At 39.9% G+C, this 72,089-nt stretch overlaps 2 protein-coding genes and 1 long non-coding RNA gene across 3 annotated transcripts in view; 1 reads left to right on the top strand and 2 right to left on the bottom strand.

Moving 5' to 3' along the window:
• LOC118494317 overlaps positions 1-834 on the bottom strand; it is a 15,494-nt gene extending 14,660 nt beyond the window's left edge. The window contains exon 1 of the long non-coding RNA XR_004896433.1: positions 712-834. This is a non-coding gene — a long non-coding RNA (uncharacterized LOC118494317). The remainder of the gene's footprint in view (positions 1-711) is intronic.
• Positions 835-18,970: 18,136 nt separating this feature from the next.
• On the top strand, positions 18,971-48,455 carry cpxm2 (carboxypeptidase X (M14 family), member 2). Its single transcript, XM_035997921.1, has 14 exons — positions 18,971-19,788; positions 24,706-24,807; positions 29,414-29,523; positions 32,034-32,173; positions 36,389-36,473; positions 37,577-37,727; positions 38,245-38,333; positions 41,088-41,211; positions 41,382-41,578; positions 42,398-42,577; positions 43,506-43,803; positions 44,145-44,284; positions 44,878-44,977; positions 47,596-48,455. Exons 1-14 carry the CDS (start codon positions 19,506-19,508, stop codon positions 47,850-47,852), a joined length of 2,256 nt encoding a protein of 751 aa, XP_035853814.1. The 5' UTR covers positions 18,971-19,505; the 3' UTR covers positions 47,853-48,455.
• Positions 48,456-57,137: 8,682 nt separating this feature from the next.
• LOC116061446 (G-protein coupled receptor 26) lies at positions 57,138-61,992 on the bottom strand. Its single transcript, XM_031315660.2, has 3 exons — positions 60,976-61,992; positions 60,071-60,184; positions 57,138-57,920 (listed from the first exon to the last, which is right to left on the bottom strand). The coding sequence occupies exons 1-3, from the start codon at positions 61,641-61,643 to the stop codon at positions 57,692-57,694; spliced, it is 1,011 nt and encodes a 336-aa protein (XP_031171520.1). The 5' UTR covers positions 61,644-61,992; the 3' UTR covers positions 57,138-57,691.
• Positions 61,993-72,089: the final 10,097 nt, after the last annotated feature.

The raw sequence follows: 72,089 nt of genomic DNA, 5'->3' as shown, positions 1-72,089 counted from the left end.
ACGGTATCACCCTGAGGTGAAAAGAGTCTGACTTAATTGGACAAACCTCGCAGATTGATTAAGCTGCCGACACGGCGGCTGTCGCTTCAGTTCTGTGGCAGCCATCTTGAATGTTGGTAGTTTGTGTAATATCACATCAGATATTATTGATGTTTTATTCCAGAACTCATGCACCTGTTCACACATGTGCAGGAAAGTTCCAGTTTGTTCAGGTTGACAGAATGTGCAATAGGGAGTAGGAATGGCTTTAGAGACGTATCTCTTCTGAGGAGTCCAATATGTCCTATGACATATGTTGAAATGGATCTGCTGGTGATTTGGGTTCTTGGAACAGTGGGAAATATTGTCCCAAACTGTATCCAAATTAATTGCGTTCCCTCAGTGCTCAGCTCTCGCTCCCATTTCCTTGCTATTGGGAGTTCTCCTATGGATACTTGCATCAGTTTAGCATAGATCTTGGACGCTAATCCTCTCACAGGAAAATCATCAAACCATTTAATAACTGGGTGTGGCTCAAGACTGTTTCCCCATGGCACTCCGTAACATTTTAGGGCTGTTCTTAAGCGCAGATACAAGAAGGATGTCCTGGGGACCTCAAAACTAGCTCTGAGGTCTGCAAAACTCAACATACCTTTCTCATTGAATAGCTGGTTTACAGTATAAATGCCTCTGTCACTCCACTGCTTACAAGCAAAGGGTTCGTTACCAGACATTAACTGTGTATTATGCCAAATTGGGGTGTCCAGATGCCACTTGTTGGTGTAGCATAGTTGCTCCTCCACCTGTTTAAAGTTAGTCAATTTGTTGGTGATAATAGGGCCATAGGCTAGCATACACTTTTTTGGACACACACCTGCAAAGGCCTGGGGTCTCATTTATAAAACTGTGCGTAGGATCTATTTCTCTCCATAGAACTGTAGATGAGGGGTCTATCCACACTCTGAGGGCCCGTAGCTGAAAGGCTCTGTGATACACTTTAAGGTTGGGGAGGGCCAAGCCTCCCGTGTTTGAGGTACGTTGCAAGGTTGAGTATTTTAGCCTAGGTTGTTTATTATTCCAAATATATTAAGGTAATTAAATAAATAATTAAAAGGTATCAAGTTTCTTCCAGAAATCTATCGGTGGGGGTAAGGGGATCATTGTACTTAAGAAATTCACACAAGGAACTATGTTCATTTTAACAACAGCAATCTTGGACCGTACTGATGCCGGCAATGCAGACCAATTGGCCAGATCCCTTTGAACACTACTTAATATAGTTTCATAGTTGTCCTGGACAACTCGCTGTAGGGATGCGTGTATGGTGATGCCCAAATATGTAATTTTGCTTTGGGTTGGTATTGTAACACTAATGGTTGATGCCACATGCCTGTTGTTCAATAAAAGGTTAGATTTATTCCAGTTCATTTTATAGCCTGAGATTGAGCCAAATTCGTTGAAAATCTTAAGAATTTTTGGGATAGAGTCCTCAAGATCAGCAAAATACAAACAAAATAGCGTCTGCAAATAATGATATTGAACTGCTACTGGATTTAGTCTGGATAGTACAGATTTTATTTTGCCTTATGGCTTGGGCTAACTGTTCAAGAGAGATTGCAAATAGTATGAGGGAAAGCGGGCATCCCTGTCGCAAGCCCCGCTTAATGGGAAACGGCTGAGAGTGCAATCCATTGGTTGAGACTATGGCCATGGGATTCGCATATAAAGTACGCACCATGTCAATGAATTTGGCCCCCAAACCAAGCCTCTCCATTACTTGCCACAAGTAGTTCCACTCTAGGCGGCCGAAAGCCTTTTCCACGTCCACTGATAAAACTGCTGCCGTTGTTGGAAGGTTTTGGGCTTCTTCTATTACATGAAATAGTCTGCGTATATTGTCTGCAGCATGACGCTTGGGTATAAAACCTGATTGGTCGGGGTGGACTAGCTTTTCGATAAAGCGCTCTAAGCGGAGAGCCAGAACTTTGGAATAAAGCTTAATATCAGCCCCGATAAGGCTGATGGGCCTGTAGTTTGAGCAATTTGTAGGATCTTCACCCTTCTTTGGCATAACGGAAATCAGCGCGGTGTTGGTTTGTTGGAGGAAAGTGCCCTTCTCTATGGCTGAAGTTAAAGCTTGTAAAATGGTAGGTCCTAATGTCAAAATACTGTAGTAGTAGTAGAAATTCTGATGGAATTCCATCCAACCCCGGTGTTTTTAATGCTGATTTAAGTTCCTCTTAGGTTATCGGTTGACCCAGTTCTTCTGCCTCCTCTGGGTCAAGAAGAGGCAGGTTTAGTTCTTTTAGGAACTTCTGGCTGAACTGTGTCTGATCTGGGTTGCAGGAGGACTCATACAACTTTGAGTAAAAGGATTGAAAAGTGGTGCTGATATCCTTAGGATTTGTTGAGATACCTCGGTCTGTGCGGATGATGTTGATAGTAGCTCTGGATTCGCTTTGTTTTATTTTCAGAGCAAGCAATTTGCTTGGTTTACAGCCGTTAAAATAGTAATTTTGCCTCACTCTGTGCATTATGAACTCAGCTCTCCTTCTTAGCAGATCATTCAGCTCTGTTTGACTTGTGACTAGAAGAGGTTGTGTAGATTTAGAAAAACAAGTCTTAAGAGATTGCTCTAACGATTTACAGCATTCTTCCAACTCTGCTATCCGTGCCTCTCTTTTCCTCTTCAAATTGACCGCGAAGGAGGATGTAAAATCTCCAGTAAATCCTTTAGTTGCTTGCCATTACAAGCAGGGTCAGAAACTGAGTCGGTGTTAATTGATATAAATTCAGCCAGTTTGGTTTTAAATTCTGCATCAAAAACTGTGTTCTGGAGAAGGGAATTATTAAATTGTAAGATGAGTTACCACATCAAACGCAGTTTGCACAAAACTCCAGCTCAAAACTGCACCTCCTGTCTTAAGTCACAGGTTAATTTAAACCGGTCTAGTGAATTATTATGTTAAACATGAAAAATATTATAAACACATTAGAACTAGGTCTCAAGCAGCTGTTTTGAAGTAGGCTATGTGAGAAACAATTTCTGGAATAAGCTAAGTGTAAAACAGACTAATCTAGTTGGAGCAATAAGCAGACTATGAGCTGAACAGTCAGCATTCCTCATGTTCTTTCAGTCCACCTACATGTTAACAGACTGTAAACCAACCAGCCAGTATTTATCATGTACTTTCAGTCTGGTTAAGTGTCCCTTTAAAGCTTGGCTCCGAAACTTACATACCGTGTCAGGATTTATCATGTTTTTTCAGCCCGATTAAATGTCCACAAAAGCATAGACTGTAGACTGAGTAGCCAGCATTCATCATTTTTTACAGTCTGGTTAAATGTCCATTCAAAGGTCGGTTCCAAAACTTACACACAGCTTCCTCCAGTCAAATTCGGTACAGTAGCCCAAATACCGTTAGTTCACCGGTGCTGAGTCGTCCAGTCGTAGCACCGAATGCAAAGTTCCACCGCCGCCCTCCGGTTCCTCTGTCGGTAACGGACCGCGGCGCGGGGCGACCCGTGCATATAGCGCGTTTTCCTCCACTTCTAGTTCCAGCCAGCAACCACCTGGCTCCGCGGCTGCAACAAAGGCGAACTCTCTCCCTCCGTGAATCGTTCCCATGGCAGGCAGGCGGCTAAACGAGTCCGAGTTGCGTTCAGCATGTAGTTCGAGTTGAGTCCATTCAGGCACCCGAAGCCGCTGCATCGTGAGTGTGACGCAGTCAGATTGATCCGGGCTCACATACCATAATTTCTTGCATCTCAGGTTCTGCCTTGATGTGATGCATCCAGGCATTCATTTCCGCCAATGCTCCTTTCACTGCGTCGTAGATCACTGATTCAAGCACCCTTAGGTGCCTCTCCAAAACCTGAGCGATTAAGTCATCTATGTTAGAGAACGCGTTCACATCAGTTGTAAAAAAAAAAGTAATAGAGCTGGTTATTTAATGAAATACGGAGGTGAGTGTGGGAGCCTCAGTCTTTTGCAACGGTGGCTTGTCACGTGATCCTCCTGTGTAGTTTTTTTTTAAAGTTTGACTAATTCAAAACAGACCTATTGTAATAGTTTGTCCAACATAGCTGGAATATATCCAAGCAGATAAAAAACTTACAATGCGCCTCGATCACAATTTCAGTCTCCTAAGTGTACTTACATATAGTGAGTGCAAGCTGAATAAGTTCATCTAATGAAAGCAGAAGTTTAGTGGAACAACACCACCCTCTACTGGACACCACATGTAGATGCAATCTTAAAAGCTTCCCTCATTCAACACTACTAGTACAGTGCCCGTTCAAAATGTGCCTGTTTGGAACGGGCCGATTGCTTTGCCTGTGGTATTGCTTCTTGCAGTATTCTCCAGAACCAAATTGCACCCCAAAGTACTTAATATGCAAACAGCCTACTACTGACTTACACTGTACTTCTACATGAGAGGAAGACATTATACTACTACATTTGCCTGACAGAGAACGTTGCAGATACAGAAATCTAAATGACGAATATGATTGAGTGAGTCAGGTAGCTGAGAGGCAGCCAGGTATGTAGTCACTAGGGTTGCAAAGGGGCAAAAATGTTCTGGTAAATTTCCGGAAACTTTCCATGGAAAGTTTAGCTGGGGAATTTTGGAAACATTCCAATTTGGAAACTTTAATGGGAATTAATGGAAATTATGGGAATTTCGATGGGATGTAGTCCTTGGGCTCAAATGCTGTCTTCAATCAGCATCAATCAGCTGTAGAATGTTGGATTCTAGAAATGATCTGTGCAGTGGGTGTGGCCTCAATAGCCCTGCAGTAGGCCAGAGTGATAGAGAAAACATATATTTCATACATACATTTCTATCTCTATGGCTCTGCAGTAGGCTAAGTAGTAGCCCAAACCATTGACCTTTAGCTTAACATATGAAGGTAGCTAGCATGCTGCCTTTGATTTACTATGGTTATATGCATGCTAAGCTAACCATCAGCGCTGTCTATTGTTTCCAGCCTATCAAGAACAAGTGGGCTATACAATTAACACACCTAGGTTAATAGGTTATGTATTACCCCCCCCCAAACTAACTAAATAAAAACTAAAACTAAATGTTGGCAAGTATGTAGTAGCCTATGCTGATTAGCCTACTGCGTGCGTGCATGTCATTGACAAATATGGACCTTTTTCACAGCAGACATTTTGACTTGTCATAGTAGGAAAAGCACAGCTGAGTCAGCATGCACAATACCAGGGCCTCTCCTAAGTGGAAAGCACACCTGTGCTTTTCCTACTATGACACGTCAACATGTCTGCCATGAAAAAGGTCTATAGGGAGGACATTCAACTGAAGTTGCATTAAATCAGGTTGTTTTAACCAAGATTATGCTGCAAGATGGGTTTTTGGGTGGGTCTTCAAGTACATTTAAGTTCCCTATTATAGACTAACAGTATTATAACAAGCAATATTAAAAATATTCAGTTTATTCCCATTAATTCCCATTAATTCCCGTTTATTCCCATGGAAAGTTTCCAACTTTGAAAATTCCCGGAATTTTGTAACCCTAGTAGTCACTCTGATCAAGCCTTGATAATAAAGATTTACTCTCCTTCTGTTGAATGGATGTCACAACCACTGAATAATTACCAATAAGTAACGAGCTGAAGTAACATGTTCGTGATTGGAAGCTATTAAACCTTGCAAATTAATTTGGTAATTGAAACAAAAACTTTTGAACACCTCAGAAAGAAACACGGCTACCCAGGGGTAAAAGATAACTGGGGACAAATCAACAGCAATTTCATGCCTTTGAAAACACTGTCAAGCAATGCTGAACAATTTAAATTAAGGAAATATAATACTTTGACATATTGAAATACTGAAGTTGGAACATACACTTTCTCTACACCAGAGGGCAGACAATGCTTACCAATGGACAGCTGTGACTTAGATTTTGCTAGCAACAACATCTGGATGATTTAGTGTTTTTAAGACAAAGGAAGAGAGGGAAAAAAAATAAAAAAATCACCTGTCAGTAGTCATATCTCATTTTTGGCAGATTTAGCCTTCCTCCCCAACCTTCAATGTGTCTTTTAATCTACTGTGTATGTGCACTGTTTGTTGGAGTATGGAGATTACGATCCATATTTCGTTACATATGCCTGCACATTGTGTCAATGACAATAAAATTTAATTGAATTCACTTCAAGGCAAACTGACCCAAATACCACTGGAAAACCTCTTTTTATAATTAAGAGGAAACCTGCAATCACACAGATTTATTGAACACCACAAGATCCCATTCTTCTTGTTGCCGTTTAAAAAAAAAATTAAGGGAACTCAGCTCCTTCACTGTATATTCTCAAAATGCCAGCAGATTTGACTCCTCACTGAAATCAAGACAATCTGACTCGAAAGAAAAGTGACTGCAAATCATTTGCATATTTTGTTTGGAGTTGGACGGTCCATCTGGCTGGCTGAAGAGGTTCCACTTCAAAGAGAGCCTCCAAACAACTTCAATTTCCTTGGAATTCACAAACATTATCAAAACTTCTTTCATCCTACTCTGTGCTGTATCAGGATACAGTAACTGACAGGCAGTGTTGGGGAGTAACGGAATACATGTTACGTATTCAGAATACAAATTATGACTAACTGTATTCCGTTACAGTTACAATTTAAATAGTTGGTATTTAGAATACAGTTACATTTTTGAAATCAATGGATTACATGACGATACTTCTCTGTTTCACGAGTTTATTCACTCTGAATAAATTAAGGCAACTCCATGCATTTCCCAGAAGCCCCAATATGAAAACGAAAAAATGTGCTATTTGCGTGATCAGTCACAATGGAGTCTGAACCGGCACAACAGAGCCAGGGCAGGAATGCGTTTCTATCTTGTAAATTCAAACAGCATTTCACATTAAAGAAAGAGAAGGGAGAACGAAATATAACTATGCAGTGCAACCTCTGCTTGCCAGCAACCAACCTCCTTTCAGCGTCCAAATTACTCCACCTCCAACCTGAAGAAGCATCTTAAAGTAAGTTATTGTTTTAATTAGCCAAAGGTAGTCGTCTGCTGTAGTTTTAGTGGTCACCTTGCTATTTTATAGTTGACGTGTGACTTTACATTCTCCTATGTACTGATTTACAAGCTCCAGAGCCGTTGAAAGACTGACTAGCCCTGTTTGACATGCTAGCTAACGTTAGCTAAAATTAGCTCGTGGTAGCTTAGACTGCGGTTAGATTTTAGTAGTATGCAGTTCGGGACTACAAATACAACAATCTATCTGCTTGTTTAGGTACACATTCAGCCAGTTGGAATAGAAGAACACACCAGAAGGCCTGTTTAGTAAGCTGTATGTGATGGTTGCATTCCTACACTTATAAAATGCAATTCAATGTGGAAGTAATCCAAGTATTCAGAATACGTTACAAATTACATTTGTGGGCATATATTCTGTATTCTGTAATGGAATACGTTTTGAAAGTATCCTTCCCAACACTGCTGACAGGAAACTGGATAACTACTGCCGCTGAGAAAACTCAAATTTTTTGATACACACATTTAGCCTTAGTTCCCACTATTTCACATTCCTTTGCCTCTGTGCTTAATTTTGTCCTCAGTATCCCAAAAATACAACCTATTGGCATATTAAATGACAAGTGTTATTTCAGGCAGTATTCTAGCTGTCTGTCGGACAAAAGAATGATGAAGTCAACCAACTCACGTGGAACAGATTTACAATGGTAATACAGAGTTGATATTAAGCATCTACTGTAGTCTCCGACCCCATCACATCCCACAAGGATACACCAAGTTCACAACAGCAGAGACTGGGCAGTGATGATAATAAACTTCACTCCAGGGAACTTTAGAGCCTACACATGCATGCTGGGGTGGCAGCAGCAAAGTGTGTGCAGTGGACAGCAGAGTTTGCAAAATGACCAGACAGGAGCAGCATAGAAGAGCAAAGGGCACCTCAGAATATGAGAGAAATATACTACACCTATATACACCTTCAATGTGAAGACCGGGCACCCGCCTTAGTGTCCCTGTTCCCGAACAAAACACCTCCAGCCATTGTATTAGGGCTGCTCGATTATGGAAAGAATCATAATAACGATTATTTTGGTCAATATTGAAATCATGATTATTTTACACGATTACTCATTGAATTTTGGAAAGATGTAATTATTGAAAAAATGAAACCGTTAAACAAATCAACAGTGAAAACACTGAACTGTGAAATTTCCCTCTAATACTTTTCCTTTTTGAGCTTTTTTTTCTCCATTCAGAACACAGGACAAAAATTTGACATGCAAAACGTAATGTGCAAAATAATCGTTTTTCTCAATGACTCTGTTTTTGGGATCGTTAGGAGCAGAAATCATAATCACGATTAAAAATTGATTAATTGCACAGCCCTACATTGTATGTAAACTATCTAGTGAATTAAGATGGACAAATCAAAACCCAGAAATCCATCATGAAGCAACATGCTAAAACACGTGACATCTGCAGCAGATATTACCAACTTATTCTTATCAAAATCAGATGAAGATCAGTAGGCCTAGATGGAAATTATTGGCATTGAGTGTAGCAGCAGCAGTGTCAACCATAAAACAGCAGCTCAGCACATGAGTTTTGAGTTGAAATATTTCTCTAATGCTTAACAGAGTATAAAGGGGGTGGAGAAAATGTGACCCCTGTGTGATAAAAAGCCATGGACTGTGTTTACATCCCTATAGCTAGCTAATATACATCATGACCCTCAATTACAGTAAGCCCTTCCCTCTCCCCAGAAATCGAGGCAACAACCAATCAGCAAAACCAATTCAGCCCACAACAACAATTCACAAACATCGGTATTCATCATTATAAATCAACACGCATGAAAAATTAACAATGCATGTTCCAAAAATCAAGAAAAAAAACAAACAAGTTCAGCCATTAGGCTATTCACCTTACTTGTAGCTTAATTCATAATTAATAGCCCACCATTGAAAATATTTCACATAAATAGGGCAGCATAACAGAAAATATTGTGTTTGGCATCAACATTAAGGACAGAGTGACTTGATAGTGAACAACCCCCACACATCCAAATGGAGGAAATTAAACCACTTTTCTTTCACTGTCTATGGTATTTAGAAGAGACCTTAACGTTAGCAGCCTCGCTTAAAATGGGTAACAAGCTAAAAACACCAACTGAACACAGCCAAGACATCCAGCAACGAATTAACACAAATTAATGTTAGCATTAGCAGCACAAACTTACCCTGCCGAAGTGAAGAAGTGATTCCCGGTTTTGTGTTCTTTGGGGACAGAGTTTGGTTCCAGTATAGAAGAAATGAAGGTTAAAGGACAATTCCAGGGCAAAACGAACCTATTAACAGATGTGTACCCACTCTGTCGCTCTCTGGGACATGTTTTCATGCTAATCGAATGGGTTTGTAGCTTGAAAGAAGCTAGCGCGGACAACGCTAGTATTTGGGGCACAGGGAACGTAAAAACAAATCGCTATTTATACCACTAAAAAGGCTCAAAATATCACCAAACTTCAACGGTAGCATAACGAGGGTCCCTAAATGTTAACCGAAGCATTAAGAACATTGTAAGTGTACAGACAGTTTATTGAACGAAGAGCTGCGGGAGCTCCGTGAAAGGGCGACGAGAGAGAGAGAGAGCTACCGGTAGTCAATGCCGCAACACAGCCTCGTACTTCGGAAAATTGGTGGTGTACCTGCGGACATCGTGAAGCTATGGCCACCGAACAGGAGTGTCTGTGTTGCACGGAGTGGGACCTGTTGAGTAGCGACACCCAAGAGACGCAGTGTTTTGTACAGTCTGAAGATTTCCCCTCTCGAATAAACAGGGCTGTACTTGAAACTTTTTTCCATGTCCCGAAAATAAATTGGAGACGGCGACCCAGACCGGAGGGACCAGATGGACAGTTATCCACTGAGTTAAGTACACTAGACAAGTTATGCAGAGTGCGATTATTTTAGATATATTGAGCAAATTGCTTTTGGTTTTAGTTTGCATCGCCAGCTGTAAGTCATGACTGGTTTATAGACCTCAACCATAATCCCTGTCCCCAAGAAGCCAAGGACCACACTCAGTCTTCACTAAACAGATAGGTCTATGTTTAAAGGAAACCTGGCTATTTTAAACCAACAATTAATTGATACTACTAAGTATTCCCTGTGCAGCCAAAGCTTGATATTACTTATACCTCTGTGCAATGAAAGGTGTTCACTATGGATTATTTAAAATAACCGGGGATATTGTATCTGAAAAGACAAGTATTTGATCAGGATATATATAGATACATGGTGTTGAATGAACCAGCAAACAAACTTATGTTTGAGTAGTAATTACTTAAAATACAGTGTCCATCTGTTTGAGGAAATTAGTTAGCTTTTGTTTTTAAATTAAACTATGTATTTGTGACCTCATGGTATTTGGTATTTGGTATTCTCATAATATGATGACAAAAAGTAGCATATGAAATGACGCCAACCCTATCCTTTAAGAGACGGAAAAGCAGGGTTTGCTTATTTCAAGACCAAAGGGTTCCCAAGTATGATTCAGGCCCCACCATGAGTCCATAAAGAGGCTCCAGGGCTCTCAGAATGTCAGTATAGATCGAGATACAATTTCATTTTCACTTCAACAACAAACAAAAAACATGAGTTGCTGCTGGGTAAAAATCTTATTAAACAGGAGTTATTGATCTAATGGCATCAGTGATATGAACATTAGAAAATGTCCTTGTTGCTTTATGAATCCTCCTTCCTTGAAAAAAGAAGTCTAGATGCAGACAGCAAGGCGATAGAGTCCCTGAACCTGTAAGATGGAGGTGGGGTGTCACATTCAGGTCACATTTATGGGATTCACAACAGGATGTTGGATGTGGCTGGTCGAAACTTTGTCCCCAGGTCCATTTCTCCTCTGTCAGTTTGGATAAGCTTTAAAGCACGGCTTTAGCAGAGAGGCCTCTCTCTCCAACATCTTTCTAACCACTTTTCTTTTCACTCCTCATCAAGTGTCTTTTAGCTTCTCTGCTCTTCCTTCTTGACGTACTTTAGCCCTCTGTCAGATTTGGCTTTAATGAAATTCCATTGTGGTGTGGGAGTGGGACTTCTTAATGTGAGGGATGTTTGTCTCTGGTTTCCAAGTTATGTACCAAGTAGTCTCGCTTTGCCAGACCCTCCTCCAAAGCGTGCTGAAGGAGGGTCTGGCTAATCCACATAGCATTCGGGGATGGGAGGAAAACGTGCTCTGGTTTAATGGCATTTCTTTAAACCAATCAGAATCATCATGGGCGGTGCTAAGCTCCGCACATAGCCGCTGCAAAATATTCGCGCAAGAGAAAACTCAGATTGGACAGATAGTCCAGCTAGCTGTCTCAATTTACCCTGCAGAGATCAGAGGAGCAGTCAACAATAGTCGTCATTAATCCACCGAAAATTAGAATTCCAACACAAAGAAAGTGGAAGGAAACAGAAAACACATGCATCCGGCGGAATTTCCTGCGGCACCAGAGCAATCCCATAAGTGGAACATCAAGGATATAGACTATGTACCAAGTAAGTTTAAGACCTTTGGCCATTACAGTAGAAAATGCTTTCAAAGGCCACCAACAATGTCATGATCACTACATCTCCTGCTGGTAACGCTGCCATGGTCCTTTCAAACAAGCTGAGTGAAAATTAAAAAATCTTTTGAATCACAGCTCTGTGTCTCACTGTTGTCAAGGATCAATGGAGAGTGTCTTGAGATAACAAGAAAGAAAAATTTGGATAAACAAAGTTTATGCAACAAACATTTGCTATCCATCATGCTGATTGAGTGCTCTGATAGCCTGCCAGTTGTATTTGACTATGTGAGGCCCAGTCATGCCCAGTGGTGATGGAGCAAGCTAGGAATGCAGGAATAAATAAAATACAGATCTTTATAAAATTGTGGGTAAGATTTGTTAGGGAAAATGTGTAATATAGCAATGATTATATTATATTACACACAGTAATGCAAAAGTAAGCTGAGGATATTATACTGAAGAGTTCTGCAAGTCCTGTTCACTTCTCTTTCCTAACATTTTTGGGATATTAAGGGTTCAGCCCAAAACATCTGTTTGTGATATACTGTGCTATGCAATTTTATCTCTTTTGGACACATAAATAGAAATGGTCCCTGGCGTGGCTAGTGATCACTGATTGCTCTGCTTCTTTCTTCACACAGTCTACTAAGCTAAGCTAGTGTGATGGCATTGTCAAAATCTAGCAGTCCTTTATATGTTTCGGACATTATACTTGTAAATATTGTTGCAGGCTCTTTTAAAACTCTGAAAGTTATGGGCAGTCAAAAGGACCGTCATCCTTGCGGTGCTCTGTAGCCACCTCACAGTAACCTTTTCTCGGCTAAATTTAACTGTAAAGACCGCTAAACCTAACTGTCATGTGACCGGTCGTCACGTGACCAGCCGGCGGTCGTAATTTCTTGGTATGATACGAAATGTTAACATATAACATACAAACCCATTCATGAGAACACGTTCTGTTCACTCTTGGCAAGTGACGATATGGCTGAATTTATCAATTCAGCTATTTTTATCAGACCAAACCGTTAACAATGAAGGATGTGCTAAACCAGATGTTTCTTCTTTGTTTTTTTCTGTCCTCCCAGGCCCCTTGTGCCCTTGCAGTTTTGTCATTGTTCAAAAAGGTTTAATGGATCCAGGGTTGTTGCTCTGCATTAACTCCCACCTCAGAGTCCAGCCAAGCATTTCACAACAAGGACAGTACAGAATTCTAATGTGGTTACATCTGTGTCTGGGCGGACAGTCCCCTTGCAGCAGCTAAACTACCAGATGTCCTTCAGGGTGCCCAAAGAACGTGCACCACTGCTTCACTGTCAATATGCTGAGCACAGCTGTATTATCAAATCCTTGTTGGCGCATTGAAGAAATCCTTGGCGTTTTAGAGATTGATAACCTTTTAATTTTGTCATCAGTGTGTCAACAAAGTCAAAGTTAATGATTCTATTTCCCTGAGACAATAGGTTTGGACAGCAAAAAACTATCATGGCAGTAAAGAACAAAGAAGAGCTAAATCAACTTTTATAACATGTACATTCAAGCTTCTATCAGGATTCTCTTGCCATTCAAATTAAATACTGTTATTAGATGTGAACATCTGGCCTGTTTCAATCACATTCAGCTGGAACCTGGCCCAGCCAAAGAATTAGAAACACAGGTGTTCAGGAAAGGAGCGTTTTCAAGGAGGAAACTGAGGGCGGCTGTACTGAAACGCATCGGGATCCAGGCCACCAAGAAGTCAATCTGACATATGTTACCAAGGAGCTGGAGGTCTTAATGTGTGATGAATAGATAAAGAGCTTTTTCATAACCTTAAGGTCTCCAAAGGGGAGTCCATCCTACAACCTCCCCGAACTGCAAACAACAATAAATTGTCCCAAATTGTAGGACTATGACAAATGTAATAGTTTCTGCAGGGATCATACAGTATTGCTATAACTGGAGAGAGCCAATACAGAAAGTAGAAAACCATAAAAGTAGGTTGTAGCCAGTGTAAAAGACAGATGTTCAAATAACTTTTTTGTCTCAATTGGCCTGAAAAACAGCTTACTCTGTATGTTGACAAGATATTATTGGCATACCAGAGAAAACATTTGCTTTTGAAATTTGGAGAAACTGTTTTTCATTCTTTATTTACTTATTCTTTGGCCATTATGGTGCAGCCTAAACAAGCTGTAAACACAACACTAACATTGTCTTATTACTTTTTTTAAGTTAACATGGTAAACTGTAGCTTATTTATGCATTAGCATTAATTTGGAGTTGTGTTATGGCCACTTCTGCTTTATTCACTCTGCTTTTTGCTCTGTTTTGCTCTCTACCAACTTGGTTTGCCACTACAAGTGACCCCGTTTTCCATACAAAGAGTAATTTAATCATTTGTTAATGCAAAAATAATGATTAAGGCAGCTTTCAAATATTTGGGAATAAGAGTAAAGTTTCAGTACTGTAAGGGCAACTGGCTTCTATTTTCATCTCTTCTTACGCTATTATGTGTGAAAATAGCTATAGCTACAGGTTGGTTGGCTCTTTAAATATCCATCCATTCGTTCCACTTCATATAACTCAAACATCTTCTCTCTCAATATCATACAGTCATCATGTATCACTGACTGTATTTTAGAGGGTTTTCTTTCTTGAGTAGAAATGGTTCCATAACTGTGATTTCACAAAATATTAGGTTTGACTCTGCTTTGATTTTGTATGTGGCAAAAATGCATCTTACTGTGCTGAACAGAATCAGGAGGTACAAAATGTGGTAACACTTTATTTGTACCCATCACTAATAAATGGTAAATTGATAGTTATTTAAACTTCATTTAATAGTTATTTTACTGTTAACAAACAATAAAATTATGATTTAAATAATGTTTACTTATTATTGGTAATGTTATAGCCGAATTTATGCTATTTTAGCAATAGATTAGTGTAATATAAAATAATAAGTTTATACATTTAGATTGTCAATGGTAAATAATTGTTTTGTAAACCATCTATAAACATGATTTGGATGGCTATTATAAAGTTGCAACTAATGCTTATTCTAATAAGTTAATGATTAATAAATGGTTTATAAAGCATCAAGTAACATTCATTTGGCCCCATTAAATCTTTTTTGGCAATCTATAAAAGAGATGATTATTTGATTATTTGTACACTGATAATAACTATCCTTATGTTTATAGATGCTTTACAAAACATTTTTGACCATTAACAAGGTATTATATTCATCAGATGCAACTTTATAATAGCCATCCAAATAATGTTTATTGACGGCTTATGAACAATTTCTTAATCACTAACAAATACTTAAAAATGTTATGATGTGAGCAAAAACAATCTGCTAATATAACAAATTATAGCATAACTAATAATTAGTAAACATTATTAATTATCATTTAGTTGTTAGTTAACAGTAAAATAACTATTAACTTAAGTTTAATTAACTATTAATTTACCATTTATTAGCAATGGTTATTATAAAGTGTTACCCAAAATGTCTACAAAAAAAACAACAACTAATGAAACTGGATCAACTGAATCTGATTCAGAACATCCGAAATCTGCTTCAGCATAACACACCAAAGCAATATCACCAACTGACTGTTATGTGGTGATATCCTGCTACGTCACAACATTGAATATATTGACTATAATCAAACCAATAAAAATGGCTTATATCTTTGACATGGCTGGTAAAGCAGGTAGGTATTTTCCAAGAAGGATACCAGGAGAACATAAGCTAACACAGATTTCAAGACTCAAAGCATACTGCTCTGTGTGTGTGCCGGTCTAACAAATTGATCATCACCACGTTTCACACAGTTTCCATGGACACAGGAGAAGTATTGCTAAGATCCAAGACCAGCCTTTTACCTTCTTCTGTGATCAGAAATGTTCACAGATACAATTGAGCCAAGTTTCGAAGTGTATACCGGAGCTATGCAGGAATGGATTTATTTTTTAATGACAATTAATCCATGACATTGGAAATAATGTGATGTGCCTTCTAAACCTCCAAATATGAATCTAGGAAGAACAATGCAACGGGCCTGTTTCCTTGTCTATGTCATTAAAATGTACAAAGCATCAATGTGAAATTCAAACATTGATACCACTATTGTCATCCTTGTAGGGAACGTCAGCTTATAGTTTAAGATGAACCAAGATCTAGCTTGCATATTTAGTTTCCCTGCCTGTCCGCATATCAATAATGCCAGGAGTTGAGAGTCATCTATAATGAAATGCACATGATTTAAAGTAGTAAATCCAAGGTTGTAATCTGCCACTTTTTGGATCCATAAATGTGTCGCATTACATTATGCTGGACATGTGAATAATAAACAAGACAAGGCAGGTTTGTCCCTGTCAACCACGGGTGTACCTGTTTGTCCTCATTGAACTCGTAACTTCAGAATTTATTAGAAATATTGGGCACAAGCCAGTTTGACGCACTCAAGGTTGTGTTTGATGGATGATCACAAAATGTGTTTGCATTCATACAGTTTTGTCAGTGCATACAGAATGTGTGAGATTACACACACATTAATCAGAGCCTCCCCTCAAGCGAAAAGGACAAAACTCCACATTTGTAAGCCACTGTGGGTCCATTACTGACTTTAATCTGTTATGTTTAAAAAGTGTCAGTGTGTGAGATTGCATTTGCTTTTTTTATTCCTCACTGTAAGTCCCAATTGTCACTAACTACACGTTGTCTGTCAGGGAACACTTGGCCTTGCCATGTCCTGCTTAACAGTACAATACCATTAGACATTATTTTTTTCCACCCACAGATTCTGTATCTCAAACCAGTCCCCCCATTTTCATCAATTACAAGCTGCCAAATCCGCAGCAGCGAGGTATTTGCCACTGAGCCTCTAACCTGTCACTCTGGGCACTGACGTCCAATTAATGAGAATTCAGCCGGGGATTTTCTCCCTATAAGAGATTATGGAGAAAGGCAGGAGCCATCACTCTCCCACCTTGGGTGTTCTTCACTGAGAAGACAGCTATTGTCACAACATCCCTGCCTCAAGCTGCTCTGCTCCACAGCCTGATAAGCGGCTGTTTGATCTGCTTGCTTCAGACTATAGCAGGTATTTGAATGCAGAAAATTCTGGCTGTTTCAAACAAAAAACATTTCATGCTTTAATGAATGTTGACCGTGTCTAAGTAACTTCTAAACTACAGTATATACATTTAATAAAAGCCATGTGTGTAAAGGCAGAGATAACGCAGCCAGTGGAAGATACATATGGTCCATATCTATGGTTTATCTTAGTTTTGGGGTTTTATTTGATTTTGTAAATTGCACAACATTAGCAAATACAACAATAATGTATTCATATTGTATTCCTGTATTGCCACAGAAAGGAACTTACATACAATGCATAGGCTTGATTAATAGGTTGATTTTCCCCTAGCCTTAACTAAGTTGTTTTAGTTGCCTACACTCAAACAAACCTCAGAAATTACCCATATGAGTTGTGTTTCGAATGATGATATGGGTAATTTTGAAAAACAACCAAAAGGACTGGTTGGAAATGCCAGAAGGGCCCTGCCCAAGGATCTCAATAAAGCTTGGCTTGGGTTCATTTATTTTGCATTATGCACTGGTAACCATTGTAAAGATGCTAACTGGGTTCAGGTTGCTGCAGCATTTTAAACTGAAGGCAGGAAATGTATGGCCGGAATAAACCAAGCTACAGTCATCTGAATAGGATGGAAATAAAGCTAGCATTTAAAAGAAAGTTATGGCTGTATTTTTGTGAATAATGAAAACATAATTCGATAACAGAACTGAAAATGAGAGTTAAGATTTTGATCAAATAGCACCTAAAAATGAAGTGCATCACAGAACCCATTCAGTCCTTGAGCTCGGTGCCCTTAAACCACAACAAACAGCCAAATCTGTCATGTTACAATCTTCACATGGTGGTGATCAGACAGACTGGTTTAGAAATCCTTTACAATGCATAAAGTAATCACTCCTGTAATGTAGACTTGCCTCCAAGCATCACAGCTACAGTGTAGTCATGCATTTGGAGAGACCTGACACTTGAAAGTTGTGGTTGTTTTAAGGTGTACAAAGAGGGAAGGAGGATATTTCTTGTGTCAAAGCCTTTAATGTTAAATGCTCATGCATTGTTCCTCCCTCATTTTTCCACCCAGACAGTTTAGGATGGGTGTAGTCTAGATGAATAGTGGGCGAACAGCGAATGCCTGCTACAAAAGACTGTGCCAGCCGAGCATGGAGTCTTCCCGCCTCGAGCTGTCCACCCACTCCAGAACCTGCTGTTCTGTGATTAGCCTGCAGCCTCAGCCTCCTTTAGCCACCATTCAGAAGCTATAGTCTCAGGTGTAAAGTCTGATTTCCATACAACCTGTTTAGACTTCTCTGTATGCAATGTCTGTCCACATCAGTTATGTGTAATGAACCACTGCATTTAAATTGGGCAGCGTCCAGGCGGGGCACCGGGCTTGTTAAGGGATTATTATCTTTGCCTTAGTTTGTCTTGCCTTAGGTTGATGAAATGTCAAAAACTGTACAAATTAGTTGTGCAAATGTTTAGTGGAATCCCACTTCTCCTCATGACTAAATATTTAAGGCCGAAGGCTAGACATCATAGTCTGCTTAGAAATACCTCCAAACGCTTCTTAAATGCCAGATACAACTCATTGGGACCCTTGTGATGAAACCTTTATCTAACTTAAAGATAAATCTTTTTCGATGGCAAATTATGGTTTTAATCAGGAGTGTGTTGGCTTTGGGCTTTGTCTTCTTGTGAGAGTGAGGCTCCATCAGCTGCTGTATGTGTGTGTGTGTGTGTGTGTGTGTGTGTGTGTGTGTGTGTGAGAGAGAGAGAGAGACAGAGAGAGAGAGAGAGAGAAGAGGAGAGAAAGAGTTTCATGAGGAACAGACGGCGCTGATGTCATGAGGTGTGACACACGGGGCATCGCTTCATCCCTGTGTTAGAACGTGCCCGGACACTCCACAGAGAGTTTGTTCAGTTCAATTTCAGCTGCTTGTTAACGTGTAAATTACTGGTGAGACTAAAATGGTCTTGGCTGAAACACGAGCAGCCTCAGCCAATAAGTCAGCTTGAAGAAGAGCAACAAGTTAATTAGCTTTCCCAGTAAAGGGATATGATGTGGTTTTAGGAGACATTCAATGCAATAAGTGCACTTTTTTACTAAGCTCTGACAGCTGTACACCCAGTGGGATTTACTGTTCAGGGCAGGTGATGATGACTGCTACTGTTTGTTTGGCAATGCATATTTTGTGCAAGTTTGGACTTCAAAAAAACACACCCCTGCGTGGATCAGGAAACTCGCCTCTGCTTCTCCTTTGGATACAGAATTGCAAAGTTAAGAGCAGTCCCTGAGTTGATTCCCCCGCAGGAAAAGAAGAAACTTTCCTCTGGTTAAAGCCTGCCCCAGACAGAGTGGGAGGAGATGGAGATGAAAGCAGATCCTAAATGTGTCAATGTATGTATCCCAGAGAGATTTCTATTCCTATTTCTCTTCTACCCACACAAAGCCAATGTCAATACAGTGACTCTGCAATGTGTCAGCAGCCTGGGCTGGTTTGAATCTATGAGAGAGAAAGAAAAAAAGGTTTCTTTTTGAGTCACCTGCCAGCATCTAAAGGAGAGAACGGTGCTGTCTGTCTCTCTGCCTCTTCCCTCTCCTCTCCCTCATCTCCTGCTCTCTGTCATTCTCCCTCCCTCACTGCATTTTTCCCAGACTAAGGCGTCCATGGACCCTCTGGCTCCGCTGCTTTCGTCAGTGACTTGGAGCGCTCTGAGAACTTTGTGAACTCTCCGCGTTGGAGTGGGAAGGGAGAGGAAGGGGAGCAGTTGATGGGACGCAGCCCGGCAGCAGCAGCAGGCTCCTTTGGAGACGGCATCAGGACTCACAGCTGGAGCTAATCCCCCGGGTCATGACAAGACAGCGCCTATGCCTCCTAACCCCCCTGGCTCTGCTGGGACTCCTCGTGGGGCTTGCAGACCTCAGCCAAGGCTCTGCCGGTGAGGATGAGGATTACTACATGCAGGAGCTGCTGACAAGAGAGCAGTATAACCAGGTCCAAGTGCTAGAGAAGCCGGTGGCCTCGATACCTGACAGGCATGTGCACCCCAGCCAAAAGCCTGCCAAGAAAGTGCCCAAGGGAAAAGCAGACAGCAGCACGCAGACGGAAAAAAACAGAGCTGATGTAAAATCAGGTAAAAGCACTGCCATCTCTTTAGAAGGACAACTTGAGAAAGTGTTGCTTTTCTAAGTAGTAGTAATAGTAGTAAAACGTCATTCTTTCTCTAGAAGTCCTTCACAAACTCATCTTCACAGTGCCATGGGCAACCAATCAGCAATACAGTAGAGTTTAGTAAGAAAACTAAAGTTCTGCTGAAACTTTTAAAGTGACATTATAAGTCAGTGTTGCCACTATAGATGACAGTGTACAGCTAATCATTTAAGCTTTATCCGGTAAATTGTGATTCATATTTTAATAAAATAAAAGTGAAAATAGAATTAGTAAGGATGTGCTTTGGAATTAAATGGTAAAACACAAATTTCATTAAAAAAAAACTGTTTCTGTGGCTTTTTGTATTGGCTGATGCTTTTAAAGTGAACTTTTTAGTAAAGCTGAAAGATCAGAATTTCATAGTTGCAGGTAATATTTAGAAAGTTTTCTCAGAATCAGCTAACGGCCCCCAGACTTCAATTCAATTCACATGGTAATGGATGTGCAGAGAAAAAACAATAACTATGACCTCAGGTAGTCTTCTCCCCCCCTCACGCATAGATCAGAGCCATGTTTCTGTGTGGCTTCAGCAGGATTAACAGCCTCACCCACTGCAGAGGTTGCATTTAGGGGCCAGAACACATGTGAAATCCACGTTTTTCCAACAGCAGCGAGACACAGCAGTGCCGTACATAGAAATGTACAGCTTAAAGCTCTCTGTATAGGACTCTCAGCACATGCAGTAGCAGGTTTGTAGGTATGTTTGAGATCCTGCCAGGTGATTGGAGGACAGTATCAGGCGTGAGGGCTTTCGGTTGGTTGGTGGCAGATAATTTAGAGCAGCTGTATCAACAGTGACCTCATGTTTCAGGCATCTGGCTTCACGTGTCTCAGCAGGAATACCTGCTGCAGGTGGGAATAGAGCAGGATATATAAAGAAGTCACTGCTTACCTTTGATGAGAGTTGTTTGTTTTATCTCCATCACACTGCATCGTATTAACAAGACAAATTGATTTTTAGGAGCCCGTGAATACTTACTGCCAGGACTTAAACATGTCGACAGTGTGCTGATGGTAGAACAAAAACTGGAAACTCACAGGCGGGAAGTAACTAAATAGATTAATTGATGCACTTAACTTGAAGGAACACGCCAACTTATTGGGACTTTAGCTTATTCAACGTATCCCCCAGAGTTAGATAAGTCCATACATACCCTTCTCATCTCCGTGCGTGTCGTAACTCTGTCTGGCGTACCCACCGCTAGCCTAGTTTAGCACAGATCCTGGAGGTAACCGGCTCCATCTAGTCTACTGCTCCCAATAAGTGACAAAATAATACCAACATTTTCCTATTTACATGTTGTGATTTGGATAATAATAATAATAATAATAATAAAGCTTTATTGCAGACACAGGTCCATATAACACATAATACAGTATACATAGTATAAAAAAGAGATACAAAAACACATAAAAAATTGCATATTAACCTATAGGATACACAATAATACATAAAAATTGCATATGAGCCTATAGGATATAAAGGCTGCTGCACCAATGTCGTCTTAACCTGGAAGTGTATCTATAACAACTTTTCAGAGGGCTGACTAGGGCTTCAATAATGTGGTTCTCTGACTTGTCCAATCGACACATAAAACTAAACATCAATTGTCTTAAGAGTGCCTCACACGTTGGCACTCTAGTGGACACAAACAAATGACTGGCACTCTGCCACCTAGGGACACGGAGCATCAGTCTCATTGCATCATTTTATGCTACCTTGAGCCTCTGCATACTCTTTTTCTTATAATTAGACCACAATTGAGCAGTATATAACGGTGTGATGTAGGTTCTAAACAGAGAGCACTTCACAGAGTCAGAGCACATAGAGAACCTCCTTATAAGCATGTTAGCTTGAGAGTAGATTTTACAGCGCTGTCGGTATAGGTCTTTGTCATCCGTCCAGTCATCAGATATGACATGTCCTAAATATTTAATTTCCTCACACACAGCTAGAGGACTATCTGACAAATAAAAAGTCGGAAAAGTTGATTTCCTGTCCTCGTCACTTCTAACTATCATTATGTGACTTTTCATAGCATTATACTTACTTAATTATCATAATCAAGGCCATACTGAGAACACACCTTCAGCATCTGCTGCAGCCCAGCACTATATGGACAGAGCAGGACCAGGTCGTCTGCATACATAAGATGATTAACTGTAGTGTTGCCCACAAGACAGCCAGTTTGTAACCTATTTAACTGATTTGATAATTCATCCATATAAACAGCTAGACAGATAGTCACAGCGTGTACAAATAACAAAGTCCCATGAGACACAGCCATCTTCTAACCGTATACAAACTGGGAACTAAATTCTCAGAAGGCGAAGCACTGCTACTTGGGCGGAGTGATTAGCGCAACACCTGAAAAGCACCGTTGTTACTCTCTGCTCCTCACCACGGGGCTTCTCAGGTGCTGCGAGCAAATCACAACATGTAAATAGGAAAATGTTGGTGTTATTTTGTCACTTATTGGGAGCAGTAGGCTAGATGGAGCCGGTTACCTCCAGGATCTATGCTAAACTAGGCTAGCATTGGGTGCACCAGACGGAGATGAGAAGGGTATGTATGGAGTTATCTAACTCTGGGGGATACGGTGAATAAGCTAAAGTCCCAATAAGTCGGTGTGTTCCTTCAAAGCTGCACTAATCTTTATAATAATTTCCAGATCTTGTATATTTAAAAACTTTGGAAAGACTTTTCCAAGTTATAAACAATGGCCTTCTTGTGTGTATTAATTTATTTATTTTTTATTAAGAGAATGTAATTATAATTTAAAACGGTTCTCTATCTTTGAAATTGGTAAAGTGAGGACTAATGTAAAATATAGATGTGTGTCAGTTTTGGGGTTAAATTATGGAATGAACTTAGTGATGTGTTGGAAATGTGTACGTCTGTTGAGTTTCAAAAAAGCTTTAAAATCTAAAATAATTAAGGGTTATGAAGTAATTTGATAAAAATGTAAAATTACTAGGCCTTGGCTTCAGCCTATTCCTTTTTTGGTTAGATACGCTGGCAAATTGTGGAAAATAATTATTTCTTTCATGTACTGTATGTTAACTGAAATAAAATTATTCATCTTCATCATAATAAATTTGCTTTCTAACATGTTTGCTATAACAACTTTTAAATTGTCAGTACTGTGTGCTGCTGCCCCAAAGTGAATACATAAACAAATATAACTAAAAAAACAAAATTAATTTATTGCAGCTTTAAGTACAGTTTTGGGATGCCGGTTCTTGAATTTTTCCATTTTGGAGATTTTTTTACGCCCATATCAAAAGCCTGTTGTTGGGTAAAACCTAATACATGTTTTAAACAATCTAATAACTTTGGAGTAGCATGGAGACTTTCAACTGATCTGAAAGCATTACATAATGGTTGCACAGGTCCAAAACGTGGAGATACAGGGAACAGATGAAAAACCTTGCAGTGCTGTTTTTGTTGCTTCACTACAAAACCTTAGAACTCTTAAACTTGTGGTTTAACTTAAGCAGAATTTTAAATACAGGACATTTACTTGTTGTGTTTATTGTGTTACTGGCATGAACATTGTCTGTACCTCACCAACGTCTAAATGATCATATGTTAGAGCCTTCTATAGCCGTTACGCTGAACCACATATGCAGCTCGGAGCGTTGTTGAGGATTTACCCTGTCCCCAGAATGAGGATAAAGACTTTCAGATGTGAGAAGGATTGTTGTCACGTGGGGCCTATCCTGACCTGACAGTCTAATAAAAGGCACACGCCTCCCTTCCATGACTCCCTGCCCCTGTGACTGATTTGAACCTTGAGGCAGTGATCTTACACTGTACATTGTATTACTGTATTAAATATATTAAAGCGTAACTCTCGCCAAAATGCAACCTAGGGTCTTTTTGTGAATGTACCCGAGTCAAACTTTAGTTTAAAAGCATATTTAGGACGGAAGCGTGCACTTTTAAGATTTCAAGATTTTCGTTTTTCTGTCAAATGGACTTTTGAATGGGAGTGCTAGGGGCACTTTTATGCTAGCCTCAAAATAGCTATTTTTAAAACACTAAGAAGGCTCGACACAACATGAAACTTTGCTCTAAGTATCACCAGAGGCTCTACACATGAACTCGAGCATTGAGAACATTGTTTGTGTACCCAGAGTTTACTAAAAAGAAAGGTTTTGAACAACTCACCATAGCTCTTGTTGTTTCCGGCTGCTACCACCTCGGCAGTCAAAACGAGTCGATATCAAAACAAGTAGCCACAGATTTAGTATATCCCTTGTGCACTGGTGTAGTTAAGGTGTAGAGCCTCTGGTGATACTTTGAGCAAAGTTTCATGTTGTGTTGAGCCTTCTTAATGTTTTAAAAATAGCTATTTTGAGGCTAGCATAAAAGTGCCCCTATTACTCCCATTCAAAAGGCCATTTGACCGAAAAACAAAAATACGGTACATCTTAAAAGTGGCGCTTCCGTCCTAAATATGCTTTTAAACGAAAGTTTGACTCGGGTACATTCACAAAAAGACCCTAGGTTGCATTTTGGCAAGAGTTACGCTTTAAATGAGCATCTGCTTAGCCCTTGTGAGTGGGAGACATACTGCGATTGAATGTAGGAGCAATAGAGTTTATTTAGATTATGTTTCCTAATTATGTGCCCAAAGAGTGTCTCTTGGTTCAGGACCCAATTCTGAATCTATCCATGTGTGTAAGGCTGAATCCAGCCAAAGTTTTGCCCTGTGCGAACACTCCCTTTAACAACAATGAATCAGCAGTTTTAAATGTAATTGGACCTGTCAAAGCAAATGGAGAAAAAAAAGTTTTATTTCTGTTCCTGCATTAATGTCATTTCCTTCCTTAGTGAAAACAGCCAACAAAAAGGCTGAGAAGAACAAGAAAAGCGCCCTGAAAACCTCAAACAGCATCTCAGAGGGAGAAGGACAATACAACTCGATAAAAGAGGGTGAGTGAACAACTAGTGACACTCTCACTTGTTATGGAAAATTTATGATCTCATGAAAATTCATCTTCCCTCCGATGTGTATGGATCATTTCTCAGCTTTCACGGGAGCAGTTAGGATGGGAAAAGAAAAATAAACTCTCTCAGAGATGACAAATATTTTGGAAAGGGGAAGAGCTTTTCAGAGAACATATTTTCCCTCAGAGGAAAAGTCTGGCAATATAAGATGATGCTCTCAGAAGTGGAGTCAAGCCACAGAGGCACTGATGTCGTCTTTGAATATGAAGCATTGTGTTTGGTTTCCATGGATCATGGTATATTTGCTAAACTGAAGCCAGGATGCCCCAGTAGTGTTCCTGTCATGTCAGATGACAGATTAAACTTGCTCGACTGAGAGCGTGATTTAGGGCAAAGCACATGTGCTTTGACCTCAGACTTTCCACAGCTCTGAACGTGGTGATATTGCTCTGATTAAACTTATTTACACAGTGTCAGACATTTCTAGCATAACGGGAAGCTGTATTTAATAATTCTTGGAGATTAAGAGAGGCTGTGGTGGCCAACTGTGAATTTATGTGTTTATGTTGAAGCTATTGTAAGGAACTTACTGAGACAGACAGAAAGGTTGCCATTTTTAATTTGGCACTCGAGAATGGGAGCAGAAAGTTGGATATTCATGTGTGTTGGAAAATGGTAACTCCATGCCGACACGCCTGGCACCAAGAAGCCCAGGCAGTCAAGATCGTGAAGGCTCAGGTTTCCAAAATCATGTTTCAGTTTTCACGGCTGAAACTGTGACTCAACACCAATCTGTTTTCCAACTTTGTTTCAGCATCTTCTGGTTGCAGCCATAGACTGTATGGTTGCAGCTGATTTATGTAAAATGTAAAAAAACAATTCACTTTCTATATATCAAGAGCTGCATTAACTCAACTTCAGAAATTCTTCAGCCTCAAAACTTTTAATTATCCGGCCACTTTTGGAGGTGTAGCAGAACCTCAGTGCCTGCCACATCCACACATACCAAAACAATAGGGAATTCATTAAACTGCGGTCTGAGACCAGCGAGGTATTTCAAAGTTTGATTCAGCGGATGTCTCAACGGCTCATTCATTATTCCCATTGGACAGAAATGTGTTGAAACAAGATGTTTCTGCTCAGATAACACAGTTTGTCACATCTGCGCGGTCAAGCTGCAGAGGCTGTTGAAAAGTCAAAATTGTATCCTGGGTTGATGTACAATGATGATTTGGGGGTAAAGTACAGTATGTCACAATGTGTCGTTAAAGCGAGACCATGAACTTTTGAAAGAAGAAATAATACAATCTTCTTCTTACAAATGAAAAGCTGAACCCACAATCAATAAAATACACTGTCAGTAAAATACACTGAGGATATTTGGTGTTTTGGTCCGGGATGACCAGTAGCTTATGGTGGCTAATGTTAGCTAATGTTTTTAAACTCTAGATAGATATCAGCATATAACTGACAATGTTAAGTCAGTACTATAAGCTATTTTGCAGAATTTCACGGATAAACATTTCAATGGTTTTATCACAAGTAAGTAAAACCTCACCACAAGACATGTTTGTAATTTCCTACTTGCAGTCCCAATTACACATGTATTATGAATTGAAAAGTGTTCCAAGATGGCAACCGATTCATTCAATTGAAAGTTGTTTGCTGGGCACATAGCCAGAAAAGTTGTTCAGACTTCCATGTTTTTGGGCGACACGGAAATTCAATGTGCTGATATCCTGCAATTACTATTTATGGCGACAGGGGGTCGCTGTTCAGCAAATGTTATCTGGTCGCGCTTTAATTTTTAAGCTTACAGGACACCACTTCTGTTGGTACATTTCCTTGTTTAAAAGCAGTTTAAAACTTACAGTAGATAAACATGATAATGTGAATGAATCATACACATAACGTATTTCAATACTGTACCACCAGATGTTAATATTACGCATTATTGTTAAGGCCAAATGTTGTGTTCCTGTGTGGGTCCTCTTGCAAAGGATTGCATTCAGATGGGGATAATGATTTAGGACTTTGCAACATGGCAGGCACCCTGCTTAGAGGGCTGGGTTGTCCCTAATATGTTCACTCCATTCAGAAAGCCTGTGGCCTTACAGTATGTGTCTGATACCAAGAGTATTTTAAATATAGGAATACAGGGTCACAAGTAGATCAACACGTATGTTTTATTGCTGTATAGAGTTACTGTGAATACTACACTAACTGGTCTTACCAGTGGCTTGTTAATCAACTTTTACACCTCAGTTTTACATCATGCATTAATTTTTTCTCAAGCTATGTTTGCTTGATGCACCAAACATAAATTGCCTCATGCATGTGTGGATTTTGGATGCTGATCATCTTTTTCTCTGGCTTTTTAACAAATCCTGGTTCATGTGATTGACGGTCTCCAGTGGCTAAGACATATGTGGCTGCTGGAACAGTTATACAATGCAAAGGCAGCTTCATTTATGGGTCAAAGACTTTACTGCAGAATATGTCCAAAATCCCATGCATACATGCTGTAAAAGCAAAAGTCCAAGCCACAGTATTTCTTTAAAGAAAATGTCTTTGTCTTCTTTGTGCCTGTTACACTTCTGGTATGACAGCAGCATGTGCAGCATATGCTGTATGTACAAACAGATCAGTGCACAATTCTTGCTCTGAAATTCTATCGCTGTGATCCGGGCAAGTCTGCAAACAGCATGATCTGACCCAAAGAGCCTTTGGGCAGCTGGAATTTCACACATCAACCTTGATTTTCCCATTTGGCACTCACTGGTTGATATCCATTGTAGTGTAAAGGATGAGCCAATCTCACACAAAGAGCTCTATTTAGTGAACACCAACTCAATATCTGCAATCACTTAAAGACAGGCATTTGTTCAAATGAACAGCAAACTCCCTCCAGCAGCAAATGAAAACATTCTTAAGTGATGTGCAGTTTTCTCTTTTTAAGGACTGTGTTTTTCTAAAATAGTGCCTTGAAGACAGCTGCATGCCTGCCAAACCATTGCTGTAGCATCAGTGGGTGTTACTGGATAATTGCCATACTCAAGGAGTTAATTACAAGATGATTTGTCATATCACTGACTGCTTATTGCCATCATCAGCACTGTCGGTAAAGATACATGTAAGAAATATGGGACTCATTGCATTGAAGATCTCTCATGTCCTGTGGTCTGGGCTGGGAGAATGCCTGCACAGTATCAGTAGTATCATCATCTACAGTAGTTAGGTCTGACAGGTCTGAGAAGATAACTCAAATAACCCTGATGAGGTCATAGTGATGTCATCAGGGTTATTTGAGTGTTGGTTTGGAGACTTAAAAAAACAGACATCTGCATTATAAACCGAGGGCACAGAGTTTAAAACACAGTGGAGGTTATTGGGCAGGGAGGGTGAAACAAAAAGGCAGTATCAGGTTGCTTTATGGGAAATTGCGAATTAAAAGTCAGGATAAATCAGCCTCTGCTGCTTTAATTTCTTTTCTTTTTTAACTTTTTTTTTTTAATCTGTCCCACAACTTTTTGGAAGAGCAATTTAAAAGTGCTAGAGTACTCTAAGGGAACTATGTTGCGCAAAAGGTCTTGAAGGATCACAAAACGTTTTTATTATTTTGACCCGTTTGTCAGCTTATCCAATATCTGCTAATAGCACTGGCACCAAAAACCCTCTCAGTCTAGCATGTATACCAGTGTTTCAGCATAGAGTGGGCATGCATTAAGTAAATATAGGTGATCACCAACATGAGAATAGACCACCTTATTTTTTTATTTTTTTTACCAATACTTTTAAACATGCTTGACAGGTTTGTAGCTGCTGCAATTTCCCATTTTTGCCCTTTCATGATATTGCATATCACCAATTTTAATTATGTATTCATTGTGCAGTTAGATGGCTGTGATAGGCGTGCATTGCAAAATTAGAAAAAGAAAGTGTTCATAGTTTACAGTCATTAATCATTCATGAAGAGTGACACATTTTGAAATTCATAGCAGTTTAGATATCAAAGCCTCTGTCACGTTATTAAGCTCCATTTCCTTCACACAGACTCACCTTTTGTAGTTTGATTTTCCAGGTTTGGAGAAAATGAGTTGTTTACAGACAGAAGTGTGAAAATTAACTTTTCCTGATTTGTCTCCTACATGTGATCAAATTAGCTGCAAAGGACACGTGCTTTGACAACAATAACTCAAGATGTAATGAGTTTTGCATCTTGAGTAATTGTTGTGTTTGGTTTGGAGGCAGAATGAAGAAACAGCAACACTGATAATGGTCGCTATCACAATCACATTCTGCTTTAATTTGAACCTTTATTAAACTCTTCCTTGTTCACTATGTGTGTTGTGTCGATTATGTTTGCAGTATAGAGCACCTTATTATCTTCTCAGTAACAAACAGAGAGTGCAGCTGCTGTCTTCGTTTGGTTCACACGTTTGAGTTCACTGTGAAAAGTCTAAATTAGGTCATTACTGTTGAGTCAAGGAGCTATACTGTACTGTGCAGAAAGCAATTATCCTGGAGCAATGCACAACACATGATACATAACATTACCATCACAGCCTAATTTGTTACTCTCGTTACCCAGAATGCCCTCCCATGGGACTGGAGACATTGAAGATTGATGATTTCCAGCTTCATGCTTCAACTACGAAACGCTACGGCCTTGGTGCACACAGAGGTCGACTTAACATTCAGGTGAGACGGGAATGTAAAGTGTTGGAAGTTTGGGTAAGCTTACTAGAAATGTTGGGACTCGCATTATACAATTTCACCTTTCTTTGAATACTTCTGGAAGCCTCATTTCCCCCCACAAATTAGCAATACATAAGAAATATGATCCAGAGATAGCATCTTTTAATTTTAGAATCAGTTTAAGTTCATGTTCAAGCTCTATGGAAAAATGTCGCCTGCGATAACTGGCTTTTGCTCAGTTAAATGTGGATGACATTATCATGAGCTCGCAGCGGCAACTCAATAGAGAAAGTGATAGTGTTGCCATCGAACCAGGGGCACATCCCCAAGACTAACAAAAAAGATTGGTATCTGGGAAAAGAGGAATTTCCTGTTAGTGCAAGCTGTGCTTTGAGGGTATTAGCATGTGTACAGTCTGCAGTGCGCCTCATCTACTGCAGGCTGCACTGCTCTGAATCCACACAATTAATGCAACACGCACACATGCTCTTAATCCGCACAAGACGGCAAGGCATTATGTGTCAGGAAATCAACAAAACAAAGGATGTGTTGTTTGGTGTGTATGTGAGTGCCTCTCAAGAATCATAGAGGGGCAGATACAGTAGTGTCCATTATAGAGAACAATTATCAGTAAATCATGAGAAAAACATAGAAAGCAGATGTTGCCTGTTGAATCGGGCTTGTGGCCATGTAGCTTGGCTTTTTTTCCACTTTTTGTAGCTGCTACAGCATGTTTGATTCCAGACACCAAGAGTTCTGTGATGTGAGGAATTTAACTTTCCTTTTTTATATTTGGAGATGCATACTGGCGGTGAAACATGAACAACTGAAATGCTAGACATCACTTAACACCCTTTACATTTTTAATAACTGTAATAGAAGTGTTTGGAAAGTTAAACTTACTATATCCTTATCCTGCAGCAAAATACATATAGTGACAGACATGGGATACATCATGTGCCAGATTGTTTTCATTCAAGTAATGAAAGGTCCTGGGTCTTCACCTGGATCTGAATTGGTACCAAATGTAATCACCTGTTCCATGACATTCATATTCATTCAAATCTGTTACATTATTTTTTCTTTTTTTTATTAGATATTCTGCTAACTGACAGAGAAATGGTACATAAAACAGACCCTCCTTGGCAGAAGTAGGCCTATTTACTTTCAGAATCATTACAAATCATTCAACAGTAAACTTTTTTTGCTTCAGGAATTTGGTTCAAGGCAGCTGAGCACTTACTGCTTATGGCTGGAACATGCTTCTCCTAGCAGCATGTAAATAAAAGTATGGGTATCGCTTAGTTTTCTTTCTCTCTGAACACATTTTTGTCTTTTCTGTTTAAAACCTGCATCCTGACAGGAAGTTGGATAGACCTCACAGCTTGTTTCAAGCACAGAGCCACGCGACTTTCAGATTTGGGAGATGCATATATGTTTGTTTACAGAGTCAGAATTCTAACTTAGATACATTCTTCCAGAAATCCAGTTTTTCTCTGAGGCAACTTCATATGTACAGGACTAATTCTAAATCCCTAACATTCTTCATGTTTGACTTTGATAAAAGACTTTTAATGTAATGTAAACACTTTATAATGAATTAGACACAACACAGTGATGTTGAGTATTAACCTAATATAATTCACAAATTTGTCAGATCATCACTCTGTTTCACAACCATTCCAATCCTAACTTAATCATCTCAAGTCACATTCTTCTTGACATTATTTGAGTGGTGTACTTCAAAGGGACTTGACAGTCATGATAAAGAGACAGTGATAGCATGCACTCAACTTTTACAGTGCAGTATGTCATCATAATCTTAGCAGTTGGATGAAGATGAAGAAGCACATACACAGAATGTGTGTGACTGTTCACACATCTCGCTCTGAGCCAACAGTGTCGACTGGTAGTACGGCTTCATAGAGGGTGTAGCATTATAATTAGTTTAACATTTTCAGCTGTTGAACTGAGCAAGTGTCCAGAAAATGTGTCCTTGCGATCCATCAGTAGCACGTACACCAAATCTGTTGAATTCTGGGAAACGGAAAATAGCTCAGACAGTTTTTTCAGTGCTCAGCCCTGTATCGCAGATGTGTCCTGCGATCATTCCCGTAACTCAACTTCACTGGCTTTGTTTTTCCCTTGTTCACTCCATTAAGTATGATCCAGTCTGCTTTGAGTGATGTAGCCTGTTTTATAACATTAACAGTGCTGCCTTTATCATGGTAAAAGAAACATTGATCTACTGCAGCTAAGCTGATTCTTATCTTGACAGCATATTTTAGATTCAGAGATTACAATCTAAACATCTCAGCCTTGACTTGTGCATGCTTCAACCCCTCCACTGTCAACACAGTGACCTTTAATAAATATTTGACAAATGCAAACAAAGCAGAGGTGGTCAGCATTACTAGTCAGAGTGTTGCACCAAACATAGACTGCGTGTTTGTGTTACCACATGGACATCTGGGATAAAGTTCTGCGCTACACGGCTGTTTTCCGGACTGCAGGCTGGCCTTTATGAAGATGACCTCTATGACGGGGCCTGGTGCGCTGGCAGAGATGACCCGCTGCAGTGGTTTGAGGTGGACGCCAGGAGGCTGACTAAGTTCACAGGGGTCATCACACAAGGCAGAAGCTCCCTTTGGTCGTGAGTAGGAACCCTACAGACATGCATGGAGAGTTGCACATGGTTGAGAATGAGGATTTTCTTGTCCAAGCTAACGTTAAAGGATAATTCTGGGGGATGGATTTCATGCCAGTTCTCTAAATTGCCTTAAATCAAGTGATATCTAGTGATGTCTGTTTGAAGTTTGTTTTAAACCATTAGAACAGGGATCTTTAACAGGGGGTCTTGGGCCCTTAGGGGGTCCTCAGAGTTCATTTTTTGAAAGTGTTTCATTACAGAAAAATACTTTGCACATCTTTAATGGGAGACAGGTGCGTCGGAGTGGGAAAAGTAAGTCAAAAGTTGCAAAGAAACTCCTGCACACTGTCTAACTTGTTTCTTTGCAACTTTTGAACGTTTTTTCAAAGAGGAAAATGTCTTAACATGAATCCAACAAATTATTAGCCTATTAGTGAAAAAAAAACATTGATTATAAGCTTACTGGCCTATAGGTAGTCACTAAGGTAGCCACCCACAGATACAGTTCATCCTAAGGATTCACTGTGCAACATAAAAACATGATTTATAAAATCATACCAACAATTATTTTAACAGCTTAGTATTCTATGCACTAAAAGGGTATGTATAAAGGCTTTAGGCTGCCCACACGTTATTGTAGGCCCAGTTTAATATGCAGCTTAATTTAATACAATATGTAGTGGGCACTGCTCTGTCTCTCTCACAGTTAAGGGGTCCTTGGCTTCAAAAATGTTGAAGACCCCTGCATTAGAGAACACTCATTTTTGTAGAACAAGAAAGGAAACCTCACATATCTTGATAATCCAGCACATTTAATATGGATACCTATAGTCCATATTAGAAAAGGATAAAAAAAATGAAAAATACAATATGAGGAAAGTAGATATGTCATGCCATCCATGAAACGCTTTTTGCATCAATAACCTGCATTTTGCTACCACTGTTTTTTATTAGTGATATACTTATATCAGAAGTTCATTTCAAGCACAGGTTGGCATCATGAAGTTTATATAAATCAGAGACAGTGTAGAGACTCGTACAGCTGGCTGTACTTACTGTAGGCACAGCAGTGCTTTGAGCTAATGCCAGCGTGCTAAAATGCTCACAAGGATGATGCTAACATGCCAACGTTAAGCAAATATAATGTTTACCATGTTCATCATCTTAGTGTACCATGTCAGCATGCTAACAATTGGCAGTTAGCACCAAAGTACAGTTGAGACTGATAGGATATGAATATGTGGACAAAATCAACATGGCAAGCTATACAATAGTTGTTGAGATAACATGGCTATAAAAATCCAAACACAGTAAGCAGCCAAAAATCTAATTACATATGGCATGAGTTTCAAAATAACTACGGGAAATGAAAACTAGAAGCAGACAGACAGCAATAATTGTTCCAGAACTCTAAATGAGTCTTGGATTTTCCTGTAAACCCAACTGGAAAATTTTACTTCACAAATATAAACAAAACAAGCTTTTCAATCTCGTCCACATGGCGTAGAACCTTCACTGGCGTTTGCCCTTTTCACAAGTCTTTTCTGATCCCATCACTGTGGGATTAAGGATTTATGAGTTTGATTGATTGGAGTACAGCCTCATTCTTTCATCTCTCTTAAAAGGCATTTGCATTTTAAAAATAACACAGGAGAAGTGTTTTTTACTGCACTGTAAGCTTGTTCAATCCACTCAGATGAGGGACAAAATAATGTTATTACAAGTAGGGATTTGAACTGTACACATTTTAACACTTTAATTATATTTACTGTAAGTGTATACTGACTACAGCATGGGATGAGTCTGCTGTGTGCTGTGAACGGTGTCTGTGAAGCTCGTTAATATATGAATTATAGTACCATCAAGTCTCCATGGCAATTTCTGTAATATAACTTATAAATAAAAAGGGATGTGTATAATCTCACCATCCACTGCCTCAGCTCAATCAGTACATAAGCCTGTCGCATCTTTTTTGAGTATGAAGACATTTACTCGAAATTTAGAACCCAGATATGCATCTCATCGCTTCAATTACTGTGCCAGTGTGTTGGTTCTGTTTTTTTAAGATTAAGTTAAAATATGTACAATCATGTATAATTGTAGAGTAACACCTTTTCTGACGCTAAAAATCACGTGGTCAAATGTTTGGTCAAACTTTATCCGGTACCCAAACTGTACCCAGTAGGGGTGAGAACAAAGGCTTATATGTTTAAAAAGAGCCAGAATATATTGTAACAGCAACTAGTGACCCTATGACGTGGCACATTTGTTTGATTTTCTTTTTTAAATACTCATTGGGCAGTGGGAAAAGTTAACCCAGTATGTGAGTTTTAGTGTGTGACACTCATGCTCGCATACTGTACAGTACATACTTGATTCCATGAGCTCTTGAGAAATCCCCTCTGAACTCTCAGAGAATTATGTGTGTGTGTGTGTGTGTGTGTGTGTGTGTGTGTGTGTTTGTGTGCGTGCATGTGCGTCTGCGTGTGTGTTTCGTTACGAACAAACGTAGTCAAGGTGATTCACCTTGAATTATTATTGTGTGTGTTGCCTACAGTAAATTGTATTTTGTCATAATGGCTTTGGATTAGCATTTTCAAATAGGGAACTTAAAATAAAATATGCCTTCTTAGAAAGCGGCCATGATAAACTAAAGGAACAAGTTGTATTTGCATTTAACCAGGGTCCTATAGCCACCAAGAAAACCAACAAATGCTTTTGTTCACATTTTTCCCTACCATCTATCTACTCTGACTTTGCTCTGTAATAATATTTGACAATGTTTGGCCTTTGGACTTCTTAATTGGAAAGGATAGGCGGAGACTTCTGAAAACTGCTGTGTAGTAGAGCATTGGGAGATACTTTATCAGGCTGTGTTGGTAATTTTCGTTCTAGGACAGCACGATCTGAGGGCGCGGAAGACACCGATGCCTGAGACAAAATTTCTCCCGCAATTAGCTCTGTAGGGCATGTAACTGTCTGCGGTGTCAGCTCTGGGGTTTCTGTCTGTAACAGTGCTCTAATTAGCAGAACTGGGAATTCTTACCAGGCTGGACCAGCTCAGCCCTGATGCCTTTATCCAGAAGCATGGAAGTCACTGTCAACCTACCTACTGCTCACGTGGGTAGAGCTTTGTCTGGCGTAATGGGACATTAAATCACCTGTGAAGTGTTTTTGCAGACAGACATAAAAAGCATTGTATTATTGTGATGTGTTACCTCTCTGTGCGCTACCTAAGATACTTTTTAAATGGACAATACCAGTGTGTTTTAACTCCTAAACTACAACGTTTTGTACCAGACAGCCATTTCGTTCCATTTATCTCCTCTTGTTATGAAAATCTCTTAGTAGACTTTTTAAACTTGCTTGATATTTGTCATCTATCACAGTGATTGTTAAGTCTGCATTTTTTTTGTCATAGCTACATTATTGTTGCCAGGGCCATAGACAGGAAAATGAGAAATTAGAAATGCTAATTTAAGAAGTTTAAGGTCGTTTATTCAGTTGACAGTATAATACATTTTCGGTAATTTACTGAAATTAGCTTGTAAAACACTCACTATACTGGTAGGCATATATTTGAAATTTGGACAGAGCCTGGCTAGCTGTTTCCAGTCTTTATGCTAAGCTAATTGACAGCTGGTCAGTGTCATATTTAACGTACAGATGTGGTAGTGGTCTCAATCTTCTCATCTAATTGGCAAGAGAGCAAGAAAGTACCATTTTCCAAGAAGTCAAACTATTCCTTTAACATTTACTGTGTTTTTTCGAATTCATGACTTGTTAGCCTGGTCCTAGACACCTGAATCACCGCCAACATTTCAGTGATTCAAATGAATAAATGAATGAATGAATGAAGTGAAACAAAATGGAAATTCACTCTGATTATCTGGCCAACGTATTCTGGAACTCGGAACCAAAACTCAACCCAAATAACTGAAATGCATCTGCATGACAAACTTCACTGTTGCTCATGTTTCAAAACTTTAAGCAATAAGAGGCTCAAGTGACACTTATAATAAGTAAGTAATACTAATATAAATTATTTGACCTCCTCTTTCATTGTGCTACTTTTAAACAGACTTCCATCCTGTGAGAATGAAGCAGGTTCGAGTATGTGCTGAGCGACTTCCTCACAGTCACCTCATTTGCATTGAATTCAGCCTGATAGGATATTTCTTTTCTTCCTCTCATGCCCGGATTTTCTCACGCTAACAGGAGCGATTGGGTGACCTCGTATAAGGTGATGGTGAGCAATGACAGTCACACCTGGATAACACTGAAGAACGGCTCCAAGGACTTGGTGAGTAACAATCATGACATTTAAAACTAGTTTCTCCTGACAAATATCTACAAAGTAGACAATTATTATCACACTGTAAAGCTTTTGAGCTCAAGCATTATTACTCTTTCTCCGCGTAAACTAGCTTCATAAGGAGTCTTGTTTTGTGTGTCCCTTGTGTCATTACAGAGGAAGATTTACCTCTCTGCTTATTTCCAAGCTTAATGAGCTGGGAGGCAGTAGTAAATACTGATGATCCTCAAGCAGATGGGAATCTGATTCTGGCTCATTGTCAGAGTTACAGTCTCAGCACTTGATGTAATTGAATAGACAGGAATTTATAGACAACAAACTAAAGCAGCAACTGATCACTGATGCATTCGGCCTGTAAAAGTATAACAATATTAATAATCCTATTATCAATGAGCATGCAGATCAGATTATGTTTTTGAGGAAAATGATATCCTCGCTGCTCCCCACTGCAGTTCACGTCCCAGCTAATGACATTTTGGTGTAACTCTACACTCCCTCGGCTGGTGATGTCATAGATGTGGGAGATAATGCCCCTACAGTCATTTAGTCTACAAGCTACAAGCTTCCCGCTCACCCACTCGCACACCTTTTATGCCAAATGCCAAACTGTCTTGCAAAATGCCAAAAGGTGCAGAGAAGATTTAGAATGGTGGGTGTTAAAATTTACAATAAACTCCCGGTTGTATCAAGGTTTAATTATGTTCTACAGGTGCGTGAATGTGTGTTTGCTTTAGGGTTATGTGGACCAAAGCATAGAAACTATTGTCCTGCGCATGTTCTCACTGAATTTATTCCATTTCCAGAAGCTTCTTCAACATCTGCTGTATGTTCTGTTCTTTATACATGGTGTCTTTGTAATTTTATTAGTGTTTTAGACTGTCTTTAAACATCTTGTCAGGGACAATGACATTCTAGGCTACATTTGGCTAATTTACAACCGTTGATCAAAAGGCTTTATCCATGACAAATACACTATAGTAATGAATGTAATCAAATAGCTAAAATCAACCGAGGTTCACTTTGCAAAAAAAAAAAAAAAAAAAAATCCTGTCCTTTTTTCACCATTTGGATGAATGTGTTTGCCTTAGTAGATCTTCATTGGCAACAGGGAAAAGGAGATCCCAGTCCGGAACATCTTTCCTGCGCCAGTGATTGGCCGATACATCCGAGTCAACCCTCGCTCATGGCTTCCCAGCGGCAGTATCTGTATGAGAGTGGAGATCCTTGGCTGTCCTATGCCAGGTGACGGGTTTGTATGGACAAAGCAGACACATGAATAGTTCCTGCCGCTGGAGGGTAGAAATATCAGGTTGATTCAGGATTGGGGACTAGTTCAGACACACAGAACTACAAAATACAGCATCCACGCTGTCAGAAAGACAACTCTACAGTAATACAGTAAGCACTTTCGGATCTGATGCCATTGTCGAGAGGACAGCATCCCTGTATCCAAAATACAAACAATTGTCCCAATGAAAGCTTTGCACAGCAAGGTCACACATTTAAACTAAATAAAAATGTTGAACCTTTGTGTTGAGATGGCGGCAGATATCTCACAACCCTGTCACAAAATACTGGAGGATCTGAGAGAAAATATGATTATTTGTAATTTGGCTGAACTCGACCTAAACTGCAGGTAAGGAAGAAAGGTGCCCATAGTCTCGACCCACCTGACATGACTGATCATTCCTTTCCTTTGGTATCATTGCAAATAAAATAACTCATCCACCCCCTTTATATGTTTTCTGATTCCTCACAGATCCAAATAATTACTACCACCGACGCAATGAAGTCATAACGACAGATGACTTGGACTTCAGACACCACAGCTATAAAGAAATGAGGCAGGTGAGTCACAGTGAACAGAAAACAACAGACATCAGCCGCCTGCTTATTCAAAGACGCCAGAGCATGGAGCAATAAAACATCTTGTGTGACTGCGAGCCAACACCAGACAAGTTGTGTCCTTTGCGAGAACAAAGTGTGCAGTAACAAATGAAGTGAGCGCTGCCAGCCACATGAAAATGCATTAAGCATCTCCTGGGTTGTGTCATTACTTATTCATATAGTTGTCATGAACAGTAGCCTGTTTGTACCGAGAAGGAGGACAGCTGTATTTGTCACGGATTACACTGTGACTGAGTGGTTGTGAAGGTACAAGTGCTGTGAATCGCAATCGTCTGTAATGTAGCAGCTCCCCTGTGCCAAACATTCGACTACAGGTGTCCTAAACTGCTGTTATGACCCACAATGAACTCCAATTAATGCTCTGAACGTATGGCTCATTGTAAAGCTTTTGTTCCCCTGGTGACCCTGGTTTTTTTTCTTCTATTTTTCTGTGTAATGTGTGTCACGCAGGGTGTCCATCCTCAATGGACCATTGCAAAGAAAGGAAGGACTATTTTTAAAACTCAGCTCCTAAAGCCTTGACATTTCTTTTCTACATGCACTCAGGTACACCCGTATTTCACCCTTATCCACAGCAGTTGAAATAGTTCTGTGACAGAACCTCAAAGTGGAAATAGCCACATTGTGGCTTCTCAAATAAAGAACATGTCCCATGAGAGGAGTGAAAAGACGAGTGATTGTAACGTAGCCTTGGGAATACTGATATTATCAGAGCGAGGACAGTTGAAAGATATAATAAAATAGGTGGAAAGAAGAGGCAGATGATATATTACCTTAACATTACCCTGGCACATCCTGGCCAACAAGCTTCTCTTTAATGATAACATTAGTTTAAAGTGGCTATATGTAACTTTAAGTTTGTGTTGATTTCAGCGGGCCCTTTGGACAAAAGTGATAGTGTTTTTACCACACTTGCTGTCGTAAATGTCTAGGAGTTAGCATTATGGGGAGGTCATATAGTTGCGATGAATGTTTTGCTCAGACAAATAATCATTCATTTACAATAAGAGAGTACGTTACAGGTGCATCGTTGCATTTTTAAATGTTGTATACGGTAACTTAGCCTACTTTGGATGTATCGTGAGCTAAACCGGGTATCACTGTCACTGTGTCACGAGCCAAAGCAATAAGAGTTTGTTGTAGCAACCAACGAAATAATAACTTAGATTTATATAGCGCATTTCATGAAACCCAAAGGACGCTTTACACAAATACAGGGGGACAAGGGAAAAGAAAATAGTAGGCCAACACAAACACGGACTAAAAGGAATAAAACGTCCACGCTAAATTGAAGGGGGACATAATTTAATGATGGCTACTGACGTACAACCACATTGTGCAATCTAAAGTTATATTTTGAATGAAATTCAGGGACATTTATGAATAATTTACAATCCCGTAATTGTCTCCATCTGTTGAAAGCCCGACCGAGTGTGACTCGGATTTCGCCCGTTGTCTTTTACTTTCCCTTTTAGCTTTTAGTTGTTCTTCTGTTCTGCCCCAGTATCAGCCATAACTACTGTAGATCACTTCTAAAATAAAAAAAATACAATTAGGCCTACATAAAGACATCTCCTGCTACCTTTTACCTGCATACTAGCAAACACAGGTTTTTCCGGTGTTATGCCGAAATCTGTGACCCGTCAGAATGTATGCTCTGTAGCGCCGTCTACCTGCCGTAAATCATTTTGTGACTTTGCAGGAAAATTCGGACCCAGACAGAGGCATTGATAAAAAAAACTACATAAAAATAGAGTTCTTCTTCTTGTAAACCAAATGTTTGTTTAATGATTTATTTGGTTGGAAAAGGCAAGATTCAACCAGAATTAATTAAAAAAAACATCACTCCTGACTGGTCAGCTGGAAGAGCAAGTAAACACAGATTTCTTAACAGCTTGTTAGTCTTTATCCTGCTGCACTTCCTCTTTGTGTCTCCACTCATGCCCACATGGGTAAATGATAGTGATTGCTATTTTAATCAGCTCCTCCACAAGCCTGTCTTCATAATTACCTTGACTGCCTTTCCACACAGCGCACCCCCCCCCCCCCCCCTTCACCGACTAGAGTTATTAAATAAGGTCTGTGAAACAGCACTGGTGATATTGTTTTTGAAATTTCCAATAACATGGAGATTATTTTGTACTATTTTGAGGCATCAAGTACCCAGCATTTAAAGTAGTTTCAAATACTTGAAAACTTGACTTCAAATTTTTTATATTTCTCTATAAAATATAATATTCATTACTAAATAAGCAACAGTCAAAGTTCAAAGTTTGATTGACAGTAACCAAACAACCCACCAGCCGTCATAGGATTCTAATTCAAATGTTACCCCATCCTGATTGGTGCATGGAAGTATGTGACATCTTTTTTTCCTAAGCACACAGAGAGAAAAAAACTAGCGAAATCTCTCATCAAAATAACCAGAAAGTTGGCAGACAATTGTGTGTTTGTGTAGGACTCCATTATTCATACTAAGAGGCTCACTGACGAAATAAGTTTTCAGGGCCTTTGGGTAAAAGTCCTACATTCATGGTTGTTCATAAGTAAAAATAGGCTACTAATGTTCTTAAAGCGCCTGAAAAGTATTTCTCTATAACATTAAATATTCCCAAATGTCCAACAGTTAAATACAAAAACACAAACTTTATATAATATATCAAGAGCTGATGCTTTATTATTTACCTTCCACAGCTTATGAAGGTGGTCAATGAAATGTGCCCTAACATCACCCGGATCTATAACATAGGAAAGAGCCACAGCGGCCTCAAGCTGTATGCCATAGAGATTTCTGACAACCCAGGAGAGCATGAAATTGGTGAGTATATTTAAGGCTTCAGGACGTGATTTAATGCGCAATAATAACATCAGAGGCATCATACTGCGTTGCTTTGAGCGAGGGTCATGTAAATGTAGTTGCAGTGATTGCATATTTAATCTCCCTCTTTCTCCCCCTCATCTCTCCCTTCGTATGAACCTGTTGTCCAGGTGAACCAGAGTTTCGTTACACAGCAGGTTCCCATGGTAACGAGGTGCTGGGACGAGAGCTGCTCCTCCTGCTGATGCAGTTCATGTGTCTGGAGTATCTGTCCGGCAACCAGCGGATACGTCACCTGGTGGAAGAGACCAGAATCCATCTATTGCCATCTGTCAACCCTGATGGGTACGAGAAAGCCTTTGAAGTGGTAGGTCTGCAAGGCGGCCATTAGTGACCTCATATCACACGCTGGCCTCTGCTGAAAACGACACCATATTTGTGGTCAAGTCTTTGCCTGATAAGAGAGCGTGTGGTGCATGCAGGGAAATTGGTTTGAAGGATCTGGTGGAAATGCCTTAATGAACAATGAATGTTTTATATAAGAGAACATAAGTGGACATGGGCTGCCTGTTCTGCTGTAAAATACCACTGAAACACATGCTGCTAGGTATTGTGGCTTGGCTGCTTTACAGTCAATGACATCATGTATTTTGGTGACCCGATGTGGGAAGGCACTGCACAGTATGTACTGTAACGCTTTGTTTTACAAAAGCTAGCTTGTACTGAAATGTGCATGTACATCAAAAGAAATGAGATACTATTCAGCCCTATGTGACATATGCAAGTGCAGTGGACAGGCCAGTTTTTTGTTTTTCAGCTCAAATAAGCACACTTTATCATGGCTGATTAATTAAGCTATAGCCATTGAGCTATATTGTTGAGATTAACATTAAATCAAGTTACTCTGTCTAATGTAAAAGGGTCACTAGAGTACTACGTACTAAGTTAGTACTACGACTTAGAATAAATGCCCCACTCTGCATCTCTACACAGTTAAGCAGCTTTTTTTGGATGAGCTTTGATGGCAGGGAGGCAAAATGTGACGATAACCTAACTCCACACCTCCCATCAAGCCATCTGAGCCATGTTACAGGGCTCCATCTGCGATCATAGAACTGCTGTTGTAACTATCATTTTATCTGGATTTCCCTCAAACTTTGTTTCTTTTTCTTCTTATTTTGCACAGGGTTCAGAGCTTAGCGGCTGGTCTTTGGGTCGATGGAGCAATGATGGAATAGATATTCACCATAACTTCCCCGATCTCAACTCCATCCTGTGGGATGCCGAGGCAAAGAAGTGGATCCCTCGCAAAATGTTCAACCACCATGTACCCGTCCCAGAGTGGTTCCTGTCCAAAAATGCTTCAGTGAGTCTGATTGACTGTTATATTGTATTGTAAACTTATTTAATGTGTATATTATATCATCCCTACAGGTAAAGAATTGCAATTTTCAGATTACAGATTACAATCTGCAGGCTGAGATATTCAAACCTTAGCATTTTAATCTTTTGTGACATTTCTGACAGCTTTTATTGTTTACAATGCAGAGTCAAAAAAAAGAATTCTATGTGTTGCATCTTTAAAAATGTGAATGCCATTCAGTTTCCAGGGACTTCACCTACAGGTGACAAATTATAACTCCATGTCCTTGCCCTGCACCTCCACTTTAACTAACAAATCCCACAGTAAAAAGGGTAAAACAGGCTTGTGGGCATACCAGTGATGTCTAATTTGGGAGAAGCTGATGCATTTGCTATTTGTGACGAAGAGGCTGTGAGCAAAAATAGACCCAGCGACCTATTAAAAGCTCATCCTCACGAGTGTTTTGACGTTACCGAGAGCCACGAGTGAGTCACACAGAGCCTCCAGAATAGCTGCTGCAGCTGCAGAGCTTGGATCCCCATCTGTGCTTACGGAGCTGTGAAAACTAACCTCGCTCGCCTCACTGACCGGCCCCACCAGTGCTTACAGATAGGAGGGCTGGTTTAATTATGAGTCCAAACAGCAGCCACATTTTTTAAATCAATATCCTGATTGTAACATGCAAACAGAAGCCACTGGATGCAAGCTGCCCTGCTGCCTCTTGATGAAAATGTGTTGACTTTATAGACTAAAAATTTGTGAAAATAGTTTACAGCATTGGAGTGTGTGAACAGCATTTTTGATTGCTTTATCACTCCGTCTTGAGAGCAGTGAAATTGTTTTCACCGTGAGGGAGTTAATTTAGCAATCACATCGCTGAGATGATTTTGTGAATTACATTATCCTCCCCTCTCCTGTGTCCCCGCTGTAGGTTGCTGTGGAGACACGGGCTCTGACAGCATGGATGGAGAAGATGCCCTTTGTGCTGGGCAGTAACATCCAGGGAGGGGAGCTGGTGGTGACTTTCCCGTACGACAAAACTCGCTCCCAAGGGGTGGCCAGGGAGCAGACCCCGACCCCGGATGACCACGTCTTCCGCTGGCTGGCCTTCTCCTACGCATCCACCCACCGCCTGATGACCACCGCCAACCGAAGGGTCTGCCACACAGAAGATTTTGCCAAGGAGGACGGCACCATCAACGGAGCATCCTGGCACACCGCGGCTGGCAGTTAGTGTCCATAGCTGCCCGGGTGTTTTCTCACTGATCCTAACACTGTGTTACGCAGGATTTTATCTGCTCAGCTCTGATCCTTTGAGCTGTAGCTTTGTTTAGCACACATGAGTACATCTGCATATTCAGTACTGAGCCCCTTTGGCTGTTTTAAAGCATCTATGTTTTAGCTTGAAGCATCATGTAAGAATTCAAAGGCAAACAAACAATGTAAGGCAAAAGTGAAAGTGATTCAAACCCATTCCACTCTTAATTAACACCACAACTTCTCCACAAGCATGACAAAATGCTGACTAAAGTTGATACTGTCCTACAAATATGTTTCTCTTTCTTGGCAGGTATGAATGATTTCAGCTATTTGCACACCAACTGCTTTGAGCTGTCGATGTATGTGGGTTGTGACAAATTCCCACATGAGAGCGAACTGCCTGAGGAGTGGGAGAACAATCGCGAGTCACTTCTTGTCTTCATGGAGCAGGTACAGAGGCAAAGCAGCCCCCGCAACTTATACATACACACAAGAAAACCCATGCACACGCAAGCGAGCCAAATAAACACATGCTTTTTATTATTTGAGTTATTTTAGGAATATGGAATATCAATTTGTTCCTGTTGATCTCCTCACTAAAGTACAGCGTTTACTAAGAAATGCTGTATCAATACTGTACAAACTGATCACATACTCTACACATGCTCAAGAGTATTTTAACAACCATCCGTTTAGATAAATGGATGTTTAAACCCTTTTTGAAATTTGCAGTAAAAGCAAGGATATAGATGGTTGATGGAAAATAAGGCTGCATTCTCATGGGTACTTTGAGAAGACGTTATATTCTCTCTAGTGATGTGGACTTCAGAGGCCCCATGTTGGGACACAGCTTTTATTTATTATTGAAGCTGGATGAGGAGGAAATATATTAAAACATGTTTAACTGTGAAGCTCATACATTATACATGATATTATCACGTCATGTAATATACATTGTATTAAATTATGAAGTAGATTTTGATGGGGTAAACTTGGAGCTGGATTCACACATGGTTGCCTTGGGTCATGCTTTTAATGTGCAGGTGCATCGTGGGATTAAAGGTGTGGTGAGGGACCTGCAAGGGCGCGGAATAGCTAATGCCATCATCTCTGTGGAGGGCATCAACCATGATATTCGCACAGGTACAACATCACATTTCACCTGATTCTTATGTAGGATTTAAACTATTAATAGTTCATTTCTGCAACCAATACAAAACAAATGTCTGTTTTGCAGCATGAGGATAGTTTATCGCTTCATCTCTGTAATTTTATGTGAGCAAGCTTAGATTTTGCAATCAAAGCAGCAGGGCGCACTGACTCGACTGTGACTACTCTTCAAATTATTCCTCGGGAATGACGATTACAGTAAGTCAGTTCTCCAGTGTAACATGGAATAAACAGCATAAACAAAAGCAGCTGGAGCAGGTTGTAGTCTGACTCAATTTACAGTCATAGCCAGTCTCATTGAGGCCTCCTGCTCTGAATTTGACTATTGATTGTGTGTCCTCAAGGCAATCTCTGCTGATGCCTAAAAAATGCAGCCTTCAAAGCCAAAGTAGTTTTGTACTTAGAGCATGAAATCGACTGTCCAAAAGGACATTAGCCCTTATTATTCTTGGAACAAAGTATAAGCCACTGTTTCCTTTCAGAAACCTTGCTATTCTCAGTTGCAGTCAGGAAAGATTTCAGGGTATTTATTTTGAAAATGGTACCTTTTCAGCTGCTTTGAATTTAAATTGGAACTGTATGAACCTTCAAAAACAGACGTTAGCAAAGCATTTGTGCTCCCGTCTGGATGGATCAACTGTGTTCGCTGAGAAGGCAGGACAGACAGCCTGGATGCTACTCGTGCACATTGATATCTGAAAGATGTTCTTGCCAGACTGATTATATTCAGGGGTGTCAGACTGGGGTTGGAAATGGAACTGAGTACCCAGGGCCCTCATGTGAGGAGGGCCCAAAAAGATGCTAGAATGAGCTGTGGATGCGGGGAAGGGCCCATAGAGAATGCCTTTCTACAGGGCCTAGAATGTTGTGCTACGCCCCTGTGAGTATTCATTGGCTTGTTAGCATTTTATATTGAAGCATTCTAGGAAACAAATAGACTCTTTTCCGCCATCTGAATGTGAGATGACAGATGCCCACATGTAGCGTTTGGGTGGACTGTAGTCTACAGTATATCCACGACGTTCCACTTCCGGGATTGCTCCGGTGCCGCAGGAAATTCCGCCGGATGCATGTCTTTTTGCGGATGTCCGTTTCCTTCCTCTTTCTTTGTGTTGGAATTTTAAACTCCGGTCAATTTACGAGGACTATGGTTAACTGCTCCTCAGATCTCTGCAGGGTAAATTGAGACAGCTAGCTAGACTATCTGCCCAATCTGAGTTTTCTCTTGCACGACTAAAACAACTTTTGAAGTACCAAGTTCCACCAAAATAAGTTCCTTCCCGAGGCTATTTTGCAGCGGCTCCGTGCGGAGCTTAGCGTTGCGCATGATGAATGTGATTGGTTTAAAAAAATGCCAATAAACGTTTTTCTCCCATCCCAAAATGCTGTGTGGACTAGCAGACTAGGTGGACTGTAGATCAGCAGCAGAGACAGACCTGCCTTCATATTTCATTTGTCTCAGTGGTTGTTCAGATGTGTCAGGTGGGTGTTTGGATGACTGGAAGGAAGCGACACTGTCTTTTTCTGTGAGTGTGCCCAAGGCTGAAAATACATTTTATACTCGTTATAATACTCGTGTTCCCAGGTTACATAAAGGCAGTGTTCAGCAGAGAGAGACCAAGAAAATCCAACATGACAAAGCAGAGCTATTTTTAAAAATCGGAATAGGAATATAGAACGTAGTCTTCTCAAAAGTGGAACACAAAGAACTCTCTATAACTTTTATTTTAGGCTTTGAGTGGAGGCTTGCTTTTTGCAACTGCTTAGCAGGCTCTTTAAATTCAGCTTTCTAGGACAAGATTTGCATATTGCTGCTTTTGCACAAATAATGTGTAACTGTAAATGTTATGCTTGTTGTGATTTAACTTTAATACAATGTTTATAAGGACCCTTAGAGTAAATGCATGCAACATCCATAGTAAAATGGTTCACCTGAGAGAATAGTTGTGCCAACAGCACAACAGACACCACATACGTATGTGCAAAAATTTTTTTTTTTGTCTGTTTGTAGCCGTTTTCTCATATAACGTCTGGACAATGTCAGGAGAATCAGATCTGGACATTGTCCGAAGTTGCCCTTTTAAACAGGTAGCACGCAACAGGAGATCGTCAGTCTCAAATGCACTCTCTCTTACTGGAAATACTCTGTTTGGTTTAGGCGAGGGTTGGCGCTGGGTAGAGTGTGCATGAGTGTCTTGCCGTTCCTTGAATTTGTCTGACAGTTTTGGCGTTGGTACTGACAGAAATTCCCAAATCTCGTCTCTCCAATTAGACATTTTCGTTGCCATCTTCGTGTAAAGGACCCTCCCTCAGATGTTTGTTGTCTTCTGGTTTTGCACCAGCCACATGGTAGAAATGTCATCAAACACGCCCACTCGCTCGCTGAGAATTCTCTGGACAATGACCTGCTCTATTCACACACAGGCTCAATTGGACATTACATGGACTTTGTAGTAGGGAGCTAGCACTGTTAAGTCAGTTTAATGTCCAACTTAGAACATTTGCGTTCTCACATACAGCTCCTCCAGGTAATGTCTAGATAAGTGCAGGGTTTCAGTGCATGTGTGAAAGGGTCTTGTGTGTGTTTTCAGCTTCTGATGGCGATTACTGGCGCTTGCTGAACCCTGGAGAGTACAGAGTAACAGCCAGGGCTGAGGGCTACAGCCTCACCAGTAAGAAGTGCGAGGTGGGCTACGAGATGGGCGCCACCACCTGCAACTTCATCATCTCCCGCACCAATCTGTCACGAATCAAAGAAATAATGGAAAAATTCAACAAGCAGCCCATCAGATTGCCCGTCAAGCAGCTCCAAGCTCATAGGACCAGAGAGAGACGCATGGGGACGTAATGACTGAATGAGGAAGCATTAAAAACAAACATCTGCTCTGATCAGACTGGGGTCAACTCCAAGGACCTCTATCAGATTCCAGAGTGCTGTCAGTGGAATTAGTGTTTGAAGATTGAAAATGTGGATTAATTTAAATGGGATGTTTGGTTTTGTTGTCATCTCAACCTTTCTTTGTATTCACTGTATTTAATTCTGTCAAAGGCTAAGTAACTATGTTCAACATCCCTTTTTCAATTTATTATTTTATTATATTATTATTAAGACCATCATTCCATCAACTATAAATACTGACAGAATATAATCACATTAGAACTTATTTTTTTAAATAAAAGAAAATTGAAATAAATGTTATAGATGAGGAATCTGCCCTAGATTAATTTTAACCACTGTGAGGAATGGCTATGACTGTCATTATGTGCATACTTATTAACTTATGTAACACTGTTATGTAAACCATTATGAAAGCTTTATTATCTGCACTTGTACAATTTCCGGTCCTTTAAAAAAACATGTTGACTCACTGACTTTTGTGTGTCATTGATTTGTTTTTTTTATACACTTTACTTGTGGCAAGTTATTAAACTATGTTTGAACAAATTGAAATTGTTTAATTGCCAATGTGGAAGTGTGTAGATTTTATTCATGGTTAAGCACTCATCAATCAATCAAGCTTATTTGTATAGCACCTTTCATATAGTGCACGCTTCAAAATGGTTCAAGGGTTACTTTTATGCGGGTTTGTAATTCCCTTATAATTTCATGATAGCACTTTATTTTATGGTTCCGTAATTTTCTAATCATTTCCAAAAGGTTCCCCCGGAAAGAGCTATGTAGTTTGGTATGAATTGTAGAGAAAACAGCTTTCAATTTGTACACTTTCAATTCCAATTAATGTGGCAATCTAGAAAATCTGTTAAACAGTGCACAATGGTTAACTAATGTATAAAAAAAATCAAAGATATCAAATTGAAATTGAAACAAATATGATAAAAGTAGAAGCAAATCAAACGTGAATTAAACAACACGTATGGAAACAGATCTGGAGCCAAAAATATAATGTATAAATTCTTTCATAAACACATTTTTCTTTTCTCTCCTACACGTTTTATATTTCTTTTTATATTTCACATCGAAAGGACAAGGAATTGAAGAGAGGTTATAAATTAAAAACAAAGTCAAATTTGCAGGAGTGATTTAATAGAATGTTGTTTGAATAATATTCAAATTAACTCAGCATTTACATTCACTCCTGCTTGATTGAACATCCCTGATGGGAAAATAAACATTGTTTCATTCCGATAACTTAATTGTAATCACTGTGGTTAATTTTAGGCATCCTCACATCTGATTCCTGTAGTATAGTGAGATCGTAGCTTTGGAGTGTCGAGGTGGAAAGGCTCTAATTATCGGAGCTCTGCTGGGGCTTTTACGGATCACTGGCTTATTCTGACAACACCATCAGCCTACCTTCTCTCTGGCCGACACGCAATTATAGGAAGACCTCAACCTCTTATTTCCTTGGTTATTGAACAGAGAGTCAGCATCTCAGAGCACTGGAGAGTATAGGACATATATTGCAAAGCTTTTTGCAGCTCTATACCATAATGAGTGACTTTGAATGTGAAACAGAGGAACTGGTGTTACATAAAAAGGTTTGATTTTAAGTTTGCCCGCCCCAAACTTTCATCTCTGCATTTCAGTCCTGTATGATCTGACAAACTATAGCAAGCTATGAGACTCAATGAGAGAACTGCTGAATGTTTATAAAAATGGGTAACACTTTACTTGAAGGTATCTACATAAGAGTGACATGACACTGTCATGAACACATGACACTGTCATGACACAGTCATGACACATGAACCCTAACCCTAACCATAACCATAACCATAACCATAACTTGTCATGACAAAAACCGAATGACACTTACTAAAAGAAGCGTTATGTCATAAACGTTTATGACTTGTTTATAATGTTTATGACATATTCATGACAGTGTCATGTCACTCTTATGTAGATACCTTCAAGTAAAGTGTAACCTAAAAATGACTGGAATACTGTGGCAAACTAACATTTATTATGCTACATCAACACACACACAACCAGGAGCAGTGGTGGCAATTATTTTTATGGAAAGCAGCTTACACCTGCTCAAAAAGTCACTAGATGTTGCTACATGATGTCACACATTGACATGCAAATCTGTGACATCAGTACCATACTATTTACTACTTGTTTGAGAGAACTGCTGGTGAGGCAGCATTAATAATAAGAACTTAGTAAGACAAATTGAGGTTCAGACTTCTGCCATATGGCAAGCAGACAATCCCTGTGAGTTAAGGTGGGTGTGGATCGTGGTGGGGCAGGGGGAGGGGGCGGTTCAGTGTGCAGGGTGTGCAGTATAGCTGCTGTGGCCTGCAGCTGTCATAATGTAGTTGTGTGGGAAGACACCGGCACCAGCTGACTTTGCCAGCAGTTAAAAGGCCAATGCCTCTTCAGAAGTCGGTCCAGCCTTTGAAGTGTTAATAGTGGCGGCCTGGACATCACAGGAGTGAGTTGCCATGCAGCGTTGGTAAACCAGATATTAACCTCTCTCCCCTTCGTTGCTTCGGAGCCTCTGGAACAGATTAGACTCTCTGTTGGCTTGATAGACATCAAAGACGGCAACCAGATCAGTAAAGAGAGGGATGGTCGTCGAAAAGTTATGTTATTTTTGTAATCACAAAGTTTAGACACATAATACTGTGTTCTATTTTGCTCGCTAGTTAGCACTAAACACAAAGTACAACCATTTAATGGCAGTCCATGCACAACAAACGTCCACCTCATGGTCGCACTAGAGGCAGACTCGAGAAGACCATCAAAGTCACTAGACTTTATCCTTCAGGGACCATGAATGTCTGTACGCAATTTCATGGCAATCCATCCAATAGTTGTTAAGTTATTTCAGTCTGGATCAAAGATGGTGGACCATCCGACCGGCAGGCCGACACATCCCCAGGGCCGTACTGCTAGCATGGCTAAAAGGATAAGACCCAGCCTGGAATAAACCAGAATTATCATTTAATATGTGTGAACCAAGTTAAGGAGATGATCATTTAAAGAGTAAGCAAGACAGTGTTAAATATTATTACATTTCCAAATAAAAGTATTTTAATACACAATTGCTAAATGTCTCAAGATCAATATTTGCTTGCTCTGTGAATCTGCAAGTGCTTGATGAAACTCTACAACAAATCATAATGACAACAGCATGATTATTTGTTCAAAAAAACAAAATGGGAGAACGGAATATAATAATAGTTAACCAAACCATAAGGTGTGCGAATGGGGCACAGATCAGCAGTGTGTTCACAAGTATGAGTGAATAAAACTTAGAAAAGAGGTGATTGCAGCGTGAGACAGTCCTTTTAAACTGGAGCAGCCCCAGCACAGATGTTACAGGTTTAGGAAAACCAACTCCACCATCACATACAGCTGCTGCAGAGTCATCACACACAGCTGCTGCACACAGAAGCTAGTAAAATGTGATAGTGCTGCTACATGAGAGGTTTTGTAGGTAATATTTAGTTGGAAAAAAGTATGATAACAAGTATTACTATGACTTATCTTCATAGCATATTCATTAATTACAACTGCAAATGCTTTGGTGAAACACCATCATATTGTTTAAGATCCCTCACAGCTGATATATGGTGCACGATACTTGACTAAAGTAAATGTAAATGGACTGTATTTATATAGTGCTTTTCTAGTCTTAACAATTACTTAAAGCGCTTTAACATAGTAAAGGAGCCATTCACCTTTCACACCCATTCATACACTGTGGCCGAGGCTGCCATACAAGGTGCCACCTGCTTATCAGACAAACATTCACACACATTTACACTCAGATGACGCAGCATCGGGAGCAATTTGGGGTTCAGCGTCTTGCCCAAGGACACATCGACATGGAACTGCAGGGCCAGGGATCGAACCGCCAACCTTCCGATCAGTAGGCGACTGAGCCTAAGCCACAACCTTGCGCACTCACACAGGTGTTTGCTCTTTCTATTGTAGCTGATTAGCCCTCTGCTGAAAACTCAGGTGTTTTGAGTTATCACCTCTAATTAGATTTCTGCTCAGAAGGCAGTTTTGGTATTTTTGTGACGTTGCAAAACTCCAATATACCCTTTTTATGGCATGGCTTATCAAAAAACAAACAAACAAAGCACAGGTATAACTCTTATCATAAATTATTGTCACATAATAAAGGCCCTGTTCCATTTAGGTGTTCCAGAAAGCTTATCACTGAGCCAATATGCACAATATCAGGACCTGAAACTGGAACACCTTATGGAAATTAAGCCTTCATTTAGGCTTATAATTGTGTGTCAAAATGTCTATGAAAAATGGCTGTGTCCAAAATCACTCCCTTTTTAATTTCAGTGCACAATATTAGCTGTTCACCATTTTATTTGAGTGAATAATTTGGTGTACCAAACAGTACAGTGCTCTCAAAAAGTACTGGGCCCTAATCTGCACCATAAACTAACCACTTCAACTTCCATCTAATTTCATTATAAAATGTTGTTTATTTAGATGTCCAAGCAAAAACCAAAGAAAACCAAACAAATTAAAACGTAACTCTCGCCAAAATGCAACCTAGGGTCTTTTTGTGAATGTACCCGAGTCAAACTTTCATTTAAAAGCATATTTAGGATGGAATTGCCACTTTTAAGATTTACCGTATTTTCGTTTTTCGGTCAAATGGACTTTTGAATGGGAGTGCTAGGGGCACTTTTATGCTAACCTCAAAATAGCTATTTTTAAAACACTAAGAAGGCTCAACACAACATGAAACTTTGCTCGAAGTATCACCAGGGGCTCTACACCTTAACAAAATCATTGAGAACATTGTTTGTGTACACAGAGTTTACTAAAAAGAAAGGTTTTGAGCAACTCACTGTAGCTGTTGTTCTTCCAGTCGCCATCTATCGAGCCAGTCAAAAATAGTCGAGGGAGGAGAGTAAAGATGGAAAGCTCCAAAAGCTTAGTTCCATATAAATGCACGGATAATTTGTTGTTTTGTCGTTAGTGAAACACAATATTGACCTTGTAGTTGAAAAAGGAGCCTCATATAGGAATGACATTTCCTCCTATGGAGTCCGTTCATTCGCATTCGGAGATCGCCTATTTTTGACTGGGAAAATGGCGGATAGTGTAAACAACAACTGCTAACGTGAGTTGCTCAAAACCTTTCCTTTTAGTAAACTCTGGGTACACAAACAGTGTTGTCAATGCTTTCGTTAAGGTGTAAAGCCCCTGGTGATACTTCGAGCAAAGTTTCATGTTGTGTTGAGCCTTCTTAGTGTTTTAAAAATAGCTATTTTGAGGCTAGCATAAAAGTGCCCCTAGCACTCCCATTCAAAAGTCCATTTGACCGAAAAACGAAAATACGGTAAATCTTAAAAGTGGCGATTCCGTCCTATATATGCTTTTAAATGAAAGTTTAACTCGGGTACATTCACAAAAAGACCCTAGGTAGCATATTGGCGAGAGTTACACTTTAACCTTCTCGGTGGAAGTACAGTATGACACATGAGAGCAGCAGCCACACATATTTCATAACTGCACGGTGTACACACAGTCAAACAGAAAGCATAGAAAGCATAGCGAGAAACAAGAGCACAAGTGGAGCAATGAGCACCACATGCCTTTTGTTTTTTGATACAGGAAGCACAGTGATTCGGAACATGTCATTCAGATGTCGAGGCAAAAGCCAAGGTGAGGTTTGTTGGAGTTTTTGGTTTTTGGGTTATTCATAGTCTTCATTCGAGTCTTTTATATATTTATATTTTTGTGGTTGAAAAAAAATCCAACAAACACAACATTAAATCTTTGCTATAACTAGTGTTTTCATACCCTCTATTTTTTTTGTGGTTTTCCAAGTACCTGTCAAAATAGATATTATTCTAAGTTTTTTTTCACCAATGACTGGATAAATGTGTCATTTTACATTCACACATTTAAGAGGAAAATTAATCTTGACTGTGCCACTTTACTGGAGAGTAGCTTTATACGGATTTCAGACAAAAAATTGACTAGAGATTCAGACTTTCAGAGCTTTGAAGTTAACTTCTTTTGATTCCTGGACTCAAGTCAAAGGGTTATGAAGAGAAAAACAACAAACGTTGTGGAAAGCGAGGTGTCCACTTTTCACTTTGAGTTGTGGTTATGTCTCACTCAGGGGCCGTGTGTTATGGTCAGTGCCACCTGAAAATAATCACTAGCTCCTGGAGAGTGAATCGGTGTACAGAATCTCAGATGAGGCTAACTCAGCCAGCCACTGATGTTGTTTCATTACGACCTGCGCTGTGGTGTGAACAGAAAAATGGCTTCCCTCTGGCTCAGACTGATTGCAGGTGGAAACAGGCTGATTTGCTGTGGATAAAGCTGAACGTCATATCACTCTTGTCAAGCCCTCCCGTTGTTTCTTGAAGACATGATGACGGCTCTGATTTATCACTAGACCATGGTTGCGATGCAGGCAAACAGTTTCCACTCTTCGCCAACTTTTTTCTGATAAGTGGGTGGTTAAGCTATCTTTTTTTCTTTTCTTTTTTTTTCTTTCATCACTTAATCTCCTGAACAGGCCGAACGCAGCAATTAATTAATGCCACTAAGACATGTTTCTGTTATGTCTGTGTAGCCACAGCCTGATACGTCTGTGCTATGAAGCTCCACAGTTGTCCAAAAACTATTAAAAACACACAAAACAATAAGCCATACTATTGGGTGACACATTACGTCATTACAGTGAACATAATGTTCATCATAAAATTTGGGTGCTGAATTGTTTTTACACAAGTAAAACTATTATAATGTTGTTAGTATTTAACAAAAACATATTCATATTTGTTTTTTAACCAATGACAATCTGTCAAAGCCTCATGGGTGATGCAGTTGCTGAATACGAACAAAATAATTGTTTTTTAATCTTTATTAAAATGACACGGTGTTTTAAGAAAACCAGAGATGCACTCACCCATACACTTTCACTGTTAAATTGAATGCAGTATAGAGGTGGATGAATAATGTTATTTGAATAATGATTGTCATCATGTATTTTTGTTTTGTTTTGTTTGTTAGTTTGTTTGTTTTGTCAATGTATATGTCACCATTATGTGTGCCTTTTAATTTATAGTGAATGAGTACTGTAAGACTGCTGGCTGTCTCTATGTTAGTCCTATGTCACCTGCCTAGGGAATGTTATTTTTACTAATTCTGGCATATTTACATGGTGTTTTTTTATACAACAATGTTCATAAATATGCATGGTCCCTATCAAATAAACCAATAAAAAATGTGTAAAAAATGTGTAGTTTCTCTGCCTCCCATTTGTGGAAAAAAAAAAACTTGCACAATAGTACCAGACCACCTTGGTAAAGTTTACAGTTTAATCATTATGGTCAACATCTGAAAAACTCATCCTCCTCATTTTCACAAAAATTACAATAACAATCACCATCAACATGAAATATCCTCAACAGATGCAAACAGCAGTCATCGTCATCATGATCACCTGTCATCACATCAAGTGTTTGTCATCTTAGCCATCTGTAGCAGCAGCATCGAGTCAGTGGTTTGAATTTGAATGTACATTACAAAATACTTCAGGCAGTCAAGTCAGTCACCGTAACACAATGAGGTATATTACACTCAAGTCTTTGTCACCTATCAACAACAGTTCAAACTTAATTTGCATGTGAAGCTGGACATTCTGTAACACTCAAACAAATAGTGTCGTCATAAATCACATGTACATATATCAAAAAGACACAAAAATACTTTTCACGTTGTCATTTATCTAAATCTGTCAACATATTATATTCTTTTAGCTTGTTTTTCACCAATAACCATCGTGTATGACAAAAATAACTACTCTACATCAGTGCAAAACATCAGCGATAAATTACCATTGAAAGCAGAATTTAAGGTACAGAAATACAGATTCTAGAAGAGTATGTGTTAATGAACAGAAGTGAATAAGGCAATGATTGACTCTATATTGTTATAAGATATCCATATGCTATTGTGAATGGTAAAACTCTAAATCATCATATTACAGAATTTAAGGCATCGGTTGTCTTGGAGTATCATACAGTGCTTCACTGCATTATATCCAAGACAACCATTTCTCCTCTGTATTATCATAAATCCAAACCCAAAATAAAATCAAATATGTATCAATAAGTAATTACATAAAGATTTATTTTTTTTTATCTGTCTTTTCTTATGTTTTCAGAAAAAAATGAACTGCAGCTACTAATATTTGACTCACTGGGCATCATTAATAATTTTGGCACTCTGTGATACATATAGTATCTCACTGTTGGCCCTGTTCATGTACCGTCTAAACACATTGTGCATCAAAATCCATCAAGAACTTAAACTTTTGCAATATTCTGTATTCTCTGTTTTCTGAACTAAGGCATTGAAGCGCCTCTATCTAAAGTATGTTGACTCTCAAAAGCCCTCTGACACAGAGATGACAAAAATGGATATAATAGGTACAACATGTAGTGAGTCAGATAACAATTTGTCAGTTGAGAGGGCTCTTGGGCTTAGGCTTCAAGAAATGCCTGGAAACTACTAAACTGCAGAATATGTATATTCAAAGTGAGAGTAAAAAGATGATATTGCTATCCTATATATATCCATCTTATTAAAAAAACATAAACATTGCCAAGTATCTTTCTTAAAAACATTGTAAAATGAAACCGAAAGCAGAGACTATTTCTTTAGCTTTTCTGTCATGGACATTAAATATCACACAATGTTATTAGTCGCTATATGATCACTCTGCTAATGAAAATAAAGACATAATTTACATTGTCCTTTCCTGTCCATCTTTCCCAAATGTGTGAAAAAGCATGAAGTAGTCTCCACGGGTTACTCCTCTCTGCTAGTACACACCCGGCCAAGTACAGTCAATCACGCTCCACTTGACTAAACAACCTGAGGGGCACATGTCAGTCGTGACAGCAAAGGCAGCCGGTTTGAAGGCCTATTTTTAGAACTCTGCTTGGCCGGGTCCTTCAAAATGGGTGCTGAAAGCACAAATAATGGTAATGTGTTTACGCACATGAAACACAGAAAAATACATAATCTTGTTTTTTTTCCCTTCATTGGCCCTTATACACTACAAAGCAATGTACTACAAAAATAAAAGTACCTTAAATGTGTTAAATTGTGGGTGTGTTTCACCCCATCATGTCTGAAATAACCTGAGCCGGACTGTCAATTTGGGGACTGTCAAGTTTTGGTTAGGCTAGTTTTCAGTGCTACATACAGTGTTGAACGTATCAACTTGTCACTTGCAAACACTTGGCACAGACTAAAACAGACATACAGTAGTCTTTCCCTATCCTTTTTTTCTTTAAGATAATGAGCATTTACTACAGTTATGTAAAACAAACTCAATATACTGTATCTTACATCAGACTGAAAGCTACGCTAGTTGGAATAATGAGGCTATGAACTGGCCGTTCTTCTTGGCTGAGCACATCTGTCTCTCCAGGTGGATGTGAAATCTGCCGAATTGCCGAAAATCCTCACAAGTTCACTGCACTTATCTGCTGCTCTGGGGACTCAGTATTCAGTATTCCTGTGCAGGGATTTGCCCTTGTCTGTAGTCTTTTTTTTTTTTTTTTTTTTTTTGGCTTGTCAGACCAAATTCAAGCAGACGTGGACGGAAACATCCGATATTTGTTATCTTCTTCATCGACGATAAATCAGTCTCATATTTCCCTAACAGTTGCCGGGTCAACCCTCAGACTGTATCATTCCACTCCCTGTCACTCTGCAGGTGCTATGCTGTTGACTTGGTTCTCAGGCATGCGCCCGGATGTATTCAAGGAGCTACGCTTCAGCAGCCTGTTGATGATGTCAGTGCAAGTCTTCTTGTACTGGTGTCGGAGCAGGGAGTACACAAAAGGGTCGCAGGCTGCCTTGCTGTAAGCTAAGCACTTGGAGACAATTCCCCAGTGGGGATTAATAAGCACCGCTGGAAATAACTCCACGATCCTGCAGGCAAGCATAAAGAGAGGGTTGTGAGAAGGGGGAGGCAAGTCAACATGCTGGAAAAGGCATGCATGCCTTAAGCTTATTATTCAGAAATAGAAATATATTTGCAAGACATTGTTGCCTGTAACATTTTTTTTTTAATCATTGGGAGAAGAGTGCTTCTTTACTAGTTATTAAAAGAACTACGGTTTATTTTTGTATAGAGTCATCTAAGTAAGTACTTATTAAATTAAAGGTAAAGTGTAGGCAGCTGTCAAGTAAAACTAAATGTGTAATGCATGTACATTTACAGTGTGAGGCAACTCTTTTTTAATCTTATTTCTCATTTGCAACCAGCAGCATAAATGTCGGAAAAAGGAAAGGCAGAGCTACCAGAAGAATAAAGCAGACCTGTCTAAGCAGTATTGAGTGTCTGGAAACAAGCCAATTAACTCTGATTGTTATTGAATATAGTATTAGACAGAAGGCTAAGCAGAAAACCATAAAGGGCATATGACAGTGAGTTCTTTCAGCAGTGTGGGGAAAGAAAATACTCTTCTGTTCTTGAAAGAAATGCACATTTGATTTAAAGGGGCACATAATGAGCTTTTCTTGTTGTTTGCATCTCAAAGTGATCTCAGCCATGCTCATTAATACATAAAATGGGTGCTTTCATGCAGATTTTTTATCAAGTATAAAAACATTTTACTGTATGTGGTGTCATAAATGGTATTAAAAAATGCTGATCCTCGTGCTTGCACTCTGTATGATTACTCTGTCCACAATGAAGCTCTGTCAGCACATTAACACTGGTCTTACATGGGCCGGCAGCCATCACTGGCATTTGCCCACAAACTCCACACCACCAGAGCGAACAGAAGGTTAAGTCAGCTGCCACAGCGCACAGCAGGGCTTTTACTATACACATGATGACCCTGACAACAAATGAGCATCAGAGAGGCAGTGGTGGAGCTTTTGGCGTAATATATTCAGATTATAATTAGTAAACCATTTGCGGAATGAGGGCATGTACAGTGCTGCTATGGTCATTCATTACCGACAGTTAACTGATAACACGACATTTTTTGAGTGAATGAAAAACTCAAGACTTAACTTTATTCATGACAACCTGGTTTCATTTCAAAAAACATCCTACTTCTTCCAAATGTTGAGAGATTTTAATTAAAGATGTTAATGGGCAACGATTACAAGATAAATCTCCCTGGATCATTTCATATCCTACCAGACACCATCTAATCTCCATCTACATCACATCAACATCTTCTGAGCAGGGGTACATTTGAAATAAGATAGGGGGTAGTAATTTATGGAACCCTTTTCTCATTAAAATAACATATGTAGCATGGGTTTGGGGCACAGATATGTTTGACTTACTGACTTATTGGTACCCATGGGTAGATGATGTCTGCCTCAAACCAAATACAATGAAGGTGAATAGAATTCCTTTTTAGGTTCTGACATCATTGAAAACGAAATTTTCAACAGCATCATCTTCCAAAAACAGTGTCTCTGTTACTTTGGATAATCCCTAGAACAATCAGGGACTATTTCTTCAGTGGAAAACGGTTAAAAGTGAGTCAAAAAACTTAAAAAGAAATTGTAATTTGAGAGAACCAACCCTTTAAGTCTTACAGAACATGTTCAACTTCTGTTTTTGTTGATAGAGGGAACAAATTATTAAAAAAATAAATCTTTTCTTTCCCTGCACACTATATTTTTTTGATATTCTAATGTCTCAAGTACAATTATTTGTATTTCTTCTCACATGTCCACTCGTACATCACTTTTGTGTCTCACACCCTAAAGCCTCATGTCACATCCTCTCTTTGTCCAGTGATGGATGCAAGTGTTTTCCTAACTAACTGATGCACCCGACGAACTTGAGGAGAAAAGTGCTAATGCAGCAGCAACAGCAGAGCAGAGGCATATTACTTATCACAAGATCAGCCAATCTCATCTTCCAAGTCTGGCCGGTGTGGAGAATGAGCAGAGAGGAGTCAGAGAGAGGAGGGTGTGTGTGTGTGTGTGTGTGTGTGTGTGTGTGTGTGTGTGGGGAGGGGGTTTGGGGTATACCAGCAGAACAAAAGGGCTGCGTACGCCGCAGTGTGCCAGTGTGGTTTCCCTCTCCGGTTTGCACGGGACTCTCTCACCTTGTAATCACATAGGGAGCGAAGCAGAGCATGAAAGTGCCGATGAAGGTGCTGATCTTTCTTGTCGCTCTTTGTCGTCTCCTCTTCTGCTCTTCCAGGCAACGCTGGCGAACACTGGAAACACAGGGAGTTAAGTGGGTTTATGTCAGTGAGACAAAGTGAGGGAAGACCACAAAATGTCTCTAGAAATATCATAAAATAATCATAAAGTAATAGGAATTACATAACACTTTGCGTGTGAACCTGAGTGCACTAAGGCTGTGATGTAATGATGACACACTACTTAAACTAATATTTCATGAAATGGTCAGTAAAGACAGGCTGGAGTTGGAACACCAGCATGCACCTCAAAGACAGTAGGCCTAGTATGTAGCCAAACTTACATGGATAGATCTCTCTCTCTTTCTTTCTCTTTCTCTATCTCTCTCTCTCTCTCTCTCTCACACACACACACACACACACACACACACACACACACACACACACACACACACACACACACACACACACACACACACACTATATATATATTGTTTTTTTTAGAGGCAGAGTAAAGCAATCACTCTGGATGGCATTTCAATAGAATCAGATGCACCCCCTCTGAATACTGAAGACACACATCAGTGCAAAGATGGCAAAGCCTCATTAACTGCTCATATCAGGCTTTAAAATCAATATTAAAAGAAAAGATGGACCCAACTACACTAAGTGCTCCCAATAAAAATATTTTCCCCCTTTTTATCAGAGGGTTGATTTGTACAGTTTGTTCTCTAAATCCTGAACAATCTTGAAATGTCCTTATTTGCTTTCCAAATCTGAGTCAACAGTGCAGATTAGTATAAGGGTAGTAAGAGGTGCCTAATAGAGGAGCAATACAACAGGAAAAATAAGTTCAAGGAGCTCACCTGGGGTGTATATCCACCAGCAGCACCAAAGTTTGCATTGTAATAACGTCGATCCTCTTACAGTGAAACCTTGCCACTTTAAGCACTTTGAGGTAAGTGACACACAGCACTATTAAAGACAGGAGAAAGGTGAAGGAGTGGAAAAAGACGGTGAAGATAACAAACTGTGTCCGACTGCTCGCCCTCGGGTTGAACAGGGTGCAGGACGCGTAAAACCGGTGGTATCCCACCCAGGAGAGGCAGGTGGCCACCGTGGAGAAGGACATGGAGTGTGCCCACGTGTACCCAAGCACAAAAGCCGCGTCTTTATGGCGCATTTTGGAGTGGTACCTCAGGGGGAACACCACCGCGATCCACCTGTCGATGCTCAGAGCTGCCATGCTCAGCATCGAGTTGGTGGATAGGAAGGTCTCCAAGAAGCCCACGATCTGGCAGAAGCCGTCTCCTCCCGGCTGAGCCTTACTGACAAGTCCCACCAAAGTGAGCGGCATGTTAGACACAGTCAGCAACAAGTTGCAAAAGGTGAGGTTGAGGTTGAACAGACCGGGGACCTGCTTGCGAATCTCCGGGTTGTACAGAAAGCAGATCAGCACCAGGACGTTGGACAGCAACGACACTAAGATAATCACAACCACCAACACAGAGAGAATCACATCCGCAGTGTCCATCCTGTGGGCCCCGAAACTCACTTATCCCCACTTTTTGAGCGCATATCCAGTCTTGTTGTGCAGCTACAACATGGCATTAATCACCCATAGCCGCGTCCATGCATCCCCAGATCTCTCCACCGGTGGAGTTCCCCTTTTCCTCTCCACTACATTGCCTCTGTACGCGAGCCAGCAAAGATGAGGATTCCAGCATGATAAGAAGTATGTTTGGGGATTCTTAGAGACGATCTCCCCTCTCCTCCTATCAACTACAGGAAACCAGCTCTCGTGCCAAAGCTGCTCTATTCTGGCACTGCGTCTTGCAGTGGGGTTTTGTCGTGCTGTGATGCGCTCTCGAGGCATCACCCTTCCGCACACACTGCACAGTGTGTGGGCTACTTGGTCTCTCCCCTGTCGCCTTTGTTAAACAAATAACATTAATTTGGGATTCCTACTAGAATGAGTTTCATCCTTTCACATAATCCAAATTTATGCTTGAATAAAAAAATGTTTTAACAGTAACGGACACACTTGATGTGCTTAAAAGTATTATTATTATTATTATTATTTTCTTTTTCTTTTTTTTAGGTTTCAGTTTTTTTTTACTTGGAACACTGTTTTTATGTTATCAATTACATGAATGTCATACACATTAAATGATACCACCATTGTCAGATGTATTCAAGGTGTATTTCCTTTTCTTTTCTTCTTTAAAGTGACAATAGATACAATACAAACAACACATGTATGTGAAGAAAACTGCCACACAATGTCCGGAAGCAATTGTCAAGTGATCATTTTTTTCCCACTCTGGCTCATTTAATCAAACCTTATTTTGGAATCAAACTGAATGAGGAAAGACAAATCAATTCATGTTTTAGTGGTTTTGGTTGATTTGAACCATCATTGCATTCCTGTAGCCATCCCTTCACCTCATGCTTTATTCAAAAATCTTTACTAATTAAGTCTGCTTCATCAGATTAACTGGCAGCAACATCTTCCGTTCCCCTGGAAGCCGGATGACGCCCCCACACTGTGCTGCCCCTCTGGACTTGAGTGTTGAGAATCGTTCCTCTGAAGCGTGGTACTCATCGGAGTGTGCTGTGGCACGTGAGCCACTGAAGGCTCTGGAGCAGGCTGAGGTGGGGGTGGTGGTTGCAATAAGGGGAAGGGGGGTGTCAGAGTGAGAGTGTGTGGGTGGAAAGAGTTATTGTTACTGCAACACACAATGTGCATGACATTGTATTTCACTGGGGAGATGTGATTCTACTTTATGCAGGGCACCATGTACTCTTCATTCTCTCCTGGGTGGCAAAAGTTGAACAGGAACAGGAGAGAAAAAAAGGAAGATTTTCATTTAAAAGGAGGCTCATTAAAATGTCATTCTGTAATGGTGTATGTGGCTGTGGAGTATGGGCTGATGTTTGCTCCTGATGCAAAGAGAAGGCGGCTGCAGGGGAAGGACAGACAACCCTGCCAGCTCCTGGGTGTTATTAAGCTGAAATGCAGCTCCATCTTGGCCCAGAGTAGGGCTTTGGCTATGATGGATGCATTTCCAGCATTATACTTGGACATGTGATGGGGGCAATCTTTGAGCACTGTCATGCAACTGCTTGTGCAGCTCTCTCCTGTCAGTTCAGAGGCCTTATCAGCACAGAGCCACAAGTTGACCTCAGGTGCAAGAGCAGCTTTTCGTAAGGATCACTTTAATTATTCTTTTCATAATTAAATGCCAGCTCCAGAGACAATAATGTCTGTGAAAAAAAAGCCATTCTAAAAATATAGCTTTGAGGGGTGATATGGATGGGGGATAATTGTGCACGGGTGAGAGGATTGTACTTGTGATGGATTTTGTTGTTCTAGCTGGTTTTTACTAAAGATGGATCAATCGGAACGAAGTCTCACAAACTTCCCCATTAGGCACCATGCCACATTAGACAGATGTGCATGGAAATAACTTTTGATAAATATGGATGATGTTTTTCAAATATATACAAAATGTCCTCTTTCATTCCACCTGAAAGAGGCTTTATTTGAGGAGAGCATTATGTCTAAGCAGATCCATGTAAATGAGGCCTGATTGGAGGCTTTGATGCCTCCTGGCCTCAGGTAATACAACGCAGCAGCTTCTTTGTCTGATGTTGGTCGAGTGCATCTCACAAATAAATCAGAGACACAATGAACAAACAAAATATTAAAGAAACCTGCCTATTCTTTAGGAAGTAAATGTTAATGAAGTCAATCCAGGTAAAAGCCATTATCCCTTACTAATTTCATCATACATGCATTACCAAACATTGATGAGTTTGTGCATACTGTGCATGAAAGTGTAGCAGCAGGTTTCAGTTTGTTTATATACAAGCAATATTGCTGACTTTAGGGCTAAAACTAACAACTTTTTTATTATCTGTCTATTTTTTTTAATTTTATTAATCAAGTAGTATGCAGAGCGGAGGAGCGTCTAGCTAGTCCACACAGCAGTACGGGATGGGAGAAAAACGTGCTCTGGTTTAATGGCATTTCTTTAAACCAATCACAATCGTCATGGGCAGCGCTAAGCTCCGCACGGAGTCCCGCAAAATAGTTGTGCGAGAGAAAACTCAGATTGGACAGATAGTCTAGCTAGCTGTCTCAATTTACCCTGCAGAGATCTCAGTCAACAATAGTCCTCATAAATCCACTTAAAATTCCAAAATACATGCATCCAGCGGAATTTCCTGCGGCACCGGAGCAATCCGAGAAGCTGAGAGAGAAGCTGGAACCAGTGATTTTATTTTTTGCATTTTTGTTTAATAAAGGACGAGTTCCAAAATTATTGACTAATCAACTAGCGCTAGTTTTACCAGTTTGGTCAATGATCGCTCGCCTCTGGCTATATTGTAATCCAAGTGAAGGACTCTTACCATTGTCTTTATTGATTGCCATTTTAACTGTGTAAACATGTAGATGAAACATAAAAACGGATTTTTTTATCATGTAAAATCTGAATTTTGGGGGGGTAATCCGTTGTGTTTACCGTGTTTGAGACAAGTCAAGACATCATGTCTGCAGATCTGCCCTTTGAAGATAATACCTCTTGTCAGAAGATTCAATAAGTGCAGGACTTGACTGTGAGAGATGGTAGGTTGAGAGAAAGCCTGCAGCACTCCTCCTTTTTGCCACGACAGTGTGGATTTGAGTTCGCTGCCAGTTCCAATTCCACACATGACTTCCCTCGGATTGGCAGGCTGGCGTAAAGTTTTAACCTAGATATATGCTTTAGCTTTTAAGTTTTTTTCCAACTAACCTTTTGAATATAGACTTGTCACATATAATTTGAACATATCTCAACTACTGACGAGGGATTTCTATGCTGAATTGAGAGGAACTTAGATAAAAAGATTGGGGGAATTTTTTTAAACTCAGACTTGAGACTACGTTATGTAACTCAGAAGAATGCGTAAATACTTTAAGAGCTGATAGCACAGCGGTCTTATGGCTTATAAAGGTCTCATAGGTGAAGACAGGAGGGAAACACACTTAGACAAGAAGCTTTATACAAACAGTGAAATGCCAACCTGGGAAGGTATTGACACAGTTCTGAAATTCCAGCCTCCTGTCATCCCTGGCTCAGTCATCATGAGGGCAAAACAGCTTGCAAGTTTGTTTAAAGAAACACATATAGGGCCAAAGAAGTTGTCCAAAGCTGCTGGATCACTCGAACATTTTGTGAAGCTGGTCTTAAGCTACCACAAGCAGCCGGCAAACTTAGAAAAAGTACAAAAGTACCAATCATTTTTAACAACCATGAATGGACCAGGACTGTTGATGCTTAGGTACATTTTGCTGCTAATACTTCTATACTTCTCTGCTTATCGATTGTAATAATATAACAACGTATCACCCTGAGTGCTATAAATGACTGTCAGAAAAGCCTCCCTCATAAGAGGCTGTTGTCGATGCCCTCCATCTGAATGCCTGGCTGGGCAGTGCACCACCAAAACCCTCCTGAACAATCTGAGGCCCCGCTGTCATTTCACATTAGCAGTGGTGATGTCGAGGAAACCCAGCACCGAGGCCTGAGCTCGCCATCAGCAATTCATAATCCGAACACTGTTAATACAGGCACTGGGCTATAGAGTATAAAATAAGATTATTTTCATTATGGATCCGGGAGGGTTTTGGCAGTGTAACACCATGATCACAGCTGCAAATAGACAACTGTCTCAGAAAACCAAAAGATTTTGTGACATGGTGTGATTGTTTAACATTAGGTGCTGACAAATTGCTTTTAGCCTCTTTGTCAACATTTGGACCATAAAACATGCAGCTGCAATTATTATCTGTAGCTGGACAGTGTTCTGCTAATATTTGCGGTTCAGCTTCTGAAGGATGGAGTCAGATTTATAGTATAATTATGTAAAACTGTTGAACCCTACAGGAAATAGCTGTATTTTTGGCCAGAAGAAAAAGGTCCACTGAGTTTGATGCCAGAGGGATTTTCTACACATTACAATTTAAAGGACAGATTTTCACCCTTGAAGGTATCAATCCAGGTCATAAAGCAGCTCAAATACGAGGATCTCTGTCTTTCATCTGTTTATTTTACAGATGATTTCACAGTGTCATTATCAGCTGTTCTTTGACGCTCGTGCTACATCAAACAGCTGAAAGCAAACACAATCTGCAATGTATTGATCTTCTTATTAGCAATTCTGCAGCAAAGTACCAAGTGTCAAACTTGCTGTGAAGCTGCAGAGTGTTTGGATTCAATAACGTCCAGATAAACATAAAGCGGGGGATTATATTGTGCTAAGGCACAAGCTTTCAAATCGAAAATGCACAAACTATACTTTTTCAAATGCATGTAGATTTTTCCTCCATGCTGGAGTGGGAATTAAAATCTTTCTTCCTGACACCAGTTAAATCCTGTTTTCTAATAGACCTGTTGTGTCCATTGCCTGAGATCGAGTGATTAATGCAAGTCAGCAAAACCCAAAGCTCATGAAAGAGAGAAGTATACAGCCTGTTACCAGTCTTTGACATTTGACCTTTATTTGATCCTAATAAAAAATGAAGCCACATGAGAGAATATCCATCATGTTATGACAATTGTTTATGCACTTTGTGTCCAATATGAAGAGAATTGTCAAAATGTAAACCAGCAAACGTATTTGACAGTTAGAATTCCCCCTTAAAGACATACTTATTTTTGTAACCTAGGAAATATAATCAGTATTTTTCAATATTAACTGTTTAACCCCCTAAAGCCAGAAACCAATGAACTATACGTGGAAGCTGTTTAGGAATACAGCTATTGTTCCCCTGGGTAGAGCACCTCAGTGAGAGGAAACAGGCAGCATACCAGTCATTAAGTACTAAATAAATTATTAAACATTATTATTTAAACAGGGAGCCACAATAATAATGCTTTGCTCTATACTTTCTTTCTTTTTAAGAATGCAAATAAGTGTATTTCATGTAGATATTAAGCTAAAAAGTGCATCATCATTCTCAAATAGGAACAGTCTTGTGTTAAAGGAAGGAACAGTGTACTGGCACACTTTGGTGCACTCAAGAAAAATGTGATTCTTTTGGGGATGCAAAAGAATTGATGACAGATTTTCTGAGTGCATTGTGGGTATGCCTGGAGTAAAGTATGTCACTGAGAGGATAAATCAATGTGCAGGAGTATAGGAATAAAAGCCATGTGTACTTACTGCAGGAGCCAAAGGCACTTTTCTTGTCTCTCTGAGATAAGAAATGTGTATGATTCTTACTCCTGGGAATTTCTTTCTGGATGCTTCACCTACAGTACCTACATGTAAATGTAGCCCATGTGGACATCTTCGGTTGGACAAGAGCCGTTGCCATCCATCCTTGATAATCATGTGAGCTCAACAACCTGCTGTGTGTCTTTGTTTTATACCAATCCTGCCTTCTTATCCCCTGCTTTTGTGTTGAAAAGTCAATTTTCTCATTCACTGATCTAATTCACAGCAAGGATTAATTTGCTACCCTAATTCGATTTCACAGTCATTTAATAAATCCCAGAAAAAATTCATCAGTGTTCCATTTACCTTTGAGAGGAACCTTAATTAAAAACGCTAATGCGTAATTATTCTTTTATTTCCGGCTTATCATGGCCAGCATGGATAGAATGCAACAAGGGGATAACAGCCGATTTTGGCTTCAGAGAATTAATTTCATATCAGCATGATTGCATGATTGTGAGAGTGTAATTTGTTTTCTCCCTGTTTGCATGGAGCCGCTCTATTTAGTTTGCAGGAGACTGCAATTAACCTCTGGTGTCCCCTCTCCAGCAGGATGTAACCATTAAAGGACAATTCCGGCGCAAAACGAACCTAGGGGTCATTAACAGATGTGTACCCACTCTGTCGCTCTCTGGGACATGTTTTCATGCTAATCGAATGAGTTTTTTAGCCCCGTGAGACCGTCCTGATCTCGCGAGCTCCAGTTTTCCACTCGCAGATCAGTATGGCATCTTGAGACAGAGAAAATTTGGAGCCGTTCGCCAAACGACCGACCAATCAGCGTTGGTTTTGAGGCAGGTTTAGGTGTGACGCAACGAGAAGCGACTGTTCAGTCTAAACAACATGGCGGCTTCCACGGATGAGATGAGCGTAGCTATCGTGCAAGTTTTATCCGAATTAGAAAGTATTCCTTCATTGAAAGAAGAGCAAAAAACGGCACTGGAGGCTTTTCTCGGAGGAAAAGATGTTTTTGCTCTTTTCCCGACTGGACAAGAGTTTGATATATCGTTGATCTGATTGGTTGATTTGGCCTGTCTATCACCAACATAGGTGGTGATAGACAGATGGTTTATCCAATCAGCTAACCAGTATTTTCGCCCCTTCCCAAAAGTTCTCCAACGGAAAGTTCCCAGATGGATATGCCGAGCAAATGCGAAGCAATCCATCTGGCGGAGTCAGGTTATGAGTTATTAGTTATGTTTCAGAATGTTTTTTATTGAGCCAAAGATTATTGTACAGACAGTAGAATATTTGGTACAGAAAAACAGAAATAAAACAAACAGAAAAAAGAAGAAAACACACACACACACACACACACACACACACACACACACACACACACACGAGAGCTTCATTTCCCTATACCCATCCCATTCCTCAACCTACTACTCTTACTCATCTAACTCGCTAAAGAGATACAGTACAACAGTGTGTATATGTATTCTACAACTTTCACTGTGACAGGTACAACACAAAGAGCTGCCAAGTTTTACTGTATTGTGCTAGTTTGTCCTTCATGACATATCTTATCCTTTCCAGATGTAATGTACTAGTCAGGTCCTGGAGCACCATCTTGGTTGTAGGAACCATTGTCCCTTTCCATGACATCAAAAGTAATTTTTTTGCTGTGATGAGACAATAAGAAAGGAATTGTTGCTGGAACTTGGGGAGTTTTCTTATGTAATGTTTCAGACGTTCCAAGGACAATCAGTACAGGCTCTGGTTCTAATGGAGTGTTGATTATTTCTGAGATAGTTTAAAAAGAGAAAAGATTTAAAAGAGTCCAGAAAGGTGTCATTTTGGGACATGATACAAAAAGATGAAAGAGGGTTGCTTCTGAGGCCTGACATTTATTGTCCATGGGCGATGTGTTTTGATAAATGCTGTGTTACTGTAACATACTTTTATATTTAGAAGCCTGTTTTACAGCTTAGCCACCACTGTTGTCCAGATAGAAAAGCAAAAGCGGTGACTCTGCTGTTTGTTCAGGTAGCTGGTCTATAAAAGAGATTATCTTGGATGTTCATTGTTATGATGACACAAGTTCAGCGACTAAATTATGCACTCCTGCCATCTAGTGAAATACTGCAGCATTACAATCAGACTAAAAGCCTCTGTTGAACTGTTATTACATGAATGAGCAATGAACTACGACTGCAGCAAAATTAAACCGGTGCTTCCTCCTTGTGGCAAAGCAAGGTCAGTGTTGTTTTTGTCATTTTCCTGCTATTTATAGTCTACGTCTTGTTGAGTGGCATTTATAAATTGCATGTCCTGCTTGTCATGGTGTATATAGGAATTATTCGACAACCTTTGAATGTAGACAAGAGGTGACCTACACATTGTTTTTCCAGCCAAGAGGTTGTTTGACAAGCTGAAAGAATAAAATAATTCCACAAGACAAAACAAGGTGCTGTATCAGTTTCTGTCCAAATATTTGCACTTGCACAAAGACACCGGATCCTTTATAAAATAAAAGTGCTGCTAATTCTGAAAAGTGATATAAACGAGAACAATATTCCCGATTGTAACCCAATTTATGCAAGTAAAGGTGAGCCCACTGTGAGAACCTTTTTAAATGTCACAGCACAGGTCAGAGTAAAGGGCCCAGGACAAAACTACATTTAATCTTTGCAGTGTTTTGGAAGCTGCTGTCCTGCTTCTGCAGCTGTGATGAAGCCACTTCACTCCTTGTTGAGATTACTGGCAGACACATATGGGGGCCATTAATGTTGAAAAGCCAGTGCCCCACCTCTTCCCCAGTGCTACCCACAAGCTCCATAATGGCTCCCACTCTCTGAATTAATGGCGCTCACCAGCCGTATGAAAAAAAAGTGATTTTAATTATAGGTCTTGGTGATACCAGAGAGGAAAACTGAAAGAGGGCGGCAGGGAAACCTTTTGTGCCTCCAGAGGCAGCGCAGCCGAGCTAATTCAAGCTTTCATTAGCTCTTCCACTCTTGAAAATAAGGGTGTTACCAAGGGTGAATTAAATTGGGAAATAGTAAACGCAGTTGATGTGTGTAAATTTGAGTTGTCCCTCTAAGGTCTTCTTCACCAAAGATAAGATACTGATTATCATGAAGTGAATCTGGGAGAAAATAATTCACTTTTTTTATTGAAATAATTTATTTATACAGGTGAAGTAGAGTTATAATCAGGTATTCCTCAACATTCCATGTCACGTTGTCACCCTTTATGTTACAAAGTCGCTAAATATTGCTCTTACCTGGAGGTTGTGATCCAAGATTTGTTTCCCTGTCAGCTTTGGCCTGGACTTTATAGGGAAACTTTAAAACATAAACTCTAGACGAAGCCTGTAATTTCTATAAACATTTGTTTTTGTCATCTCTTGATGGCATGAACATATGAACATGGATGTACCACTGAAGAAAATCCAGACTTTTCAATATTTGGTTTTGCTGCACCTCTAGCATTATTTTTGCTTTATCCTTTTAACATTCACTGCCTTGCAGCCATTTGTCAGACTATACTGACAGAGGACTGCTGCTGCAGGCCCAACACCAGGCTCAGGAAGTCTGTCTGCCAGTCCTGTAACAGTATCCAAGCGGAGATGATCTGGCAGAGTCAGCACCTACAGTAAATGTCTATATTCCACTGTCAGCTGCCAGCAGAGGATTCCTTAAACTTTCAAGCAGTGGCCAACATATTCCAGCATACCAATAAACAGACCATCATTCAGTGCAAAGATAAAGTTTTTAATAGTTTTAATAATTTATTAACTGATTGGTTACTGGTTTTGTGCTGAGTTAACCTGACATAACCTAACAAGAAGAAAGCTACCTTGTATATCATATTTGTTTGTCCAGATTCAAAGTGATGAATTGGTGTTTGGCTTTCTTTGAGTTATTTGATGATGAGACAAACCAGCTTGTAATACTCATTTGTGCGTTGGAATATGTCCACATACACAAACATTGTGGACCCTTATACAGGATTTGTGGGGATTCTTCTTCAGCAGAAACCATCAACAAGATTTTCACATTAAAGCAGATGTATTACAAGTACACGTACTGCAGAGAGCAGGGGAGACAGACAGTCCATTGAACATCCCATTCACCTGAAACCCAAGAAGCACCTCTTAAAGAGAGTCACTTGCAATCAGAAAGCCTCCATTTAATTACAACACACAGGAAATTACCGAGTGAATGGGTCAGGCGCTGATAAGAGACTGAGCCCCGGGGATGACAGCTCCTGAAACCCGAGGAGACTCAATCTCAAAGCAGACTTATCACAAAGGCCAAGTCTAGAAGCCTGACAATCTGATTGTACTGTCATCCAGATTCATAATTAATATATTTATCAAATTAATCGCTGAAAAGAGCCCTGGCCTCCTAAACAGTAGGCAGGTTCATTTGCCACTGGCTCGGCTTACAGCTAATAACAGTGTTGTCAGGGAAATAGGCCCAGAGTGGCTCAATGCCCCAGACGTCATGACAGACAAATTGCTCATCTGTGTAGAGATGATATGGGGAATTTAGAGAGTGAAAGAAAGAAAAAAATGTCATTGTTTGGTGACAACCACAATTGCACCCTTGTTTCAGATTGTGAGTACCAAGTTGGAAGAACATGAAAGGGGCATTTTCTGTTTGGGGAGAGCTGAAAGTACCTGTTGTTATACCTCTGGTTTTACAAATCACTCATCAAAGGGCCAACAAAGCTTAAAGTGTGTTTCCTAAATTCACAAAAGTTT

This window comes from Sander lucioperca, chromosome 22 (genome assembly GCF_008315115.2).
Source record: "Sander lucioperca isolate FBNREF2018 chromosome 22, SLUC_FBN_1.2, whole genome shotgun sequence".
NCBI lineage: Eukaryota > Metazoa > Chordata > Actinopteri > Perciformes > Percidae > Sander > Sander lucioperca.
The sequence above is the reverse complement of the archived record's forward strand: the minus strand, read 5'-3'. Positions and strand labels throughout refer to the sequence as shown.

Coding starts and splice junctions, on each gene's coding strand:
- cpxm2 (XM_035997921.1), top strand. CDS start 19,506: ATGACAAGACAGCGCCTATGCCTCCTAACCCCCCTGGCTCTGCTGGGA. Junction 41,212..41,381: donor CCCAGGAGAGCATGAAATTG/GTGAGTATATTT, acceptor CCTGTTGTCCAG/GTGAACCAGAGTTTCGTTAC. Junction 44,978..47,595: donor CAACCATGATATTCGCACAG/GTACAACATCAC, acceptor GTGTGTTTTCAG/CTTCTGATGGCGATTACTGG.
- LOC116061446 (XM_031315660.2), bottom strand. CDS start 61,643: ATGGACACTGCGGATGTGATTCTCTCTGTGTTGGTGGTTGTGATTATC. Junction 60,185..60,975: donor CTGGTGGATATACACCCCAG/GTGAGCTCCTTG, acceptor CTGTGTTTCCAG/TGTTCGCCAGCGTTGCCTGG. Junction 57,921..60,070: donor GCTCCCTATGTGATTACAAG/GTGAGAGAGTCC, acceptor GCTTGCCTGCAG/GATCGTGGAGTTATTTCCAG.